The sequence below is a fragment of the Mytilus trossulus genome, chromosome 3, assembly GCF_036588685.1.
Source record: "Mytilus trossulus isolate FHL-02 chromosome 3, PNRI_Mtr1.1.1.hap1, whole genome shotgun sequence".
Classification (NCBI taxonomy): domain Eukaryota; kingdom Metazoa; phylum Mollusca; class Bivalvia; order Mytilida; family Mytilidae; genus Mytilus; species Mytilus trossulus.
The window spans coordinates 29,857,508-29,918,455 of record NC_086375.1 but is presented as its reverse complement, the minus strand read 5'-3'; the positions used below and the strand labels follow the sequence as shown (position 1 = coordinate 29,918,455).

The 60,948-nt window shown below is 32.9% G+C and overlaps 5 protein-coding genes and 1 long non-coding RNA gene across 10 annotated transcripts in view; 3 read left to right on the top strand and 3 right to left on the bottom strand.

Moving 5' to 3' along the window:
- Window positions 1-1,933: 1,933 nt before the first annotated feature.
- On the bottom strand, window positions 1,934-4,441 carry LOC134710638 (toll-like receptor 3). Its single transcript, XM_063571021.1, has one exon. It carries the CDS (start codon window positions 4,439-4,441, stop codon window positions 1,934-1,936), a length of 2,508 nt encoding a protein of 835 aa, XP_063427091.1.
- A 7,520-nt stretch (window positions 4,442-11,961) lies between these two features.
- LOC134711207 (uncharacterized) lies at window positions 11,962-28,720 on the top strand. The gene is made up of 9 exons (XM_063571671.1): window positions 11,962-12,190; window positions 20,703-20,820; window positions 22,907-23,007; window positions 23,636-23,777; window positions 23,867-23,961; window positions 24,386-24,491; window positions 25,304-25,388; window positions 26,513-26,717; window positions 28,355-28,720. The coding sequence occupies exons 1-9, from the start codon at window positions 12,047-12,049 to the stop codon at window positions 28,481-28,483; spliced, it is 1,125 nt and encodes a 374-aa protein (XP_063427741.1). The 5' UTR covers window positions 11,962-12,046; the 3' UTR covers window positions 28,484-28,720.
- On the bottom strand, window positions 14,380-19,759 carry LOC134711217 (uncharacterized). Its single transcript, XR_010106154.1, has 3 exons — window positions 19,231-19,759; window positions 16,066-16,199; window positions 14,380-15,370 (listed from the first exon to the last, which is right to left on the bottom strand). It is a non-coding gene; the product is annotated as an uncharacterized LOC134711217 (long non-coding RNA).
- An 11,030-nt stretch (window positions 28,721-39,750) lies between the features above and the next one.
- On the bottom strand, window positions 39,751-41,170 carry LOC134711205 (uncharacterized). Its single transcript, XM_063571669.1, has one exon. It carries the CDS (start codon window positions 40,975-40,977, stop codon window positions 39,838-39,840), a length of 1,140 nt encoding a protein of 379 aa, XP_063427739.1. The 5' UTR covers window positions 40,978-41,170; the 3' UTR covers window positions 39,751-39,837.
- On the top strand, window positions 40,668-47,810 carry LOC134711209 (uncharacterized). Of its 5 annotated transcripts, none has more exons than XM_063571674.1 (2): window positions 40,668-40,796; window positions 46,440-47,810. In XM_063571674.1, exon 2 carries the CDS (start codon window positions 46,484-46,486, stop codon window positions 47,606-47,608), a length of 1,125 nt encoding a protein of 374 aa, XP_063427744.1. In that variant the 5' UTR covers window positions 40,668-40,796; window positions 46,440-46,483; the 3' UTR covers window positions 47,609-47,810. The 5 variants fall into 5 exon arrangements, with proteins under 5 accessions (XP_063427744.1, XP_063427742.1, XP_063427745.1 ...); XM_063571672.1 differs by lacking the exon at window positions 40,668-40,796 and adding an exon at window positions 41,189-41,327; XM_063571675.1 differs by lacking the exon at window positions 40,668-40,796 and adding an exon at window positions 41,482-41,668.
- Window positions 47,811-59,815: 12,005 nt separating this feature from the next.
- The window catches only part of LOC134711212 (uncharacterized), a 3,707-nt gene continuing 2,574 nt past the window's right edge, over window positions 59,816-60,948 (top strand). The window contains exons 1-2 of the mRNA XM_063571681.1: window positions 59,816-59,831; window positions 60,094-60,324. Coding sequence (XP_063427751.1) covers window positions 60,163-60,324 — 162 coding nt within the window. The 5' untranslated portion in view covers window positions 59,816-59,831; window positions 60,094-60,162. The remainder of the gene's footprint in view (window positions 59,832-60,093; window positions 60,325-60,948) is intronic.

The following is a 60,948-nucleotide window of genomic DNA, read 5'->3' as shown; positions in this document are numbered from 1 at the left end:
ATCAAAAGCTCAAACATATCAAACGAATGGATAACAACTGTCATATTCCTTCACTGGTGTAGGCATCTTCTACTGTAGAAAATCGGGGATTGAACTTGTTTGTAAAGCTAGCTAAACCTCTCACTTGTATGACCGTCGCATCAAAATCCCAAAAGGAATCCCATCTAGAAGGAGTGTTGCATTGTTTTACATAAACGATGTGGCTGTGTGTTGCAATTGCTGATCACGACTGATTTGTTTATCTTTAGTGCCTATTAAATATTCCTTTTTAGGGCAAATTTTATTTATCATTAACACACAAGACAAAAAGGACCTTCATAAGGACTAAACGTACGTAATGGAAACAAAAGATAGATCCGAGACACAAACCAAAGAGTTGCAAAGACTATTTTTAAATGGTAACAGAATGGTTATTTCAACATTTTAAAACATGTATGGGGCAAAATAAAGCATTAAAACCGAAATGATGTGAAAACACAACTTCATAAGTGAAGGTGCTCTATCTATATTCATGTAGTTTTACACAGTTTAAAAAAAAGTTCAAATGAAAGGCAAAAGATACTAAAAGAATATTGATAATATACGGATCAAGACCGAAATGTATACCATATTTGGGTTCATAACAGATTTACTAATTGATGTAATTCTGTATTTGTGCCAACAAAGTGTATAAAAATACCACGACTATAAAAACCACGACGAATGTAAAACAAAAATAACAAAATGAGCACTGTCAAGTTTGATCTGTTTATCGTACGATCTGTTCTGATCAAATGAGTTAAACTCAGTCTTTATTCGAATGATTTTTATAGTTTGTTGTTATATTGTTTTATTACCTTTAATGGCCAAGGTTTAGGAGGTTTTTGGGGTCAACAAACTAGTTAAGAGGGTGGTATTTTTATTTCCCAAATGTTTCACGTTCAACGTATTTTTACTTCTTTTAGTTGACTTTCAGTCGTGCAAGACAGGTGCCTCGTTCAACGTGTTCTGCTTATTTAATTTTACTTGCATCGTGATTTTCAAATGCTTATTTTGGGTGCTCGGTATTTTAAAAATCAAAGTACTGAACATCAGGTGACCACAAGTTCTTATGGATGGTCAAAAACACATATCTCTTTACCTAAAACTGAGGTTTATGTACAGAGATATATTTTTTCTTCTGAGACAAGTTCGTGAGTGGATGATGAATAAATACAGAAAATTCAAATTCACTGTAATAACTATTATATTGTAGTGATATTGTTTGTTGTTATATATTATATTAAAATAACAGTTACGTGTATATATGATGTTTACAAGCACCCTCCGTTACCACCCCCAGTTAACCCCACCACATTCTGTATGTGACTGTCCAAAGTTTTGAAAATTGGTTGATTCAAAGCAGCCGTTATTTCACAATTGAATTGATTCATATTTTGATATAAGTTTGGGTCTTCCATAGCCGACTGCTTGTATAGATATAGGAAGATGTGGTGTGAGTGCCAATGAGACAACCCTCCATCCAAACAACAATTTAAAAATTAAACCATTATAGGTTAAAGTACGGCCTTCAACACGGAGCCTTGGCTCACACCGAACAACAAGCTATAAAGGGCCCCAAAATTACTAGTGTAAAACCATTCAAACGGGAAAACCAACGGTCTAATCTATATAAACAAAACGAGAAACGAGAAACACGTATATATTACACAAACAAACGACAACTACTGTACATCAGATTCCTGACTTAGGACAGGTGCAAAGTATCTACTTCAGGTCGCCTTTGGAAGACAGTTTACTTATTGCCAATCATATAACGTCTTCTCATTTTATATTGATACTGTTAACTCGGTATGAGTCCTCGGACTTGACTACATTAATTTTTATTAATCATAAACAAATTTCTTCGTTAATCTATTGCAAAACTTTGCTTTTTTAATCTATTTCAAGCGTGTTATTTGTAAGAAAGTGAGGGCTCGTTGAGCAACATCCTCAACTTTCTCCAAGTATCATCAACATTACCTAGATTCTCAGGCCATTCTATAAGGTATGCATAATTCCAAATATACGAGAACTCTGCAGGAATGTCAGCTATTGTAATATCTTTTGTAATGACAATGATACGCTCAAGATTTTTTGTAACTTTCTCGTATTTTGCTCTGTCGAGTTCAAACAAACAATTACGTGACGATTTGAATTCAGGCGTAATGAGAAATATAATGGACCTACTGTTTTGGATACTCTCTGCTTCAGTATCGGCAAGACTTGGCCCAATTAAAAAATCTCGATCCTTTATGCACAGTGTCAGTCCCCATTCGGTCTCAAGTTTTGGTACTAACACATCTTTGACCCAAATAACAACATCCCCTTCGTATGACATATACACGTCATAATGATAACTCTTCCGAACTTTACGCTCAACCTTACGTCGAATTATTCTATATATAGAGAATATAATCCTCCATCTCTTATTATACACAAGAAGCAACAGTGAAATTGTGAAGGATGTAGATAAGAGTGCTGACGCTAAAGTTAACCACACAGTGTGTTTACAGTCCACAAACAATTCGTGCAAATTGTTGTAGGCAATGAGTGTATCAATAACTGTTCCATTGGATAACTTGCATTTATATGAACGGCTGTCTAGATCAACTTTTGTTGTGTGTATCCATCTTATGAAGTCAACACTATCACAATTGCATTCAAATGCGTTACCCTCGAGTTTCAATGTCATTCCATGAAGTTGTTGCATCTTATCCGCCCAGTTTGTGATAGTAGAACTTACACTTGTTAGGAGATTGTGTTTAAAATCAAGTATCTTGATATTAGTGTGACTATTTAGTTGTACTGGAATTGAAGCAAGTAAATTTTTGGATATATACAAACTTGACAGATTGGACAGTGCATTTAGTAGTTCGTCTGGAAAATACCAAATATAATTCTCAGAAATGTCCAATAACTCGACAGATCGTAGATCTTTGAACAACCGATTCCCTTCATGTCTAATTCCATCATTTAGACTTGCTCCTTTGAAAATGACAGTTGTCAGGTTGTTATTCTGAAAACGGTTTAATTGATGTAACGCATATTCGTATCTTGTGCCAGCAGATATACATGTTTTAAGTCGAAGTTTAAGAAAAGTAATTGCTGCAGTTGTATCGGAATATGATATATCCAGATATGTAAGGTTGTTTATTTTCGGAACAATAAATAAGGGTGAGACATAGGGGTTTACTACTATGTTACTAACATCTAATTTTTCCAGTGATTGTGGCAATATCACGTAACTACCGGCAGCACTTTTTACTTTGAGGTTTGAAGGCAATGCATTTTTTGGAATGATGAAGTTTACAACATTATATGAATAATCCAAAGTTTTTAATCGTAGAGCTTTGAAAAAGAAAGAATTTACCTCTTTTTGATTTTTCCAATTGAAAAGCAAAAACCTGTTTCCTTTGAAAGACATTTTCTGTAAACATTCCGGTTGATCAAAAGAAAATAATGATCCGCGTGTGTAATCTACTATTCCGTTTTCTGATAAATCTAGATTTTGTATGCAAATTGTTTTCAGATTTCTTACAAGGTCGGGTGTGATGGTCAAAGCATACGGCAGCTCGTCACTATCTATACTTAAGTCACTCACATGACCAAAATTAATCGTAGTCATATTTCTATAACGGTATGGATGTAAAAGTAGTAAGGCACGTGTAAGATGCATAAACGTTCGGTAAAAATCTAGTACACGTAGATGTGGAAACGGACTCAAAGCGTCATCTTCTGTTTTGACAAGTTTTAACCGACAATTTCTTAGAGAAAGCACTTTTAATGTTGATGAAAACCTCTGGAATGTCTTATTCGTTAGACTTACTAAATAACAAGATTGAAAGTGTAATTCTTGAAGTTTTGTCATTAAACTGAATCCACTTCCATATATTGGCACAGGCATCATATCAATCCCTAAAAAAGTTAATTCTGTCAGCGCACCTAATGCATGATCAGGGTAGTTGAATTCTTTATTGTAATTTATAGGTTGAGCCATATTACTCCTGATATCCAATTTTGATAAATTTTGAATTGGATGGAATAATTCTGATGAATATGCTTTTGATAAATTGAGCATATTGTGTGACATATCAAGTATAGAAAGTTTGTGTAGTCCTTTAAATGACTCATTAGATAAATCATTAAGCTGATTATTACGACAATAAAATTCCTCAAGATATTTATACTTGTTAAAAGAATTGTTTTCAATGAGTGTTAGCTTATTTGAACTCATATCTAGAACTTTGATATCTTCTGGTAAATGCTGAGGTATGAAATTCAATCCTCTATTTGTACAATCAGCTATTTTAATTCTTTGTCTTTCTCTAATAGCGTATTTGATATCACAGTTTAGTAAGCGAGATAGTTGATCACAATAAATAACAATAAACCATACGAAATGAATAATAATCCTGAACATATTGCGATCCGTGTATCAACGACAGGCCTTTACACAGTTATTTTGGATAAGTAAGTTACTTCTACACACTAATGTTCACCAAGCATGATGACACACAAATACAATATTTTAAACCTATTTACTGACTTCTTGATATTTTTTTCCGTTCGCGTCTGATGATTTATTCGATTATTCAATTTCTGAATACTTTTTTGTAATATATACTACGGTATTTAATTTTGTGGAGTGAAGATGTATTTGACTTTCGTAGTGTTGATACTTGATATCATGTGAATTCTAAAGAACGCATATTGAAAAATGTAAAGTTGCAAAAATACCGGCACATAAAACCCTTTATACACTATCGTTTTGTATGTAAACATATATCTTGAATGCATCATCTAGTAAAGCACCATATTTTTCTTCGGCAGCTACCAAAGAGGAAGTCCTTGCAAATCACATTTCCTTCATAATTTTAATTACGAAAAATATATTTGTACGTCATTCTGTTCGATACTAAACAGTCTATGGAAGGTGTGATACGATAAAAACTTTTCTTATATCAATGAGCGATATTGTCTTATATCAACGAGTTGCGTTGTGGGAAATCTCAGACGAATGTGTACATTTTTATGAAGGAACGAAGATTTCTCGGTAAGTAAAAGTCTATTATTCTTCAAACAGAGTACCATTAAACACGACAACCGTCTGCCTGTATATTTTTCATAGAGTGTGTAATATAACAACAAGCAAGTTATATTAATACAAGAAAGTCGATATGTTGAATAAATGAGAAATAAATGCACGATTTATTATTTGTAGAGTGTATTATCAGTTAACATCATGTTACAAAATTAGTGGAATGCAAATTTGATGAGTTCAATTGTTATCTTAAACAAAATCACCTATAATTCAATAATTCCGCTATATTTTAAAATATCAATGCGATATTTGTCTAATATCACAGCGATTATTTTTTAATATAAAAAAATAATGAGTGCTATATTTTTTCTAATATAATTGCTATTGTTTTATCATATAAAATAAATACGACTACAAGTCACAACGTATGTTAAGAAAAGTGGAAACTTAATTCTCAAATGTGGTTCATTACGGGTTTCATAACAAAGCAAAATATATGTAAAATCTAACCCGTAACAGAAAAAACGCTTTTAAGTAATCATTTCAAAAAGTGTTGTTTTACTCTATCGTTATTCTTAACTGTTAGCAAGCTTTTATTTCGATCATATGGTTATACTGAGTATTTCTATTTTCAGTGATGATGCTATGGCGGAATTCAAATGTGGCTACGTACTGTGTATATTCTACCGAACTATTTGAATCTATCATAGGTCATGCTGTTAATATTCACAAAGACAAGAAAATATCATATCTTAAAAGTACAAAACATTCCAAAACACAACTGAATCCGATCTGGTTCCCAATAACGCCTGCAAATGAATACTTAAATGGAAAAATAATAATTCCAAACAAAGACAAATGTACAGTTTCTATTGTCCCGAACTTAGAAGATATCGACTGTAATCCTTATAAAAAACTAAAACAAAGTAATGAAAATAAAATTGAGCAGCCTCAGGCCATAGATACAACCAAGTCAGATACCACGAATGAAAAATGTTGCAAAACAGAAGATGCATTTATAATAAACACTGAAGAACTTGTAGACAGGGAAAAGCAGTTTTTATTTGACATCAAAGACTTTTTCCCGTTGGCAATTCGATATCTATATGATAATAACCAGCTTGCCGCTTGGACGCTTCTCTTCAGATGCCTTGCCAACAAACGTCTTCCTTTAAACAACATGTCATATCACCTATTTCTTAATGTTGTTACCTGGTTCACTACTGAAAATGCAAGTGCAATGTGATACAATGAAGTAGTTAGACGGTTTTGGAGGACTGGAAAGCAGTTATTTAAGGGAAAAGTTTTAAGATTCATGTCAGGATTGAAAAATAAAGGTCAAATTCTATCGAATCAAATTGAACGAGGACAGTATGATACATCTTTGGCACAAGTTAATTTTATTGTTCCCAGTAAAGAAAGTCTGGATTTTGTCGATTTTGATATAAAAGAGTGTTCTAAACAACCAGGTATTATGTTACCATTAATACAAACAATAGCCAAGAAACGAAAACACCCTAATAATCCATATACTAGTAAATTGAGTATAGACCTGAAAAAACTGAACCCAGGAGGACAGTTTGGGGATGTGGATTGTTTTGGCTTTGAAAACTCGCCAACGTTTTCTGATCGAAAAGTACAACTTAGTAATGAGTTAACTGATTTGACATCTATTCGGACTTTGCTAAACGACAATGTTTTAAATGACGGTAACCCAAATTGTGTTGTTGAAGGCTTGAAAATGTGGTATTAAGCATGAGTCATAGACAGAAAGACACACGGCAACTCAAAAAGAAACGTCAATATGCTTTAGAAAAGTTAAAAATGAGGCCGGTCAGAAATGGAAGGATTCTAAGATGGCGTTTGTACTTAGCAGCGTCCAAACATAACTATACGAGATAGAAACAACTCTCATCCTCATACAAACGTCTACGACACGAATATTACAGATTGGTGCAGTATGTAATGGATTTCAAAAACCTATGTTATCATTAGTTGATTTGTCAGTTCAAGTAAACTACAAATGTCTAGTTGGAATGACTAAAAGCATGAAAGAAACTTACAATATACCTAAAACTCATTACTGTAATTTTGTCAAACAGAAAACACAGGATTGGATGGATATACGTACAGAGGCTCGAGTAACAGGAAGTACAGTATATGCTGCCATTGGATTGGACACTTTAAAATCCCAACAACGTCATTTTGATGAGGTTCTTCGTGGTAAACCAAAGTAAGAGCCCTCGGATGAAGTAAAATCTAGGATGAATTATGGATGTGATAATGAAATAAATGCTGTGGCAACTTTGGTACATATCATTATGTAATGTTATCCGACCTAGAAAGGGTCAACAAACCTGAACTTTCTCATTCTTGTCCAGTTGCATATGGGTTAACAGAAAAGACATGTGTCGCCAATATGGGTTGAATATAGTACCTCAGTGCTTTGCCGCAGCGTTTGCAAAATTGGCAACTAGAGGAGAAAAGGGAGAACCTCTTACAATGTTACAACTTTCCAAAGACGTATGGTCATCTGATTGTGCTACAAAGAACCAAGTATTATCAAGGAAATTGCTCAGACAGGAGTTTTACAGGGTCTTCATACATTTGAAGATGTGATTTCAGCTGTTGATGTTACTTTTTCACTTGATTGGGGAAATTGTTTTGATGGACCATTGGTTGTTGGAAGACAAAAGGGTATTCCACGTGTTTTTGAAACGCCCACTCACTGGAGAAAACTTCTTCATCCATCTCAGAACAAAATACGAGAATTGCTACATAATGATGACTTAACAGACACAGTGATGACAGTAGTTTTACAAACAGTAGACGCAACCCAAAGCGACATCACTTCATATGAACACAGTGATACTTTTTCGTGTGTGAACATCGAAAATGACCCCGATGAAGACGTTGGTGAAGACGTCGTTAATGAAGATCCGATGGAAACGAACGCAGGAAAAAATAAATCGACACTAAATGCATTGGACATTTATAATATGTATGAAAATTTTAAGCAGTCAGAAAAGAAAAGAAATGTCTCTGAAGAAGAATTTCGTCAATTGATAGAGTCAGGTAATTCACTTCCAAAACTGACAAAAGTTGAACTCCTTCACATCTTTAAGCCGTTGGATGACAAATTTAAAGAGCAAGGAATACGATTCGTATCAACGGTGAAAAAAGCTGAATTGATCAATGCATTTACAATAACCTTTGGTGATGGATCTATTATTACAGAAAAACAAACCATCAAACACCCAAAGAAACTGAAATGCATCGCCAAAGCCTATATACAGTCAAAGCTACCAAAGCAATTTTTGAATGCATCACTAGCATGTTATAGATACCCAACAGAGCTACGGAAATGGAATGATAGTTCTGCATTTAGTTTTAAATGCAAAGTCGCAGGAACACAGTGTCTATCATTCTGGTACTCACAGCCAAAGTTTCTTCAAGAAGAGTCATCTTATATTCTTGAATTTCTTGATCCTGAGCATTTACTCACTAATATGCGAACTAAGATTTGCTCAACTGGTATACCTCAAGGTGGAATAAAAGCTGATGCTTGGGTCGAAGTAGCCAAAAACGGAAAAGAAAATGGATCAAATTTGAGTCTCGCTTTGGTTCAAGGCCTTTTGGATAAGCAAAACGTAGGCTATACACTTAAAACATTTAGTGCTAATTTAGAAATGGCGATGAAAGATGCCGGGTATTTAGTTGAAGCAGATTTCTGTCGGATTTTTAGAAACTGGTAAAGAGCACAGGATGAAGCAGGTATATCGTGCACTCAGAGACATGAGTTCGAACAGGAATTAAGACAATGGTTGTTGAATGGTGTCCGATTTGATGAATTCCCACTTGAAGGCAGATATGTAAAAGATATACCAGTTATTTTATTTGAAGGACTGCTGCTACTGATCGTCGTTCTCAGTTATATACGTTCACTGGTGGATCATACAACGCAAGAAGCATTGGAACACTTGATGTAGAAAATCTGTTTGGGGCTTTTCAGGACTGGGACTGTAAAGACACAGGCGTATTGAGGGCAGAAGAGGTCCAACAAGCGATGTTTAGTGCATGCGATATGTACAATACCCGTTTAAACGAATTCAGGTGATTGTGTCTTTTATACAAAATATTTGAATAAGGTGCTATTAAGTACCAAGCAGTTTATAAATCAATACTTTGAATCATCGTAAAGATGTGATGTTACAATGATTTCAACTGAACTTTAATGTAGATTTAAAATAAAAATAAAAAATGATTATCTTTCTACTTACTGTCATATTGAATTTGAAAACATGATGACATAATATGTAAAGATGCAATGTTTCTCGAAAATATACCACTATTTAAATTTCAGGGGTTTTTACATGCACACGTCATCGGCGAGGGTTTATCCAGTTCCTCCAATGCACCAATCAACAATGATGACATCGAAACTTGCAAACTGCAATCAGAGGAGGATATTCGTCGACTTCGAAATATATCTATGAGGTATTTATAAAAGTTTTAGCGAATTTTCTGATGGACTTTGTAAGAGAAAACACACATATTCAGACTTGTACTGCTGTTGTCTGCTTTGTGGTCGGCTTGTTGTCGGTTTGACACATTCCCCATTTCCTTACAGTAAGTACAGTACGTTAGTCAAATCATACACATTTATTAAACAACATATGGAAATATTGTTATACTCTGACAAGAGAGGAACGAAATATACACACACAAAAAACAATAGAAACATCCAAAAAGCACGTACTATATTAGACTATGTATATGTGTTGTGTATTTCAAACTAATTTATCAAAACAATGGAAAAAAAAAGACACCAGCTGCGTTAAAATGTAAAAAAAAATATGGCATTTGATTTTGTAGTTATTTTATTTGTTCCATTGCCGTCTCTTCTTCTTCCAGAGATCATTCATTTGATATGCCTGAAAGGAAAACAACAAATCCAAAAAGAAAACAAGGAACAATCAGCAGCTTGAACGAACCTGCGAAAGGAAGTAAAGGCATCCGTGCAGAGAGATATAAGGTCGACGAAACAAAAATATTACCTCATGTTCTGGCTAGTATTCTTTAAGACGACAACTTGACTTGAAAAGCAGAAAAAAATCATTAAAATAACAATAACAAAACAGAATATTTATTCTATTACAGTGATAACAAGTTTTATTTACTTATGTGTCTTAATATGTCTGTAATAGCTTGCAGCCCAATTGTAACTCTTTCCACATACTTCACAACGATGCAGGTTATCACTGTGCTTCCCAATATTATGATTGAGAAGAGCTACTTGACATGAAAACTGCATGTTACACTCAACACATTTGGCCTCCTTCTTTTCGTGACATTTTGTTTCATGTGTCCTCAGCAAATGTTTGTAGAAGAAAGATTTTCTGCATTGAGCACATTTGAAAGGCTTGTAATTCTGATTTATGTTAACATGTGCATTAAAGTGTTGTTCACTAATAAACGTTTTGTCACAGAAAGGACACTTGTGTTCAAAATTACCTATAACTTTTTTCATATGATATGCCAGACCTGGTCTACTCCGAAACTTCTTTGAACAATGACTACAAATTAAACCATCGCCGTGTTTGATTTTCTGATGATCGCGTAGTAGAGATTCGCCCACGAATTTTGAAGGGCATAATTCACATAAAAAAATATCCTTAGTGTGAGTTCTATTATGCCTATACTTGCTACTTGGCCATCTTGAGGTAAATGCACACTGACTGCATTTGTGTTGTTTTGTTGGTTTTTTTCCGGATTCGGGTTCATTGTCTTCCTCTTCTGTTGTGGAGCCGACCGCACCTTCAACTTCCATTGCCTGTAAATAAAAATAAAATCATTAAAAGCTTTGCGCATGGAGGAACTATATTGTTTCGATGCTTTTTTAGAAAAAAAAATAATGAAATGTAATATATGTAAACAATAATATTGATAATTTGCCATTTATCTTATTTAACAAGTTTTCATAAACGCTTGTTTGATTGATTTGTTTCAAAAACAAATTAAGAATTTGCAAATATGCCTCCAACAACATTTTGAAGTTAAGCAGTGATCCTAATGTTGCATTTTAACTCACAATTATACTTATAGTGATATAAAAAAAAATATTGCTATGATATTTTAAAAGTATCGCATTGATATTAGTCAAAATAGCATTCGTTTATTTGTGTATATAAGAAAAACACCGCACCTGATATTCAACACGGACACAAACGTTTGCTTTAAACCAACTATAGGCTATATATTAAGACTTGATTGTTGTAAATATATTTGAACAATATGTTCTAAAGATGGTATTTTAATAGCAAAATCTTACCTTGATTCTTTTTACACTCGTGTACTTGACTTTTTCCTATCAAAATGACCTTGAAAAGCAGGTTATTGTCGATTTTACGCTCTAGTGATTTATTGTTCTAGAAAAAAACTTCCATCCGACGCGTATTATTCTCCAAACTTATTGAATTGTTTTTTTAGAAATATAAAATAAATTTGCATTACCAGAAACAAACTTTTTTACATGCAGCGTCTGCATATTTACAGTTTGATATTAGACAAAATCGCTCATTGATACCAGAAAAGTTTTTATCGTATCGCACCTTCCATAGACTGCTAAATCTGACTTACAAATAACGTAAACCCTACAAAAAAACCCACCAACTATTGAAATGTTGTTATCAGTTTTCAAACTGTGAAACTTTCTACTTCTTCCTATAAATCAGATGCTGAAATTAACAAAATCATTGCAAATATGATCATTTTGGTTTACAAGCGAATTCACCAAGAAACAACCGTATCATTTGTATTAATAGCAAGTTAATGTTTCTTTTAAGATTGCAAAAATGGCTTTCCATACATCAATATGTTATTTGTTTACTTCACGCTAACTTGCTCACGTATACACATATTAAACTATAAATATACAGCCATTTACCTGTTCTTACATAACCAAACGTCAGCTAATATAGGGCAATGTCTGAAACTAAAGTGATCTACTCTGGTTCTACGGATGAAGCGTGTCCAGAATTGTTTAATATCCAGGCAAAGCCGCCAACGCCAAAGGAAAGTAAGAAAGGACAGCTACCAGATGAACTCATTCGGCAGTTTTTTGAGGAAGTAAGCAAAATTTGTTTTAAATTTGCATAAATATAGAAAGTGTATTACTATGCTTGCCGATGAGTTAGTCTCTGCGATATGACCTTAGACAGCGTAAATGTTTCTATAAATAGAAAGCGGCATAATGTAAACACCAAGAAATTGATGAGACAACTATCCACAAGGCTATAACCAATGATCTACAATAACCGATGATACAACTCTCCAATCACCAAACGACGTGGATGTAAGCAACTATAGGTCACAGTGCGTTGGTCCTCTCAGACGGTCTTCGCCAATTAGAAAAACTCATACCATGTATTTAAGGAATGACTGTAATATTTTTTTATGTCTATAAAGAAATAACATAAAAAATATGGTGCACACTGTGCACCACATTTTTTATGTTATTTCGAATAGACAGACAAATTACAGTCATTTCTTATAATTTAATTCTAAATTCCTTTTTAAACCGTAGAAAACCATGAAAATACGTTGATGACGTCACGGTAACATTGGACTGTAGTATAAGATTGTATAACAACATAACATTAAACACACTGTGAAATATATCCGATGGAAAGGGCTCGTCTCAACAGATCGACACAAACCACAATGTATAACATGATCAGACATGAAGCCTTTGAAAAAACTGAATTACCATGAATAAAATGTAGATGGACGAGGATCCGATTGTTGTATGTATATAAGTCTTTAAAATGAAATGACGTTGATGGCTATGCTACTTTACAGTGAAAAACAATAATTTACAAAGTAGTGTACTTTGGATACTGGAAAGCATATTGTGTAAAATAATTAGATAAAAAAAACCAAAAAAAACCCCAACAAACAAATTTCTCGCTACATTGAAGACCTGTTGGTGACCTTTTGCTGTTGTGTTTTTTTATTTTGGTCGGGTTGTTGTCTCTTTGACACATTCCCCATTTCCATTCTCAATTTTAATAAAGTTTCAAACATAATTCAGAAAGCTAAAAAAAAAAGGTTGACTTTTCCAAACAGTTTTCATTATGTATATTGTTGAATTATTTTTTGTTGTCGATTTGTCCATATTTAAAAAAAAAATTTCTCTGTTTTAAAAGGCATATGCTAGAAAGATTTCATATCGAATGAACTAAATTTGACAGTCGGAAAGCAAGCCCTTAGAAACGTCCGTTGTTGCTATATTCTGAAGACAACAATGGGACTGACATTAAAACCCGCCGTTTTGAAGTGATTACAGATACCCGCCGTTTTGTCTTTACTAATAAATATTAATTAATGATTAAACAAGTTTTGTTGTTCCCTATCACTGGTGTGGGAGTGTAAGTAATGAATGAAGTTATAAATACAATTCTTCAAATCTGATGTCAATTAAGGGCTATTCCAGAAAAAAATGTAGGTGTGTGTGTGTGGTGGGGGGGTTGAATGTTGACAATTGTAAGTTGCTCTGATGCCCATCACCCATGTATTATTAATACATTAATAAATACAATGTGCCTTCAAACCCTCCCCACCCCCCACCCCCCAACACACACACACATTTTTTTCTGGAAAATCCCCAATATAAATTCTAATTTAAAGCATGGTATTCTTGTTTCACTGTTTTTGTTTGTTATTCATTGAAAATTATATGTTGAATCATTAAGGAATATTTTGAAAATATATTGTGCATGTATAACCTGATAATGTATAACTATACTAAGGAAATTGATTTAGAATGTCATCAACATTTACATACTTGAATATACTAATGAAATTGCAATTCTTAAAGTACAACATGTTCAAGCCAAAAGAAAAGCTAACATGTTGATGACGATAAAATGCAAGTCTGAACCAGGCATAGTATCAAATACTGTATAATATGAACAAGTCATATTTGCAGAGGTATAGCTACAAAATGTATTATTTAATCAAAATTTCATTGCCAGATTTTATTTCCTTCTTTCAAACTGTAGTTTAATTCAAATTATTATGAAAGAAATGTTAAAGTCATACAATGTACCTGTATAAAGTCACACAATATACATGTATAGTTACTGGTTATATAAAATGAAAATTCTTGTTACAAAATCTAGTTCAAAATATTTTCATACATGTATGTTCATGATATTGTTTTGGAAACTAGTGCAATCTTAAATCCTCAGCAAAACTGTACCATGCATTGTTTTGCGTTCATATTAATCGCAAATTTATTAATTCTTTTTTTTTATAATCATTTTCAGAACCTCCACTCCAAGAACTGTTAATAAATTAAATTGAACAGAATAATGTGCGTTACATGGATGTGTGATATTTACTCGAGGCAAGTTTATAAAACATAGAAATAAGAAATTATAATAAAATGTATACATAAACTTGCATTTTGTCACTTTGTTCTATTTTGAACCATATCTGCCTTGTTTTATGACAAGATGTGGTATCAGGCACATGAATGGAAGTGTATATACATATATAACAAAATAAAGAAGGCAATTATGATTGTGACAAAGTTTTGTTTGTCAATGTACGATTGAAATGCTCACTTGCCACTATGGTTAGGGGAATAAGAACTGCATAAATATACGAGTTTTAATACCAGAAAATATTTCATTATTAAAACAAACGACCAGAACTACCCATTTGACAACATTTTTTAAAGTAAATTTAAGTTATGATCAGTGAACGTTGACCCCTGTAAACACTAACCAGATTCGGCATATAAAAGAACCCCAATTATTCAATTGTGATGAAATCAAACAAAGTTTAATTTTGGAACCTTTGGGCCCCTTTTTTTCTACACTGTGGGGACCCAAACTCCCAAAATCAATATCAACCTTCCTTTAGTGGTTATAAACCTTGTGTTAAAATTTCATAGATTTCTATTTACTTTACTAAAGTTAGAGTGCGAAAACCAAGTCTTCGGACGACAACGTGATACCAATGTACGACCAAAAAATTATCAATTTTTGCAGTCAGTCGTATAAAAAGTTACATTTGTACCTGAAGTTTTAATGGTCAGTTATAATCATGCCATGGGCAACACTGACTGCTGTCAGTCTAAATCTGATTTCTGTTACCATTACAAACACCATCCACATTCCTTCATTTAATTTTTTGAAGATCCACTTTTGATAGAATCCTCTTTATATTTCAGGAATATATATATATATCCAGTTCCAGAAATCCAAAGTCTAGACCACTTACAGGCATCATTCCAAGAAACTGCAAAGAAAATAAGACTAAGAACTTACATTGAATTAATATTTGAAGTTGTATTAGAGACTTTACAAAAGAAATATTATTGATCACTGGCAAATGATTGTACAATTTTTAAGTTTTTTTTTAATTTGGTTTAATGCATGTACTTCTCATTACTTTTATTTACTAGTTACATGCAAATATTTGGACTTTGGTTTAGACTTATTTTTATTAGTTATAAATTGTACTCTGATTTTATGTTTCACATACTAAAGACCAATTGTCAATAATTGAAAAGTCCAGGAATTCTAGGACATAATCTTCATAGATAAATGAAATGTAATCATATTTATTGAAGTATGTTTAAAATCTGACAAATTCAAATATGAAGGTATGTATAAATGGGGAAAGAGGCCAATAATGTGCCCTAAGTACCCAAAGTAAAATGTACAATGTACATATAATAAGATAAGAATACACATACAATTATTTGTTTAAAAGGTTTGTATACAGGAGAAAGAGGCCAATAATGTGCCCTAAGTACCCAGATATGATAAATTTATATATGTGTATATGTGTGTGCCCTGAAAAAAAGGAGTTGTCAGTTATATTTATAAACTGCTTCAATACCATGATTACTTTAAAAGAAAAAAAGTAACAGTAAAAAGCTGTGAATGAAAAGACATTTACAATTTCATTACCTCTATATATTAATTTACCTCTTTATTTCAGTTTATATTTTAATGGTTTCTGTGTTGATGTTTATTTTTTTATTTGTATAAATTTCTGTTCCATCTTTTACAACCATTTTATTTGAATTTTATTCTTCTATATGTATATATGCTTTCACAATCTGAAATGATAAAATTTAAAATGTTAAAATAAACAAAATGTTTAAACAATCAATACATATCTTAATACTGTTATATCTTAATACTGTTATATATTAATGCACATTAATATCATGCTAAAAAGGACTGGAAAGAACATCACATAACTGTCATATGAATAAATGAAATACATGTACATATTTAGACAATATACGTATAGTGTCTTGAAATATGAAATTTATTTGTATGAGGCTTAGAAACGGGAAAATGCGAGGTTCTACCGAGCATTTTCCCGTTTCGTGCCGAATACAAATAAATTTCATATTTCAAGACACTATACGTATATTGTTTTTATACTGAAATCGGGAAAAAAAATGAAAAATGAAAAAAAACATGTAACAAAAATTGTTAAAAAAAAGTGTTTGGAATTTCCCTCTTGGGGTACCATTTTGGGGTATTTCCCTATGAGTGTAGTCCAGGTGGTAAGACATTGGCGGATTAAGGAATTAGAAAGGGAAAATGAACTTAATTAATAACATTTGATAAACATGATATATAAATAACCAATTTGAAGACATTAAAAGTTTAAATTGAAAAAAGTTTGACCATTGTTACTTTACGTTGTCATGGTCGTGACGTGATGTTGTTGATGAAATACAATAAGGAGGCGGGGCTTATAGGTCAGTTGGGGTCATTGACGTATAAAGCTTACGTTTATACGTATAGCTTTATCTGTACAGTAAACTAGCTGATTGCAGTATAATCAGTTTTATCATTTCAACATCTCTGAAGTGGGAGTGGGCAAATAATTTGCAATCTTCAAAAAAACCCATAAAATAATAGTTAAATGTGAAATGATCGCCAATGAGAACCTGGCATTCACCAAATGTTCATATACATGTAAAGTGGAAGTTCAAAAAATAAACATGATACATGTACATATTTGTTTTTAAATATATCATACTTTTTGTAAAAAATAAGATATGGTATGATTGTTAATGAGAAGATTCTCAACCAGAGACCAAGTGACATGGAAATTACTGATATGAATACAATGTTAAATGTTTACAAGCCAGACGCTCATTTTCTAAACAATTTTAGCTGGATTCTGTTGGATTATGGATCATACAGAATTTTACAAGCCAATTCTGCACAACTAGTGGTTAAGCATGAATGCTGGAAGGTTATCTGGCTGTGGTTTAATATTTTATATTTGAGACAAAACATTCTCAATAATATTTGGTTGATACATGTATCAACATTATAGTGTCAATTATCAAATTCTTTGAAATAAATTACCTTGTTCAACATGGGCCTTTTACTGAAAATGGAGACAACAGTAATAAAAATGAGGTCATGGTCATGGTCTGCAGATAATTTTCAGACAGAAATATACACCTTAAAATCATTGCAAAGACTAAATTTAGGCTTACCTACATGTATAGCTTATAGCATTAGAAAACCAAAAAAAAACAAACTTGAGAGCAAATGTCTGACAGTAATAAATAAATAATTCAAATTGAGGAAAATATCAAATAATACATGCCACTGAGATAACATGTGCAAGTATGAGCACATCATAAAATATTTGCATACACCAAATATATTTCACCTACAGCATACTAAATGGTTTTATACTTTAAAAAAAATTGTTATTTGGACAAAAAATGTTGGATGGAAGGTTGTCACATTGGCACTCACACCACATCTTCCTATATCTAATTCTATGCATATGTGAGAAAAACAGAGTAAAACATAAAAAAAAACCATGAAAATGAGTTCAAGGTCAGATATCACCTGCCAGTTGGACCAGTACACCTACAATTAATGTAGTTAATGACAAACAAAGGTATCTGGGATATGGACCAGACCATGAAAGTAGAGGTACACTGAATGCAACTGATTTTTCATGTACATGTAATTATCCCAAATTCAGTATAAATTCACCCGATATAACCAGTCATCCTTTTGTGACAGTGGCGGATCCTCTAGCTGACATAAGAGCGGCTCCAGTCATGCTTCAATGATTCCCTAAATAATCAACCAAATTTTTCTTAATTGGAAAAAGAATTCCATGTACATGTATACTGGGATTTTTTTTAACAGATTATAGCCAATATAACTAGAAAATGCCATTCTGCCCTAATTTGCTTTAAATCCAGTGCAAACAAAAATACCCCTCTACAGAGGGATAATATTATCCCTCTATACAGGTATAATCACCATACAGGGGGTTTGTTCCCAACCTGTTTACCAGTTTACGGTTCCTGACTTCAGACCAATCTGATTGTACGAGGATTTGGATGGGGTTAAATGATTAAAGAATAATGCCCTTAAAATGAAAATTAAAGAATAACAGGCAAAAAAATGAAGATTAGAAAAATATGTGCTCTAATTTTTTGAAGATGAGAGAAAAAAGGAGTGAAAATTAAATGTCTTGTATGTTCCCATTGTTTTATTTTTAAGCTCTCATGTAGTGCCTTCTATTTGCACATAAGGAATTATATTTCAGGAAATTGTACACATATTTATAAAACATATCAATAAATGCAAATTAATATTCTTTTTCCTTATTCGTGTATGCTCTGTATGCCCCTTGTGGGCCCTTAATCTGTTCCGTTCTTTCAGCTGGGAACAGTAAATCTACTTCTTTTTCACTTGGGGCTCGTATGGATAGTGAACAAGGCATAGTAAACGACTAGTAATGGATTTTTGAGACTTGAGATATGTCTATACTTTGAAGAAAATTGGAAATATAAAAAAAAGGCATTTGTATAAAGTTTAGTGGCCTAGGGTCCAAAAAAGGGGGATACATGCCCCAAATACCTGTGGTCTCTGATCCAAGTTGGGAGGCCATCATTCCCAGGTACCGAATGGTGAAGACCGATTAAAAATTGATGTGTTAATTGCTTTACTCAAGTCGCAAAACAAAATCAAAATATCACAGAATGGCGTTTTCTGAGTAAGCGTGTCTAGTGCCGTTTCATTCAAATTTTAACAATTAATCGAGGCAAATAATAAATAAAATTGATGTAAAAACTGGTAACAACTTACCCTGCATTACTTTGAAACGTTGACATTTTGGTATTTCGCTATGATTAGGCTGGATTTACATTCCGTGTGCCAATTTTTCATCAAGCACTTGCACCATCTTTCTACAAGGGGCAGATAACTTCGTATTACTTCTTCGGCATCGCACCGGCGAATTTTGGTAAAAAAATGCTCAGATCCAACTGGCACATTTGCGTATCTGTGCATATCAACTGGCACAAATTTGACATATCATAGTCCAAGTTATGTTACATAACATAATTTAAATTCAGCATAGCTTCCCGAGAAGTTAAGAAAGAAAATTACGATTTAAATTTTTTTTGACCACATTTTTTGGTCAACACCTACACTTTGAACACATATTTTGAAAGAAAAAAATGATTTAAATCCATAATTGAGATGATGAAAATATTCCTTATATACTCAAGAATGTTCACTTAAAAGCAAATTAGTTTTAATTCATTGTAACAGCTACAAATTCAAAAAAACGAGCTTCACTTTTTTTGGTAAAAAAATGCCCATATATGGTAATCACATGACGTCCATTGTTGCTTTAAGAAATGGGGTCAAACCGGGGTCAGCTTTCCGACTGTTGAAGTCCGACGTCCGTAAACTTCTGTTTGGGAATCACGTAAAAGGATCAATATACAAATCTAGTTGTTATTTTTCTCCATTGTTTAAGCATATGATAATTTCAATTTTCATATCGCATGTATTATCAGCCCTCGAGCCATGCGTATACTTAGCATTGATATGATAGCTTTTGTATATTTGTAATGAGCGGAAGTACACAAGCCATAATTTCCCACCCGGGCTGATAACCCATATCAGGGGCATCTCGTGCACAAAACACATAATAGTGCCTCTCGTGCAAGTTACTTCCGGTATATCAGGTATCGGTTGTTTACTTTTCCAATGTGACGTCAGATATTTTTTATGACGACGTCAAAATTTACGGGAACTTTTGTTAGGATAGTTTAGTACTTGCTAACAAATGCCATTGATAATTATGAATCATTTTATAGTACAACAAACATGGAGTAATAATGATCATAAAACTCCTCCAAATTTTCAATGTTTCAAAACGCCTCTATGGGAAATGTTACCATACGTATATATGGAGGTAGTGATGCTGTTGTTGGACAATTATAGCGGTATATTTGATTCATAATTTAACTTCTTTATACAGTTTTTGACTGTTTTAGTTATTGAATTTGTTTATTTGCCTTACATAAAACTATTGTCGGAAGTATATGATAGAGCGATTAATACATGGCCTTTTCCATATCAGCCTGGGTATCATCCCTCGACCCATATCAGCATCTCGACTCCGTCTCGGGATGATACCCAGGCTGATATTGAAAAGGCCATGTATTAATCTCTATATAATTTATAATAATTTTTTCTCAATATATATTTTCCTTGAAATTAATCACACCTATTCATGCATTTAATCTTTATTTTTGATTCTGTAGGGATATTTGGTTGTTGATGACTTCTTCACGAGAGAAGAATTAGATGCATGCAGAGAAGATTTGAAACTTATGGTAGAAGAACTTGCACAAAAACTACACAACGCTGGAAAGATAAAAAGTATAAACCATTGTTCATATTAAGGACAGTCTCGCTTCTGTATATTTTTTAAATCATAATAATAGAAAAACAAAAGATATGAGTTAGACATCCATGACACAAAATCAGTACATGCACAACACAAGCTAAAACACAGATAAAGCAAGGGAACAGCACATTTATGGCTGTTCTTCATCTCAAAGTCACAATGAGGCCTCAACACGGGGCAAACGTAAAACTACCACCCACTGCAAGCTAGCAAGCTTTTCCCTATCACCGGCTTAAGAGTAATTCTTTGCAAATATTATTGTGATAGACTGTGTAAGATGTAACACCACCTAAGCATGCCCTGTCAAAAAATGAAAAAAATACAGGAAAGAAGTTCATGTGTTTAGCAAAATATTTCCTACGCCGTTTTTCTTATGCTTCGGAATGGTACATGTAAGTGTAACAGTAAATTTGATCCGGTAGGAAAATTTGTCCGCTACCAAGTTAGATTCTGGAAGCAAAAGGAAATGAACACTTTTACCGGATAAATGGATAAAAACAATGCAATAGATTGACTATGAATAAATACAACTTAAAAAAAAACAAAAATCTCTATTAGAAACAATTTTACCACATCTTTTTTATATTATGATGAAAACTATTGAATATACAACCCCATCTTAGTTAAGAATTGAAAGTTTTGATAATAAATTCCAATTAACATCAAGAAAGTGGACCAAATTTCCTAGGAAAATTAGTCTTAGGAAATATTTTATTTTAAATCTAAATACATAAATCTATAACAATATTAAGACAACACTAAAAAATAACAAACCTGGACGTTTCTACCTAGGATTAATAAGAATATGGACATGATTTCCTAGAAATATTAGTCTGGGGAAATAATTTTTTGTCTTCATAATATCAATTAACAATTCTAAAACAATATTAAAATAACACAAGCCATGTTAATCAACCTTTACAACTAATTTATATGGGTGTCTTTATCTAGGAATAATAATGACAAACATGATTTCCTTGGAAAATTTGTCTGGGGACATAACTTTAAAAAATATTAATACATAACTCGAAAACAATATTAAAACCATTTATGTAAATAAACCTTTGAAATTAAATGAAATGGATGTTTTATCTAGTAATAATTATCGCATGGACATGATATCCTAGGAAAATTTGTCTGGGAACATATTTTTTTCATATATTATTACATTACTCTTTAACAAAATCAAAATACATGAAAGGTACTTGAAAAAGTTAGTTTGGTTAAAAATAACCTTTAATTTAAATTATAAAAAACAAGGATGTTTTGCCCTATTAATATTAATACCACGGACATGATTTCCTAGGAAAGTTAGTCTGGTTACTTACATTTTATCAAAAATATAAAAACACAGCTCTTAAAAAAATGTTAATTATGTAAATGAATTATATGTTTCAGATTTAAAAAAAAAAAAAAGGACATGGACATTTTTACCTAGCAATATTAATGACATGGACTTTAATTCCTAGGTAAATTAGTCTGGGGACAAAAAATACTAACATCAGACTATATTTACTAGTAAAATTTGTAACCATGGACATTTTATACTAGGAATATGGGTCCGCCCATACATATTTTACAAGGACAAATTTGTCGCTTACATAAGCAGTTGTTTTACCAGTAGAGACACGGTTTGTGGTTTATTGTTGGTTGTTAAACGTCCAGTCTGCCACTTGAAAATTGGTATATTACACAGGGACAGAATGTTTGCCATGCAACAGACATCATACGGACCCTTTAAAGAGTTGTTGCAAAGGTTTAAATTTGGAACTCTCTTTACACAAGGAGTCGGGATTAATTTCCCATTTCGACCGGACGTGGCAGCATACTTTTACATCCTGCATAGCCAAATAGACTCTCTAATTTGGCAATGGTTTTACTGGCGGCTGGCGGTCGCAGAAGACCAATGCGGTCATATTTTTATTCACAGTCACCCTTGGTAACACTTTTTTTGTTTCTCACAAGTGAAATCCGGTGGTTTTGAAAATTTTTTAATAACTTACTTCCATTGAAATTTCTTGGACTTAATGCAACACTTTTTTCTTTTGATTATTTTAGAGTTATACAGAGACTATGGTTTATTTGAGAGACTAACGATGATAGAAAAAGAGTTTCCTGGCTCAAATATTCTTTTACACAAAATGAAGAAAATGCCAAAGGTATATGGTGTATTTTGCAATTACATGTATATGTTTAGTTATTTTTTATGTCACCATTCATGATATGTTATTTTTAGCCAGTTTATACAAAATAATGGCATCATTGGTTGACTATAACTAAACTTTAAGTTGCAAGACTTGCATTGTGTTGGCGGGGTTTTAAACAGGGTTGCTTGTGCTAATCCCTTCCCTCACCTGGGACATTTGTGTAACAGTACAACAAAAGAAGAAACAATAAATATCAGTTAAAAATGGATGAACTCATGAGATCGGTACAAAGCAGAATAGGACATCTAATAAAATAAAATCAGACCAAACGGGGTAAAGCATTTATACATAACCACAACAAAAAGACACACAATAGAGATCTGAGTGTACACAAAGTTATTGACAGCTATTTCACAGCCCATAACCACATATATCTGAGACTGAAATAGCAATCAGTGCACCTCCAGAATCCATTGGATTTTATTTAAAGACGTTATTAACAGTCAGAGAAAAAGCACACAATGCCATTATAAATATGGAAATAAGTTTGAAAAATGCATACGGTTGCAAAAAATTGACTAATACATGTAATTTAAAAAACATACTTCATGTATATATTTTTGTAATATCATATTTTCAGTCTTTCTGTGATTTGTGGTCGAACGAGAGGATTTTGAATGTAATGGAACAGATACTCGGTCCAGATATCAAGGGACATCCGGTTTGGAACATTCGAACCAAAACTCCTCAAAACGAGGCTACAACTGTGCCTTGGCACCAAGGTAAACTAGGTCGTAATATTTTCCTACTCTAGAGAATTACATTATTAAAATATCGTCTCATACATTATATAAATCGATGTATTTTTCAGATGTTGGTTATTTGAATAATGAATCTTACAAAGTCCTTCAGCCGACCGCATGGATACCGCTACTTGATACAAACGAAGACAACGGGTGTTTACAGGTTTGTTTGCACTTTGAAATGTCGTAACAGTAATATTTTGTGGACATTTTATCGCTTGTTTATTATATTATTGAGTCTTTTACATGTGAAACTTTTTTTGCAGAGAACGGTGAGTAGTATTGCTGTACGACTTTATATTTTTTTTATTTTTTTTATAAATATTTTAATTTCCATAGGAATCCTGCAAGTTCAATACGGATATAATTGTTATCGAAATTAGTTGATGTTTTCCGAGAACTGAAAACAAATAACTATGATATTTTTCATTGTAAGTTTATTTATTTTTTCATCTAATGACCTCTGCACTATCTTAATAATTGTGATTGCGAACTGTTTGATGTATATTTTTTTTATCGTTGTTTTAAGTATATTGCTTTTAAATAAGTTTTTATGTGGTTCCCCTTTTTTCCATTTGCTATCCTAGGTGGCCAAACGTGGTCATAAGACAGGAAAAGTAGCAGATCACCAGTGTTGCCATGGAGGTACATGGTATGTTATGTTGGAAGAAGAAGAAATGAAAAGAAAGTTAGGTATATCTGAAACTCTTAAGCAGGGTCAGGGAAAAAGATTATGTGGAATTTATTATTGAATATGTTACATTTAAGAATAGAAAAATACATGTAGAATATTAAAAACAAAAAGATCATGACTTTTATGGAATTCTTTCTCAAAAGATAATGCATGACTGTCAATTGGGAAATAAATAAATAAACTCATTAAAGATACCAGGACTAAATTTTGTATATACGCCAGACGCATGAAATTGATAGTTACTTGGCACTGCCAAAAGTTCTAGATTGATGCAAACATTTTTGAGGGGAAAGTGGTTCGTTGAACCAGATTTTACTGGATAAAACATTCAATTGGTGTGTTATTTCTTATATAAGAATAAACTCATCATAGGTACCAGGACTAAATTTTGTAAATACGTCAGACACGCGTTTCGTCTACTAAAGACTCATCAGTGACGCTCGAATCCAAAAATGTTTAAAAGACCAAATAGAGTACGAAATTGAAGAGCATTGAGGACCAAAGTTCCTAATATTGTTTCTTGGAGTCATTGTCTTCTATGTGTATTCATAAAAATAAACGGACGTGAGTGACTGAGCATTTTGAAACCAAAACATCAACAATGGATACCTTTTTAGAACGATAAATTAAAACTGATTTTTCTTCTTCATTTAACTATCAAAACTAATTTAAAAGTTCGTTTTAGTCATTTTATACACTCTTTTTTGTCAGAAAAATGCAGTTTTTCATCATTCAAAAATCAACAAGACTGACATCTACCATTGGTTTAAAGTTTTTTAGGAAGTATAATAATGATTTTTTTTTAATTCAGATATAGATTTAGAAAATGACTTGAAGATATGCCCTATTCCTTATGGAGGCATGCTGTTGTTTAACAATCTTGTTCCACATAGAAGGCAAGTGAAAAAAGTTGATTAATAAAATCGCCGTTTTGGACCAAATCAAATTCTTAGACAATGATAGATATAGATTTTACCACATCAACTGTGGTGATTACGATATTCTCCACTACAGAAGGTTACATTTTCAAACTTTTAAAATGCAAAATACTTTTACAATTTAAAATGCAACTTAAATATAAGAAACGATTCATTTATTATTCTTATTCATAATTTATAAGGATAAACAAATCTTAAAATCCGAATTTCATGATTTTAAAAATAGTTCATGTAATGCAAGCAGACGACCATGCGTGTGCAAAAACAAAATGGTTACTTTGTCTGATGGATACAGCTGTTGTAAAAGTTACAATAGATACATTAGTTCATCAAATGATGACAAATCGTTTTTAATTATTTTAATCAAATAGTATAGTTTGTTATCTGATGATGATAGATCTGTTTTCCTATAAAGTTATTAAAACATATTTGCAACATGAGAAAAGGTTCAATAATTGTTTAAACTAACATAAATAATAACAATGATATGGTGTACACATATAAGACAAATTTGAAACATCCCAGCATCAAAACAAAGCTCAAAAGACATCTCGAATTAGAAACGCGGATGTAAAACAATGACATATTTCCATCTTTAAATAGACTGTCAGTAAAGAAATGCTTTATTTAACTTACAACAGAGTCTATCAAAAAGTTCCGCCATTAACAGAATATTATTTATTAGTACATATTTTAGTATACAGAAAAGCACTGACTGAGGTCCGTGATTAGGACTAGCACACGAAAATGTAGCAGGATTTATAAATATCGACCTTTTGCTGTGACTTCGACTTGTACGTGTTTATACTGTGTCACATTTTAAAATCAACGAAAACAAACTAAGACCGTTTGAAAATCATACCCAAACATAAAAAATAGTGTAATTTCTAAAATAATAAATTCGTCTTCTTTATCACAGTCTTGAAAGATGAAGTTGAACTTATTGAGATAAAGCCTAAGAGTTATAATTAATAAGTTTACTTAAAAATGATTATGTTCATATGATTCTGTTTCTGGTAACGTTTCATGCACACCAAAAATGCTGAACTAATGTCTAACTTGTGACCTCTTTGTATCAACAGCCTACCAAATATGTCAAATAAAATCAGATGGAGTCTTGACCTTCGATGGCAACGACATTCGGAGCCGGTCGGATTTTATGGTCTGAAAGATGGTATTCTGATGAGAACATCGAAAGATCCCAATTATAAAATTGATTGGGAATCATTCAACAAAATCGATAGACATCAAGTACAGAAGGAATCAATCGAAGAAAATGAAAGTGCTGTAAGATTTACTTTAAATATTTCAAGAAGATGTTTATGAGTGTTGTTTATTTTTCGACTTATAATTCTATAACTTTTTCAAACTCGATAGGTTATGTAAACTTCCCATATAATTGTTTATACTGCACTCGTTCTATTTGAGCAGTCAAAATGCGTTGACTGTATATTTCTATGTCATATACAGTCACTGACCCGATATCAGTTTTCCTCATGAATATCTAAATAGAAGTTGCCGAATTAATATTTAATTATTCATTCGACCTCTTCAACCTGTTTTTGTTTCCAATGCATACAACGATGCATGGAACGGCTCAACCTTGTTTTTTGCAATTATTGGAAAAACATATTTCATTAATTTTGTTTATATATTTTGTTTGCAACCTATAAATCATTATGTTTAATGCTTATGATTGATATTTTAGTCCATAATCAAACGATTTCGTTCACCATCGAGTGTGGGTTTCAACAGGTAAATGTACATTTCATTGTGTTGTATATTTCTCCGCGAGCATGATATGAGGCCTTTTTAAAGGGGATTTCCCCCAATATTTAAAATCAAATAAATAACCATAACGCATTAAACAACAATTGAAAATATTTTTTTAGATTGCAGTATAAAGACAATAATAGTGCATTGACTTGACATATCAACGATATAAGGATTCGGTCCGAAACCGGAAATAGCTCGGCACAGCCTCGCATTTCCCCGTTTCTAAGCCTCATCCTTATATCGTTCATATGTCAAGTCAATGCACTATTATTGTCTATTAAAATAAGATGGTCAAAACCAGAGAGTTGACGAAAAGTTGCACATGTATTTAAAATATGAACGGATATTCGGTGATATGATAAATGATCGATCCATGCTTCCTATACACGAAGCTGCGATACTATGAATTGGTATGAAATAAATTTCACGGAAATATTACATAATTCTTTCACACAAAAAACGGCTTGGCATAGACAAACACGAAAAGAATAGTTTATACTAACTTTGAATTTTTGAAAAACTAAGGATTTTCTTATCCCAGGCATAGATTACCTTAGCCGTATTTGGCACAACTTTTTGAAATTTGGATCCTCAATGCTCTTCAACTTTGTAATTGTTTGGCCTTGTAAATATTTTGATATGAGCGTCACTGATGAGTCTTATGTAGACGAAACGCGCGTCTGGCGTACTAAATTATAATCCTGGTACCTTTGATAACTATTGGAACCAAAGAGGATAGATTGCTAGTATCCACTGTAATCATTATATTCTATTATCTAATAATAGACTTGGTAGCAGTGGCTTATCTAGAAAGTCGAGGCCCACTTGCTGCCTAAGAAGGGGTCGCTCCCGTCACGCTTCAGTGATTCTCTATATACTAGTAATCAACCAATATTTTTTTCAAAAAAAGAGAGGGGCTGCCCGCATCAATCCGCCTCTGGCTAGTTATTTTTATTTTTAATAACAACAGGTTTTTCATAGATTGTCTCCCTTTATCTTTTTTTTGCACAGATTACCCGAGTCGGTGTATGACTATTGTTTAGCTCACTTTTGCAATGGGGACAAATATTTCATGTTTAATTAACTTAAAAAATCATTTAATCACTTTAAATCAATTTGGTGTGAATACAATAATTATGAACTTTCAGATTGAGGATGAATTTGACACAACCATACAAGGTCCATGGATGAAGAAATGGGAAATAGTTCATGTCAACAGGCATATATTAGAGCATAGAAAGAAAGAAGGAAACCCAGAAACGTGGACAAAAGCATAAAATATAGATATGCTACTGTGGACTGTATTTACTATTTACTTTTCTCAAACTCCGAAACAATGGTTATGTCGTCTCTGCTATGTCAGTTTCGCAAAGTGGCATCGCCATTATTTTACTGTGTATTGCTTACTATGAATTCAAATATATTGAAGATTATTTTTTTTGTATGTTTCATTGCAATAAATCATGTCATTTAATCATTAAAAATCAAGAAAATAATGCATACTAAAACTCTTGTTTTACTGTGCGTATTGTTGTGTGTTTATTTCACAATTTGGCTAGAGGTACAAGGGGCATTACTCCAATTATCATTGATACGGTAACTTACTCCAAAATCCCAATTAATCAAACTTCCTGAAATAAGTAGCCAAGACTCAAATTTAAAAACCACATCAAAAGTTTTAAAAACCAAATTTGAAACTGTTCCTGAGACTAAGTAAGTCTCCGAGACATCAGGTATCCAAACAATCACAAACTACCTGTTCTAGAGATTTCGACTATTTCCGTGGGAAATTAGTTTCAGAGCAACCCGGTTTCCTATGTACATCCCTTTTACTGCTTGCTTCAAACGACAAGCTTTCATCCAGAACTTATTTGTTTAATTACTTCCAAGTTCTAACTACTTTTTCAGATCGCCTTGTGTTTGCAGTGTAGTATTCACTTTCCAAATAAACATCAACTGCCATCATACTGATGGCGAACTCGCACTTCTAAAAGGGATAGTATAACGACACTGAACACCAATAACGGTCATCCCTGGCTTATTCCGGTTTGGTCATTTTATATATTTGTTTTCACCTTATTGCAGCTGATATCATTTTGAGAGACAAAACACATTACATAAGTATTGTGAAAACACGAATAAAAAGTAAAACGAAGTGAAATTTGCCAAAAAAAAGCAGAATTTGGCAAGACTTTTAGGACTTTTTGTCCCCAATGCTCTTCAACTCCGTACTTTTAATATTTTAGATATGAGCGTCACTGATGAGTCTTATGTTAACGAAACGCGCGTCTGTCGTAAATACAAAATTTCAATACTGGTATCTATGATGAGTTTATCAACAACCAATGGGTCGATGCCACTGCTGGTGGAGTTTTTATTTCCCGAGGGTATCACCAGCCTATTAGTTTATAGCACTTCTATGTTGTCTCGAACAATCATTCATATGGCCATTTTAACATATAAACTGTTATCAAAACGTTGAATTTTTGAAATACTATGGATTTTTTTTACTCAGAAATAGATTAACTAAATAAACAGAATTCGACAAACGTTTAGGAATGTTTAGCCCTCAATTCTCCTCAACTTCGTACTATATTTGGCCTTTTAAACTTTAAGATTGGACCATCACCGATGAGTCTTATGTAGACGAAACGCGCGTCTGGCGTAAATATCCATTATGAGTATATTTACAACCACTAGGTCGATGGCACTACTGGTAGAGTTTTTATTCCCCGAGTGTTATACCAGCCCATTAGTCAGCACTTCTTTGTTGACATGAATTACTAGTGATATGGTCATAATTATATATTAACTGTTTACCAAACGTTGAAGTGTTGAAATTATGGCTTCTCTACCTCAGGAATAGATAACCTTTAGGATCTGTTGGTTCTCAATGCTCTTCAACTTTGTACTTTATTTGGGCTTTTTAACATTTTAGATTGGGGTGTTACTAGTCTAATGTAGACGGAACTTGCGTCTGGCGTAAATACTAAATTCCAATCCTCGTATCTATGATGAGTTTATTTTGTTTTGGTACTTCCTTAAAACGAACCTCGCCAATTCGTTTAAAAAAAGTTATTTAAAAGAAATACAAATTTAAAAAATCGTGTAAATTCCCTTCAGAACAAACATTTATTTTTCTGAAATACACCTTCATTATCTATAGTTTAACACTGATTGAAGAGTTAACATTTTAAAAACAACTTTCACATGACACAATAAGAACAAAGATAGTTTGCCCATGACATGTTTTAATTTGTGCTGATCGAAAACACATACGCAATGCAATATGACTAAAAAAACGAAATTTAGTACTCAAACAACAACAACGACCATCAACAACAACCAAAATCACTGTGAAAGCAACAACCAACAACAACAACTCATTAAGTAGGGTACAGTATTCCTCCTATTTCATGTAAGACCGATGAATTGAATGGAGAAATATTGTTTCACTCTGTACGATTTCGTCCTAATGTTTGGCTGATGTAAGTACAAATTTTACTGCTTATACGTGTTTGCAGCATTTGCTATTCTTTTAGTATACTGTAACGTCGTCTTTATATTGAATGTTGGAAGATAAAATACAACACACACATATGTTTGTTCTTTTGATGTTGTATTTGTTGTATACCAGTAGTATATTCATTTCTCAATGAATTTTAAGTGTGTTTTGTCTTCCCTCATTTTAAATAAATTCAAAACAAACGCAGATCATTGTTGGCTCTTAAACTGCAAACTTGGTCAAGTGAGCTTTTCTCATAACTTGTCATCCGTCGTCCTTCGTCGTCGTTTGTTAACTTTTACAAAAATGTTCTCCTCTGAAACTACGGGGGCAATGAACAAAACTTGATCACAATCATCACTAGGGCATTTAATTTTAAAAATGTGTCCGATGATCCCGCCTTACAACCAACATGGCCGACATAGCTAAAAATAAGATAGGGGAAACATGCAGTATTTTGCTTATATCTCTGAAAATAAAGCATTTAAAGCAAATCTGATATTTGATAAACATGTTCATCAGGTGAAGATCTATTTGCCCACAAATTTTCAGACAAACTAGACAACCCATTGTTAGATTTCTGCCCCTGAATTGGTAATTTTAAGCACATTTTGAAGTTTTTGTTTATTATTATCTTGAATAGTATTATAGAAATTATAGATTATAGACCAACATTGTCAGTCAATTCCTTAAGGAGTTATTGCCCTTCATAGTAATGTTTTAACAATTTTTCGTAAATTTATGTTATCTTTTACAAAATTCATCCTCTCTAAATTAAACTAAGACAAATTTGACCAAACTTGGCAATAATCATCATTAGGGTATCTAGTTTTTAAAATGTGTCCGATGACCCCGCCTTCCAACAACATGCCCGACATGGCTAAAAATTGAACATAGGGGTAAAATGCAGTTTGTGGTTTGTCTCTGAAACTAAACATTTATAGCAAATCTGACATGGGCAAAAATGTTTATCTGATTTTTTTGTTATTTTCTTAGATGTCATTATAGTTTCTAATAATATTTAATATCTAATACTATTAATTATAAGTTGAACTTTATTCTACACGAGTCCCAAAGTATCAGTAAATACAGGTGATCGACACAGGCTCTTGAGAGCCTCTGGTTTTTCAGAAAACCAATAGAACTCAGTGCAACATTTTTTTGAATTTTTTAATAATAAGACATTTTGTAACACAACTGTTTGGCTTTATAAATACTTATGTAGACGAAACGCGCGTCTGGCGTACTGAATTATAATACTGGTACCTTTGATAACTTTGGATCCACAATGCTCTTAAAACAGTAAATGGGCTATGTCACAGATTTTGCTAATAACGAAGTCGGTGACCCTATCTTTATTTTGCATCATTATAACGGAAATTTATGTATCCACAACATATAGTTTTTTAAGAAAAATCTATGGAGTAGAATTAAAGATTTGGCGATTTTAAGACAAATTTTTGAAGGGTTTTCGCCGATTTTATGTGCTTTCTATACAAATGTTCACCCATTTTGCAAGAATTCATTCAGAAATATTTTAAATGATAAATGAGATAAATGCATTATTTTTTCGATTTTCAGTTGAAGTTCATCGAGTCAGAGTTGTATGCCAAATTTTACTGAAATCTGTGACATAGCCCATTTACTGTTCCTTGACCTTTTTTTGCGTTCGAATCCATTATGGATTAACCTTTACCTGAGTCTATCAGAGCCAAGATTTGATCATTTAAAAACAATGCCGGCTCTATCAGGTAAGTAAGGATTACGACAGTTCTTAATAAAATAACATAGTTCCCATGTCCCCCGCATAGCACATATTTTTATTTTATTCTAATTTTATCTATCTTAGGTAAAAGATTACAATCCCTGAAATAAGCACTCTTTCATTCTTTTTTTAATATTTTTTAGAGCAAGTGCCTTGTGATATCCATTATAATTTATATTTCCAAGGGGCATAACTCGCTAAAATATTTGATAGCACTTATTTTCGATATAGTAATCATTGTTTAAATAAACCTATGATACAAGATTCATGAAATTCTTGCAATAATTGTACACATGAGAATGCTGAAAATGCAATTTTCCATATTATCACTATATCCAAGAGGCCTTACTCTTAAAGAATTTATTGATCGACACTGATTACCGAATTTGTCTAATATAAACCGGATTTAAGTTTCATAAAATTCTGACAATAATTATACACATGACAGCGCTACCAATGCTATTTCCAATACATATAATGTTTCCAATTGACATGAATTGAACGTCAATGGTTTTCGAATTTGTCCAAGATATTGCTGATATAAACCTTTGATAAAAGTTTTATAAAAGTCTGGCAAGAATTTTACACGTAAGAGCGGTTACAAGACAGAACGAACGGATGGGCGGACGCTCAGTGTTTCTATTTCCCCCGCAACACTTTTCGCACGGACACTAGCTATTTAAACAAATACATGTTTTATAGTAACGTTAAAGTAATGTCTTCATAATTATACAGACAAACACACGTTTTAAAGTAAGGATCGAGATAGTGCTGTATAAAAGGGGGGCGAAAGATACCAAAGGGACAGTCAAACTCATAAATCTAAAATAAACTGACAACGCCATGGCTAAAAATGAAAAAGACAAACAGAAAAACAATAGTACACATGACACAAAATAGAAAACTAAAGAATGAACAACACGAACCCCACCAAAAACTAGGGGTGATCTCAGTTGCTTCGGAAGGGTAAGCATATCCTGCTCCACATGTGGCACCCGTCGTGTTGCTTATGTGATTTCAAATCCGGTAAATAGTCTTATTCGGTAGGTCACATTCATGAAAGGGAAGGGGATTGTAGTTACGACGTAAGAAAAATATCTGAAATCATTTGTGAAACGGTTATTCAATAACGGTCAACCAACTCGTGATGGCGTCCGTAAAATTTACGAAGGGATGATTTCAACTTCACATTTTGGAACTATACATATACAGACAAACAAGTTTTAAAGTAAGGATCAAGACGATTCTTTATTAAACATGCAGAAAACACATGTTTTACAGGAAGGATAAGGTCACTTCTTTATAAATATGCAGACAAACATATGATTTGGAGTAAGCATATTATTACCATTCTTGATAAACGTGCAAACACATGTTTTTCGGTAAGGATGAAGACAGTTCTTCAAATATGCTGATAAAACACATGTTTTAAACGGTAAGCATTATTAGTTCTTCATTAACAGATAAGCATGCAGACTTTAATGGAATCCCCAAGGATTGAGATTGAGATTGTTCTCTATAAATATGTAGACAAATAAGGATTAACAGTTCTTCATATATATATAATTACATTAGATGTAAGTTTCATTATAATACATTATTCTGATTGGCTAACATGTTATTCCGTAAACAATTGCATCAGACAATAACATTTATCATGCATGATGACACGAGGTCCCACAAAAAAGTGCACAGGTGAATTAAATAAAACTGGATAAAAATCGTGTTTTCATGATTTTAGCTAAAAAAATGTAATTATAAGTATTGAATACTTCTTTTTGAAACTTTATAGGGTTGTAAAAGCGTTGACCGTGCGTACATTTTTAGAATGAAGCGCTTCCGCGCTTCATACAAAATGTACTTCGGTCAACGCTTTTACCACCCAATAAATTTACAAAAAGAAGCATTCAATTCTTAAATATACAGACAAACACATACTTTACAGTAAGGATTAAGACAGTTCTTCATATATATATATATATGCAGACAAACACATATTTTATAGTAAGGATTAAGACAATACTTCATATATATATATGTAAAGAAGCATATCTTTTAAGGTAAAGAATAAGACAGTTCTTAAGAAATATGCACTAAAACATGTTTAAAGTAAAATTAATACAGTTTCGTTATTATGCAGACAAAACATGTTTAATATGCAGACGTATCACATGTACTGTTACACTGTCCCAGGTTAGAGGAGGTTGGGCGCTCGTTAACATGTTTATTTCTGCCACATACTGCAAATGCCACAAATGCCAGTCCAAAATGAGAAGCCTGTATTTCAGTGGTTGTCGTTTGTTACTGTATACATATCATATGCATATTTCGTTCATTGTTTTTTATTACACAAATCAAGCAGTTAATATAAAAAAGAAGATGTGGTATGATTGCCAATGAGCCAACTATCTACAAAAGACCAAAATGACACAAACATTAACAACTATAGGTAACCGTACGGCCCATACCGCATAGTCAGCTATAAAAGGCCCCGATAAGACAATGTAAAACAATTCAAACGAGAAAACTAACGGCCTTATTTATGTAAAATAATGAACGAAAAACAAATATGTAACACAGAAACAAACGACAACCACTGAATTACAGGCTACTCATTTAAATCATGTTCACATTTGTCATTTCCGGGCTTTTTATAACTGACTACGCGATATGAGTCTTGCTTATTGTTGTAGGCCATAAAGCGATCAATAGTTGTTATCTTAATATATATGGAATTTGGTCTCTGATGTACAGTTGCCTAATTGGAAATCATGTCATGTCTTTTTATTTCTATAAACACATGTTTGAAAGTGTCACATGGTACAAATTATATAATTTTAAAAGTGCAACAACTTGATTTTAACTTAAAGTCATATGAAACGAGTGAGTGGTGAAAAATAATATTTGTCCAATTCTTGAACCAATGAATGTATACATCATACACTTAGTTCTCTGTGCACGATTTTATCATTTTTTTCGCAAATATATCATATAATCGTCATTTTTTTCTCTCTCTGTTTGTTATGATTTAACAAATATGGCTGCTCATTAAATGCCGTGTTTGAAGCCGAGTTTAACCGATTGTCACCTTATATAATAGTAAACAAATCACAAAAAGCAGGGGTATTGAGCACGTGTTTAACATGTATTATCAGATATTTCTTTATTTCAATGACAGATCCATGCGTATTGTGGTCACCGGATTTTTACGAGGAGGGTTACGCTCGGGTCACTATGCATACGGAAAATATGTCGGCGAATTGCTTCCTGGAAGCAATTAAGTAATTAAAAATAAGTAAACTTCTTCTAAATGTAGACAAATTAAAGAATTTTCCACAAAAAAAAGTATATGTACATAAGTTGTATAATAAAATCTATCCATTTAGTTATAAAAAACATATGCATATTTTTTTTTATTTTGAGGTTTCTTATGACTTTAAACATAGATTAACTCAAATGTCATAATACACTAGATTACAAGATGAAAAGCTGTGGATTTTTCTATTAAATAATGTTGAACTCTAAAACATCAAATGGGTACCTAAACATAATTTCACACTACATAATAACTTACATGTATAGCATGATAAAAACAGTATTATAATTATACACATGCATATTTTGCATACATATGCTAATGGAGGTTTTCAATTTGTTACACTTATACAATCATTTCCAATACATTTGGTTTGCCCGTATTTGAAATACATTTCTTAACTCTGGGGTCACCACTATTTTTACATGTATCAATGATTTTTATGTTCTTTTGGGTTTAACCTCTTGTCCCATTGTTATGATATAGTTCCTTCAAATTGGAGTGCGTGATATCACTCTGTATAGTTTTTTATTGTTTTTTTTTTTTTTTAAATTAGCCATAAGTTGTCAATAAATATATGGAGATATTGGATGGATGTATTAATCATTATATCTCAGTTTTAGATTTATGCTCTAGACTTTGTCGGGGTCTTTTGAGCTGACTACGTGGTATGGGTTGTGCTCATTGTTGTGGTCCGTTTTGAATTTATGATCTAGCCTTTATAGCTTGTTGTTCGGTGTGAGCCAAGGCTCCGTGTTGAAGGCCGTACTTTAACCTATAATGGTTTAATTTTTAAATTGTTATTTGGATGGAGAGTTGTCTCATTGGCACTCACACCACATCTTCCTATATCTATTTACATATCATCAAGTAATGCGGGGTTCACACATTGCCGATTATTGCTCCCGTTTGAGATCAGACAGCAATACGACACGAAAAGTGTAAAAGTCGGATTAGTATCCTCAATTATCTGGAATGTCCTATCATTGACTGAACGCAGTCGTTTTAGTTCGTAACAGATTCTTACGGGTCGGGAAGCGTCCGAATAGTTCGGCAAAGCACCCCGACAGTTAGGTGCGTCCCGTAACATTCGGGACAAGTCAGCCGATTTTGTCTAGTCGGATTACAATCGTGGCTATGTCGTGACAGATTCTGCTGTATCGGATCGAATTCCGAACAATGTCTTGTGTATTCTGGACGGTGTCTTGTGGAACGGCTATGATCTGGAGTAATTTTTCATAATTGTTTTTCTGCCGATTGAGTCCAGATTGCATCCAGATCTTGTCGATTGCGAACCGTTTTTTGCCGAAACCGTTCCGAAACCGTCCCGTTATTAATACGAAATAAATCAATGATACCCACGTCAGAGTCCCGACAATTTCAGAATACAATACGACTGAGACCAGACAAAGCCGTTTGCAATGCGATAGAGCGGGCCGTGATAGGATTACGTTCCGACAGTACCTGATCATCCCGAATATGCCGAAAGTTTTCTAACAGAATTGAAACGAAAGAGTTATTCAGTTTTTTTTAAAGAAATGATAACGAGTTTTATGTTATATTATATTAATATTAAAAACTGACTTAATTTAGCATGTTTAGTTTGAAAATGTTTATTTACAAGACATAGAGTTGTTCTCTGAATTAATACGTACACATAGATGATAATACTTATATTTATATAATGTTAAAGTTAGTATGCCTGGTAAGAGTGCATATAAACTAAATTGTTTTATAATGACGAAAATCTTTCACCCCATGTTCTTCGAATTTTAGGCCTAAATTAACATTAAGGATTATATTCGTTCTTATGTTGTACTGTTATACCACTGTCCCAGGTTAGGGGGAGGGTTAGGATCCCGCTAATATGTTTAACCCCGCTACATTATTTATGTATGTGCTTGTCCCAAGTCAGAAGCCTGTAATTCAGTGGTTGTCGTTTGTTTATGTGTTACATATTTGTTTTTCGTTAATTTTTTACATAAATAAGGCCGTTAGTTTTCTCGTTTGAATTGTTTTACATTGTCTTATCGGGGCCTTTTATAGCAGACTATGCGGTATGGGCTTTGCTCATTTTTGAAGGCCGTACGGTGATCTATAGTTGTTAATGTATGTGTCATTTTTGTCTTTTGTGGATAGTTGTCTCATTGGCAATCATACCACATCTTTTTTTTTTATATTATAGAATATTTTCTTTGTGTTATTTTATAGACACTATCTGCAGTGTTATATTAAAGTAGGTAGAAAAAATAACTTCTGAGACAAGTGCATAACTGTGAGACAGCTGTGTGTTTTATGTGATTATCACTCATAATTCTTTTAGAGTGGTCATTGTAATTGTAAATTTTGACTGATTTTATCAATATTTAATGTGAAGAGGAAAATGAGATGTAGATACATTATATGTGTTGACCAAAGATAGATTTTCTTCTCCTTTTAGGCACCTGTTGGTCATATATCTTCCCAAATAATCAATAATGCAAAATCCTTGTTTTTTCATATTTTTTTAAGCGTTCCCTTTACCCGTTTAAGAAAAATCTAGAGAAGCGCTACGGACGCATCAGAGTTATAGTGTGATGAGTTCTTTTGCCAGAATCATTTGATAAAGAGCTACGAGAAACTTATTTTAAGAATGGACAATTGTTCTTTTCCATTATATATTTTAGTACATGTTGTACGTTAGAACTAGATTTTTAACTTTCTAATACAACTAAGGTTCTAAAAAGTATAATTGCTATAAAGACGGTATATTTATCAATTCTCTCCTTCTTCTGAAGTACTATACACTCTAGATCTATTCTTCTGATAATGCCGTTACTTTCTAATAAAAAATATATGTTGGCAGCAGTGTAAGTGCTAGGCAAATTGGTTCATTAATTGTTTATAAATATACCCGTTAATGTATTGAACTTTCAAGTTAATTTCAAATGAACTAACAAAAAGCTGTCTTTTGAACTGAGTTTTATTGGTATTGTTGTGTGTTTGTTTTTTCTACATTGGTTAGAGGTAAAGAGTGGGGTTTGAGATCTCAAAAACATGTTTCACCCCGCCGCATTTTTGCGCCTGTCCCAAGTCAGGAGCCTCTGGCCTTTGTTAGTCTTGTATGATTTTTAATTTTAGTTTCTTGTGTATATTTTGGAGTTTAGTATGGCGTCCATTATCACTACACTAGTATATATTTTTGTTTAGGGGCCAACTGAGCACGCCTCCGGATGCGTGAGTTTCTCGTTACATTGAAGACCATGGCCAATTGGTGACCGTTTGGTCGGGTTGTTGTCTCTCTGACACATTCCCCATTTTCATTAACAATTTTATATTTCACAAAAATAATATAAACTACTTGAACACATAAATGACTGGTCACATTTTTGACATGGTACTCGGCTATTTGCACGAGAAAACAATTGGTAAAACCTAGTTTCAAAGGGGAGATAATTCCACTTGGAACAATTCAAAATTGTATACGTGAATGCACATACTATCATATAAATGAGTGGGTGTGTGTGTAGAAATGACATATATATGTCATACTGTGTCATCATTATCAATTATAAAACCATGTAGCGTACTGTAAACTAATTTAGTCCGCAAATATCTTTCTTATATACAATGTAAATTAGAGAACTATACATCTTGTATATGACAGTTGAAAAACTGATGTTTAAGCGAAATTCTCTACTTCAAAGGTTCAAGAAATAACAGTGTACTAGTAATGTATAATAAATAAGAAATTAGACAACTAACAAAAACTGATGTTCAAAAGAAATTATCTTCTTCAACGATTCAAGAAATATCATGTGATATCATAATTTAGAATATTGATAGGAAATTATATATTTAACAAAAACTATTAATGTTTATAAAAAAGAAATTCTCAACTTTACAAGTTTTAACCAATACCCTCTCCGACCCTTTGAATTCGTCAATGAAGTAGAAAGAAACGTAACTATTGCACACGGTCACTCAGCAGAAGCTTTAATTTACTCCATTTTACAATACAATTACATAAATTAGAGTTATCTTTCCTAGAAAAACAGCACTTTCATCACCACGACTTGCATGAACAATATTTTGGGAAAGAATTGATAGGTCTATCCATAACCTCTATATCGCCACATAAATTATAATATGTTTTCTTTTCAGGACAGATAACAAAACCTGCACCATAATTCGTGCTCAGACCAAGCCTGACAAGTAGCTCATGATTGTAAGATGTCAATGTCTTGTGTTTTGATCCCTCCTTATTTCCAGCTTTTGTTGTCTGATGGCAGGCAAGAACGGTACTAGTAATGTCAATAACAGTATAAAAATGACAACGCGCAAAACCAACTAGCCAATTATCATAGGCAGGTCTACCAATTACAAAGTCAGGAATCGTTTTCCAAGGAAATCTGGAGGTTGTTATGAAATAGTCTTCAGATGCTACAACGAAAAGTTGTCCTCTCTCTGACGCTGCCTTTCGAATATTGTCATAAGAAACCACTTCTTTTAAAGATAAATGTGGAATATTAGTTCTTCTGCCAGTTAAAAACACATTTTTGTCTCTGTATTCACGATTTACAGTATGTAAAGAATCTAAGAGGTTGTCAATAAATAAAATATCACTATTACTAAAGCCATAGTACGTAGAATTGAAAGTTGAGATGACAGTTTGAAACATGTGCTTTAACACCGGTACCCCTTCAACGTGGTGAATAATCGGTAGCACAGACCAGCCGTATTGTAAAGCCTCTTTTTTCAAATTTGAATTATTTGTGAATAGAACTAAATTTACCTTTGGTATAAAAGAACTCCAGTTTCTAAGTGTACAATTGTGAACGAAAGACTTTCCTGGTGACGGTTCCCATGTTGTGAATAATGTAAGCACAGGATAATCTTCTGCATATTCCATCTGGCGGGAAAAAATATGACGACGCCTGCACTCATTGACTGTCGAATGGAATGCCTTTTCCAATTTTTGAATATGAAGAGCAAGACTGGTGGATTCTACATCACAGTTATTCGGTAAAATATTTTTAAATGTTCTTGCACCATTATGATCAAGGAATAATTTCGCAGACGACAGGAAATCGCTCACAGAACAGAACAATCTGTCCTGACTTTTACGAATGTAAACGTACGACATGATCATCATTAACATATTAAATACGACAAGAAATGAAAATATCGTTATGAATTTCTCCATCGTGTCAGTGTTGCAAGTAGTCCAACTTTACGCATTTTTTTTGTAAGTATTATTTTGCTTACAAAACAACAAGGCTAGCAGCTAAATCTTTTGAGGTAAATAAAAAACCATCAAATGGACAATATCGTAAAATGACTGCAGGTTGTGTGTATTGATACCATCACAGCTTATAAATAATATGAACATGCATTTTATGCCGAAGGCAAAATAACGTGTTCTTTTGCCCTTAGAGCAGGTACACATTACAGGTCTTTAACCAGACGACAGTCTTTAAAATTGATACATTTATTATTTTGCAAGTGACGTTTTCATCTGTTTGAAAGGAAAATTATTTGATTATCTCTATAAACGTAAGTTATTATCCTTTTTTTACTTGTCTGTATGAATATTAACATAAATAATGTTAGAGTGTTTTCAAATAAAGATTAAGGTTGCTATCGAGTTTGTTAAACCATCAATAAATATTTAGCACTAAATCGTTAACAATGGAACATTTCGTTTTGTCGTTTTGTTGTAGTTTACATGAGCGACTATGACACACGTTACACCTTTACTTCTTGTTCCCATTTTGAACAGGAAAAAACAGTTATATTTGTCTGTGTCAATCAGTTTTACTAATAATGACCTTCAAAGGAAGTTTTAAATGTTTTACTTGAACAAAGGAATAGTGACATAAAAATTGACTGATAGGGTAAGTCTATGTTCTTTATTTAGGAGGTAGGGGGATGTTTTTGAAATGAGGATATGGAGGAAAAAGGTTGGAATGTGGGATATATCGTTAAAAGGATGAGAAGAAGGAAAAATTAATAGAAACAAGAATTTGGGAAATGGCACCTCCGTATCCCCCTCTTTATTTTGTAAGTTCAATTTGGAAAAATATTAGATAAAGGAGGAAAGAGACAAAAACTAAAACACAGCCAAATCAAATCAACGCTATACTAGTATTTTATATCTTCAATCCGGTAATGACTATATGCAAGATTAGATAAGATCAGATGAAATAAGATAAATTGTATTTCCAAAAAAGGACCAATTATAGGCAAACTCAGTGCAGTGATTTTTATATTTTACATTGGGAATATTGACAATTCACAAGAAAAACAACTGAAAATATGAAATATAAAAGTGAGTTAATAATACATGTAGTAATTTAAATCATTAGATTTAGTGTTTATTGACCATGCACCAGAAGCAGCATTTTCTGATGATAACCATTTCTTCTTTTTTCTCAATAGATTTTTTAGAATAAAATTTGGTGTTTTTTTTTATTGTTTTTTTTTATTCAGACAATAAAATCCCCCTAGCATAGCTGTGCACCTCACTGACTCCCATTGGGAATCATATCACATCTTCTTTGTCTTTAATAACAAACAAACAAGTTTGAGAAAACAAAACAATTTTACATATAATTTCAAAAGGTATTTTCAGAGTGTTTAATATGATTGATATTTTACGTTTTGACAAATTGAAAATATACATTTTGTCATTTTTCTAGCATTAGAATTTAGACTGGCAAAAAACACAAAATAAAAGTTGAGCATGCATGATACCATAACTGCACAGCATAACTGTTCATAACTTAAACCCACGAAGAACTTGAAACTTTTACCATGCATACAAGATTTCTATCTCCAAATTAATAAAACTTAAGAATTAACCATTTAACCCTAAAAAGAGGGATTGTGTGTTTTGTACGAATAAACACTATAAGGTACATGTATGGGGAAAATATGGATTCGAAATTTAAAAAAATAAATTTGCTTGACCGTAACAATTCTCCCCCCCCCCCCCCCCCCCAATACAATTGGAATATAATTTTTTTAGGAAAAAAATACAACTTCCTCCTTTTGAAGTGTTATGATCATCCCCTTAGGGATTTAATTCTCAAAACTTCAAGTTACTTTAAAAACATGTGACCACAAACGATCCGAATTAGAACATTTATAAATAACTTCGTTTCATATCTATTTAAGTATCTGTTACATTTATTTTCCTTCAGGAAAAATAATGACAACTTTAGTTCATCTATCTAAATGCTTAGTGACCCAATGGTGTAACACATGTTTTTGTAGGATATTTTCTTCCACCTCTAAAGATAAAATATGGAATTCGTGTACACGCATTTTGAATATTATGAGGTTGGTAAAGTTTAAGCAATTGCATTGTTTTGGTTCATGATAGAATATGTTTTAATTTGGGTTAAGTAAGTGTAAAAGTTAGTTTTCTGGATCGGGGCATGGTTAGAGTCCCCTGGAGTAAATGCGGAAATGACACTATCTCCTGCATCTTATTTAAACATGTGTGAAAATATCGCATGGTCATTGTTATTTCTTTTTTTTAGTCCAAGGTGACAGACCCCAGTCTAATGTCAAACTTTTGAGATCGCATTGAATGCACCATTCTTAGCCCCTCGCCGCTTCCTATGCGTTGCTTTTTCTTACACAAACGGTTTACGGCGAGATTGAAAGGTGCAATAAATTTATAAAACGTCAAGTTAATGTACTTCAACTACAACATAATTTGACATACTCGAAGATCAAAGGAAAAATTAACATGTATATTGCTATAATTCATGAAAATAGTATATTTATCTTTTCGTTTGTCTTATTCTCCTGCTCACCAAATGAGAAGGATATATCGGTTGTGGTGCGAGCAGGTTAAATCACTGTTTTGAATTTTCAAAGGGGGTCCAATGCATTTAGTCTTGACAAAGAAATTACATACATTCAATAAATAGGGCATAGCAAATATGAAGAATAACACGTACTGATTGTATATGCTGAATTATTTGAAGCTAACAACTGCATGTAGCTCTTGATCATTTCAGTGTATAAATTATGGTGATAGTAGCACTCTAATTTTGACAAATTTTGAAATTTCAAGATAATGTTAAGGTGGTACCCAACAAGTTTGGCTCGATTAATTTTCCTAAAATTTTGACAAAATGTTAACCCTGACCCTTTGAAAAAAATATAAAAATGTCAAAACTTCATCATAAAATATTCATTGGGTATATATAGTTTTACTAGCACCAATGTTTATCATTGAGAAACTTATCATTGTAAAGACTATTATCATTAAAACGTTCAGCTGATTTTTACAGAGTTATCTCCCTGTAGTGCAATGTACCACCAAACAAATTCCATGAATATGGTTCATCCAAATTCTCCATTGTATAAAGTGAACACGGAATAATCCCGGAGGTTTTAGTAGCAGATTGAAGTAAGCTCAGAGCGACTGAAAATTTCACATGTTATGTTGAAATTCATATAGAACAACAGTTTTGCCAAACAATATATAATTGTTTAATGGACAAACCCTCGTGATGTTGAAGAGAATTTTTCCAAACTATTTGACCCATAAAGTTGATCAAAGATAATGACAATAAACAACTAATTATGCAAATTCAAAGGGAAATAACTACCTAAATTTACTTTGATTTACTGCCAAGAAAAAGACAGTTGAAATAAGTATTTTAACTATTTTTTTAACAATTACTAATACTCGATTATTATTTCCTATAGCTAAGTGCAATATATAAAATGAGTTTTTTGGAAATATTCCATTCAATTGATTTAAATCAAGTAATATCCTGTTCAAGAACAATATCCCATTTTTTTAAACAATAAGACTCTAACTTTATTTAATTGATGAAAGATGTTAAAAGAGATTTCAAACGACAGGTATCATCGTGTAATGTGTTTTCGTACTAATAACAATTTTCACTGCTTACAGTTTTCACTGTTGAGTTTTTATTCCGGTGTTTACTCAAATTTAAAAAGCATGTCCTGTAGATTGATTTAAGGTATCTAGATTTTTTTTCAATGCTTACTACGATTTTTTACTGTTTCCGATTACTTTGCGATTTTTGTATGTCAAAAAAACGGCGTCATATGTTTTCGTATGAAATAAAAATTGGATCAGTACACGGACAGGAAATGACTACAAAATCCGGAAATTAATATTTTCTAAAGTCGTGGTTCTAATGATCGCTTGAATCATAAAAAAAGTAAATAAATACTTTTCAGTACTAAAAATTACTAGTAAATAGTTTTAGGTTGGTAAATTGTGTGCTGAAATTTTAAGATTTTGATTAATTTCAGATTGGCACCTGGTTTGTACAAAATACATTATTTTTTCTAAAATAAAATGCAGTTTTCAAAATTTAGGAATAAATATAAAAAGTCAAGACTGTTTCATCTTCATGAATCAAGGATGTATACAAAAAAATTATAAATGAAATATTGAATAATTAGATTTTGAAAAACCATTTTATATAAGAACCCTACTAATTTTAACTCGCTGGTTTGTAATTAAAACGGCCCAAAAACACATGACAGTCATATGTCTTGAAGATCCGGTATCTGACTTGCAAAAAACATATCTGGACTTTATTTTAACCCTTCAGAAATTTTTTCTATAGCTATTCTAGTGATGCATATTTTTGACATTAAATAAAAATGGCTAAATAGGTCAGTTTTATTTAATTTGTTCTAACGTCTTTAAAAAGCGACGTTGAATATGTTTTAAATATGTCAAGTTGTAGTGGTGTTGTTGTTCTAAATATAGAAACCGAAAAACACGCCACAATGTACGCGTATGCAGCCGAAACCGACGAAATGTGGTTGATACGAAAACATATGACATACGAAAACATATGACACGACGATATGTTAATGAATGTAATAACACGAGCAACACAACGGGTGCCACATGTGGAGAAGGAATGTTACCCTTCCGGCACATAAGATCACCCCAGTTTTTGTTGGGGTTCGTGTTGTTCAGTCTTTAGCTTTCTACATTGTTTTGTGTATTGTTGTTATTGGTATCTGCAAGAAGCTCATTTTAAATCACAAACTCGATTTCAATGAATTTTCGGCAATATTTTCTTTAAAGAATGTCATTGCGTCCCTCTAATTTTAGTTTTCTTTTTTAAGATGACAAAATTAACAAAAGATATTTGCAAATCTATCACTTCTTTTTTTATAATATGATTGACAAACGTTCACAAAAGGATTTCAAATAAAAGGGCGGTTCATTGAAACACTTGAAAACCTATCTGTCATATTGTTTACACGACTGATCAAATAATAAACCTTTTTTTTGTAAATGAAATTCCATCAATAAACTATTTGTACATTTAAAAGTTATGTTAATTTTTATCTTCACAATGTCAAAACACTACAAAAGTTTTAACATCTTTCGATTTTCTTGCATCCTCTCTGTCAACAGCTGTTCGGCTTCATATTGAACCTTTTGTCCGTTCAAATTGAAGACCGAATGATCATTCTGTACTGTGTATTTATACCTACATATATGTTAACCTCGTCTTCTTAAAAATTTGAAACTGCAATTTTTATCGGTAGGCATTTTATATGTGTTATATGTTTTGGCGTGTGTTATTCCTACCACTGAAATGGGTGTACTATTCAAATAATGTTGCTATAACTGGTTTATTTCAGCAAATAAATGGATTTTGGTGAATTGGTACGAATAAAACTGCATCATGGCTTGGAACATACAGATATTAATTGGCCTTTCATCTATTGGGATGCTAAATTTTATATTCTATTTCCTCTACATGACGAAATCACAAACGCCGGAAAGGATAGAACCATGTTCAATTACGACATATTTAAGTGCTTTTACGAATTTTATGGATAATAATGGCAAACTACAGTTTTCTGATTCACTATCAAAGGAATGCCTGGGAAAGGCAGGAAATGACGTAAATATGATTGTCAGAAAATCAGTTGCCCATAGTATCCGGGAGTGTCAAATAGAAAATGCTAGGAAAATCGGTAGAATGCCACTAAAGGATAATATTTTGACATTGTTTACTTCTTGGGTAATAGAATCTGATAAATTTCATGTTCACAATAACACAGTTATAAACTGGAATACATTCATGCCTCGTGTAAATTTGGTTTTATTTACAAACGACAGTGGTTTGTCTGCCTATGTGCGAGACCGAGGTTGGACGTCATATCCGGTGACAAGACACGCAGCAGGTGGCGCGCCAATTCTTAAAACTATGTTTCAGACTGTCATGAAAAATTTCAATTCCACCTTTTATGCATATGCAAACAGTGACAATCTTTTTGACTCATCATTATTAGATACATTATCAACAGTTTACAATGAACTAGATAACAAAAGACCCATCTTTATTAGTGGCAGAAGAACAAATGTGGCATTTTTAACACCGAAAGAAGCTGCATCTTATGGCAATATTCAACAGGCAGCTAAAACGAGAGGGAGTTTGTTCTTAACGAATGCTGAAGACTATTTTATAACAAACAAATATTTTGATTGGTCAGGTTTTCCTGACCTAGTGATTGGCCGAAGAGCATATGATAATTGGTTGGTATTACGTGCTCGTGCAATCGGTCCATTAACAGTTGATGTGTCTAAAACTTTGCTACTCGTTCATCAAACTACAAAAGGAGGCAATTTTGAAGGTCACGGTCGTGTAGACCCTAATTACAATGATGAACTCATTTTGCGTTTAGGCCTTGATAGAAAATACGAAAGAGGGTTCACAACATGTATGGAATATGAAACATTTATATCACTTTGTGACGAAACGGAAATAATTCAGCGTAATGTGATACCCGATTATTGTAAGTGAGATGGGGATAATTTAGTGCAGTGAACCAAAAGCTTAAACTAATGGCATACATTTCTACGTTTGTTTATATCCTTTATTTTTGCTAACATCTATACTTTTTTTTAAGTTGATGAGATCTAATCAAACCATCGTGTCATACTACAAATTCAATACAATATACAAAGCCGATGTTTTAATAAAATTATTCATCGATGTCCATGTAGCATGTGTTTTTTTCTCCTTTAGCTATTGGCACTTAAAAGAAACCACAATGATACGATTTCCGTATGCTATCGGGACCAAACGTTTGAAAGCCCCAAAAAGCAATACCCCCTAAAAAACACAAAAAAACACGTTTAAGAGCATAAAACAAACGTGGAAATTTTTTTTAAAGTAAGATTTGTATAAAAAGGAAGGTGTAACTTTAGATTTAGCACTGGGTTTATATCCTTATGATAATAATGATGAATGGCTGCTTAACGTCAAGTGGCAAAATATACATATCCAGAACGAGAAAAAAACCCGGTGTTTTAAGACCCATTTGTGTTCTAACTCTTTGGCTGTTTTCAATTCCCAATTCCTAGGCAAAATGTTTTAGTATATTTTTTTCACATGCCAATAAACTAGTAAAGAGATACGAAGAGTATAAGACAAACAGGGCTAGATTCGACAAATGTCTTGATTTTGTCAGTTCCATTTAAGATTTGTTCTAGGCAAGCCATAATAAAATTGAGAAAGGAAATGGTGAATATGTCAAAGCGACAACCACCCGACCATAGAGCAGACAACAGCCGAAGGCAACCAATTGGTCTTCAATGTAGCGTGAATTCCCGCACCCGTAGGTGTCCTTCAGCTGGCCCCTAAAAATATGCATAATAGTACAGTGATAATGGACGTCATACTAAACTCCGAATTATACACAAGAAACTAAAATTTGAAATCATACAAGACTAACAAAGGCCAGAGGCTCCTGACTTGGGACTGGCGCAAAATTGCGGCGGGGTTAAACATGTTTATGAGATCTCAACCCTCCCCTATACCTCTAGCCAATGTAGAAAAGTAAAAGAATAACAATACGCACATTAAAATTCAGTTCAAGAGAAATCCGAGTCCGATGTCAAAAGATGTAACAAAAGAAAATAAATAAAATGACATGACAATAATACATAAATAACAACAGACTACTAGCAGTTAACTGACATGCCAGCTCCAGACCTCAATTAAACTAATTGAAAGATTATGTCTTCATCATATGAATATCAGGCACAATCCCTCCCGTTAGGGGTTTAGTATCATACTATCATAAAATATATGAGAAGAACATAACCCGTGTCATGTCAACAACTGTTTTTTTTAGAAATAAATGTGTTTAGTTCCGATGCAAAGACCCTATCAGTGAATCAATATTAAAGCCAAAATATGCAATCTTTAATGACCTGACAACAGTATCGTAACTATATCCCCTTTTAATAAGTCTATTTAAAGGTTTTGTTAGTTTCTGAGGAGAATACTGACATTTCTGTGCTTTATAAAGAATATTTCCATAAAAAAATGGATGTGAAATACCTGAACGTATAAGATGTCTGCATGTTGAGTTATATTTACGAATTATTTCCTTATACCGGTGATAAAATTTAGTAAATGTTTTGACCAGTTTGTGATATCGAAAACCCTGATGTTATAATTTTTCAGTAATATATAAAATTCTCTCGCAAAAATCGAATACGTTGTTACATACACAAGCAAATCGTACAAGTTGAGATATATAAACACCATAAGATGGTGACAAGGGAACGTCACCATCTAAAAATGGATAATTAACAATAGGAAATGAAAAATCATCTCTTTTATCATAAATTTTTGTATTAAACTTCCCGTTTATGATATAGATATCAAGATCGAGGAAAGGGCAGTGGTCATTGTTATTATTAGCTTTATTCAAAGTAAGTTCTACAGGATAAATTTCTTTAGTATACACGCTTGTTTTCCTTAAAATGAAAGTAATAAAATTGTTCTAATACATGCAAAGTTACCCCAAAACACGTGACAACAAATATGTCTAGTGTGAGATATAATTTTAATAGTCCATTTCGTGAAACATAAAAATCCAAGGCTTCAAGCACACGGATATGGATTTTAATAAAATAACAATAATTCTGGACCAAACTACAATGGACGCCATTTCGGTTCAGCTGTTACAAGACACATTACATACTAACAATGAGCTGAACGTGTGTGTCACATGTTGAATTGATGTAGAAGATTTGTCAATGACTTATTTTGCTATGAATAACTTATTTGAAGAGTAAGGCAGTCTTTTATTAAATAAGACAAAAATCAATGTAAGTAATACTAATGTAATAATAAAATAAAACCAACTAAAAGTGCACAGAAAAAGTCCGCTAAACATTGAATGTGGGAAATAAGAAGGGATAATTGCACATAAAACAAAGTCTAACAACTAGTGGAGAGTTGTCTTATTGCAATCATATCACATCTTCTTTTTTATCCTTATTGTCAAAACTCTTATGAAGACTTCATTTTGAATTACAACTTAAAGTTTTAGAAATATAAAATGAAATTAGAAATGTTAAACATGAATTATGTTAATTCCCCAAACCCAGCGGAAGCACTTCATATGCAAATGTGTGCACGATCAACGCTTTTAAAAACCGTAAAATTGTACAAAACGAAGCATTCAATTCATAAAATAGCAGTTTCAATCCGATGCATTGTGAAATTTTCACGGGACGGGAAGCACGTGCTATCATTAATGTCGAGTTTTAGATGTTATTGGGAAATAAAATCTTCTTTTAGAATGGTTATATAACTTGTATATTACTCACAGTTTCTTCAAAGGGAATATAATTTAAATAAAATTGCCTATAAGATAAGCTGAATTAAAGTACATATATATAACAAAATTTTATTAAAACGTTAAGCTTGGTCAAAATCGAATTATCGGCACAACGTGCTCTGAAATAAAATAAACTATTGTTTTTTTGTTATTTATCATATTCATGAGTTTTAAGGACTGTAGTACAATTAAACTCAATGCTCCGACATTTATAGGAGATACGTGTCCAAAGTTTAATTTCGGATTTTGTAAAAATTGAATACATGATATTTTCGGAACAGCGAATGTCGATTGCAGATTCGTCCATCATAAAATATAAAGCATAAAAGATTTATTTAAAGTCGGTTATACATATAACTGAAATATTTGGAGTTTTCCACCTAGAATCAATTATGTGTGATCAGCTTCAATAGTTGAATCAAGTTGGCATCAGTTGGTTGTTCAGCTTATACTAGGATCTTGGTTGGAATTCTCAATTTCTGTGTTCTTTCATCTTTTAGGCCATGCTTCTCAGTGTTTATTTTTTTTGCTCATTATTCACTACTCTTAATAGTTCAGCACCCCATTATTCTTTTTTTTTACGTGTCTTTTTTTTAAAACTTTTTTTTGCCTTTATTCTGAACCTCGTCCTTGTATATGATTTTCAATTCTGTAAATCCAATCCAAACTCTCGTATATAACCATGCAGCCACCACCATCGAACGCAACTTCAATTTATGATTATTCAAATTTTTAAGGTGGTACCTAACACTACAGGGAGATAACTCTGTAATATCAGCTAAACGTTTTAATTACGTTGCATTGTGAAGGCAATATAAAGCTTCTCAATGATCAAAATTAGTGTTTGTCAAACTGCTATATAACCAGTGTAATTTTTCTGATAAAACGCTTGGTTCAAATTTTTTGAATTTTTAATAATTTTGTAAAAGGGTCGAAGTAAATACTTTGTCAAAATTTTATGAAAATTAAACGAGCCAAATTAATTTTAGGGAAAGTGTTGGGTACCACCTTACATGTAAACCGAGTCATGTTTACATATAAGTAAATCAAAATAATGTAGAAAGACATCTATCAATTAGTTGCAATCTAAAATGAATAAATGTCCATCCTGGAACTAAAAAAGATGTTTTATTAAATATGGTGGATTGAAAATAACAAAATTACAAGAAACACACTCAGCGTACATGTTTGGGTTTGTTTCAATTCAAGGAGACGACGAATGGATGCTTCAGAGATAACAGTTCATTGATAAAAAACCAAAAAAGACAGGCTTTGCTCATTGTTGAAGGCCGTGCGTACGGTGACCTATCGCTGTTAATTTCAGTGTCATTTTGTCTCTTGTGGAGTGTTGTCTCATTAACAATCATACCACATCTTCTTTTTTATATCTAGTTTTTATAACTCTATCCTTGACACATCATTTAAAATTGGGCCCTAACGGGTTTTTCTGTTTTGACTATTTGATTTTGTTGCTCACGTGTATTTTGCACTTTGCCATTGTAATTTTGGTTTCGAGGGTACCTTAGTAAGGTTTTTATAGAAACATTGCCATTCTCCGTTATGATGTACACCAACGAATTGTTAGTAAAAGGGAAATAACTAATTCTAAAAATCGTGGTCTAAACCTATGAAAATAAAACATAAAAAAAAACATGTACTCTAAACATGTGTTTCTGGAAATTCATTCATTTAATAGCATCTAAACCAAAAGGCATTAAGAACTAAATTCTTCAATGGTCGATCTCGCTTAAGAGAATTATAATACGAAACATTTCAGGAAATACAAGCAGATCTTCATTAATAAAAAGAAATTGTAGTAAAAATCCAACCTAATCTTGAGTATTTACTATGTAAAATAGGAGCTAACCAAACACTGATGTTTGAGTTGAGTAAGGAATCCTAAAATTAGAGCCTTTTTTAAATTTCAGAACACTATAAACCTCGAATAGTTACGAAGATCAATTTATCATAATTTTATGAGTTATAGGATGTGTATTGTATGCGTCCCCACTCCTACTCCCGGTTCTAACGACACTGGTGAATGGTAGAAAAATGACTTTTAACCACAGGAGTGAACTCATCCTTCATTTCTCAAATTTAAAAGGGCTAGAAACATGTCCATGTTTAAGCATAGTAACCAACCCTAATGCATCAACTGAAAAAAATGTATTATCTTGATATTAAATAAACTTATTAAGAAGGGATATAGTTACGATACTGTTGTCAGGTCATTAAAGATTGCATATTTGGCGTTAATATTGATTCACTTATAGGGTCTTTGCATCGGAACTAAGCACATTTATTAAAAAACCAGTTGTTGGCGTTACACGGGTTATGTTCTCCTCATATATGTTATGATGGTATAATACTAAACCCCTAACTGGAAGGGTTGTGCCTGATATGCATATGATGAAATCATAATCTTTCAATCAGTTTAATTTAAGTCTGGAGCTGGCATGTCAGTTAACTGCTAGTAGTCTGTTGTTATTTATGTATAATTGTCATTTTGTTTATTTTCTTTGTTTACATCTTCTGACATCAGACTCGGACTTCTCTTGAATTGAATTTTAAATGTACGTATTGTTATGCGTTTACTTTGGCTAGAGGTATAAGGGGAGGGTTGAGATCTCATAAACATGTTTAACCGCGCCGCATTTTTGCACCTATCCAAAGTCAGGAGCCTCTGGTCTTTGTTAGTCTTGTATTATTTTAATTTTAGTTTCTTGTGTACAAGTTGGAAATTAGCATGGCGTTCATTATCACTGAACTAGTATATATTTGTTTAGGGGCCAGCTGAAGGACGCCTCCAGGTGCGGGAATTTCTCGTTACATTGAAGACATATGGTCGGGTTGTTGGCTCTTTGATACATTCCCCATTTCCATTCTCAATTTTATTTGAATTAACCTAGTCACAAGTACTAGTTCTAATGCACAAATCCTTTTATATGTTGGAACAAACAGACCATCTGGAACGTAGAATGAAATGGAATCATGATTATAATTATATGAGTCATGTTAACATAGGAATAATACGAAGCTTAACGCTTTCAGACAGAACAGACAGTCTGATTGAGCTTGATCTTATAAGTATAACACACAAAAAAGTGCAAGACCGTGATTTTTGAAATACCATGTTTGTTTCAGGGAAGGATAACTGGAAAGTTTGCCCTTGGTGTATACCAAAATCTTCCTTTTTGCACATTTCATATTGTTTTCTCTCGACGGTTATCGTTCAGATTTCGCCGTATACACTGATTCAGGACGGAGGTTGGATGAGACTGTAAATTCTCCGTCCTTAGTATACACTGTCTCAGGGATGAGATGATGATCTTTCATTCTCATGTCTCTACTTCACTCATTCATTGTCTCTTCTCTTCTTCACTCAGATATTGTCTCTGCTCTCTTTTATTCACACACTATATATTTCTTTTACTCACACAAGCAACTCCCTCTCTCTTTCACTCACACACTGTCACTCTCTCTCCTTCACTAAACACTGTCACTCTTTCACTCACATACTGGTCTTTCTTTTTCACTCACTCATTATCTATTCTCTCCTTCACTCAGTCACTGTCTCTGCTCACTTTCACTCGCACACTGTTTCTCTCCCGTACTCACGCAACAAATTCTCTCTCTTCTACTCACACACTGTTACACTACATACACTGTTGAGTTCTCTCTTTCACTCACACACTATCTGTCGCTCTCTCTCTTTCACTCGCGCACTATCTGTCGCTCTCTCTCTTTCACTCTATCTGTCTCTCTTTCACTCTCTCTCTCTCTCTCTCTTTCACTCACACATTATCTCTCACTCTCTCTCTCTTTCACTCACGCACTATCTCTAGCTCTCTCTCTTTCACTCACACACTATCCATCGCTCTCTCTCTTTCACTCACACACTATCTGTCGCTCTCTCTCTCTTTCACTCTATCTGTCTCTCTTTCACTCACAGATTATCTTTCGCTCTGTCTCTTTTACTCACACATTATCTTTCGCTCTCTCTCACTCATACATTATCTTTTCGCTCTCTCTCTTTCACTCACACATTATCTTTCGCTCTCTCTCTTTCACTCACATTATCTTTCGCTCTCTCTCTTTCACTCACACATTATCTTTCGCTCTCTCTCTTTCATTCTAACATTATCTTTCGCTCTCTCTCTTTCACTCACACATTATCTTTCGCTCTCTCTCTTTCATTCTAACATTATCTTTCGCTCTCTCTCTTTCACTCACTAGCGACAACTATCTGTCGCTCTCTCTCTCTTTCACTCACACAATATCGCTCACTCTCTCTCTCTCTCTCTCTCTCTTTCTCTCACACACTATCTCTCGCGCGCTCTCTCTCTCTCTCTTTTTACCCATATTCTCGACCAGAAAAACCACACTCATCCGGCTTCCTTTCCATTCTTCCCATTGAATCATCTGTATAACTTTCATGGTTTATCATGCCCGGGTGTTATACAAGACATTTCTAATGGCTGTAGCAGTAAATTGGTTCAACCCATCAACGGATGTGATTGCCACAGTCCATGAGGTCGAACTAGTCTCTGTCTACGTTTGCCATTGTCTGGGAAGGTTAGGTACCCATACCTTCAGTTAGCCTTCATTAGGTATGAATACAATATTATAAGAAAAAAAGTATTGAATTTATTGCATTATAATTTTACTTTGAGATGCGGAATTTTAACAATTTATGTTTTGCAATTATATTTGTTATAAGGAACCAACTATATATTGTTTTCAGTTATATTACATTTGATTAATATTTCTGTTCTTTTTATTGCTAAGTTATTTATAAAAGTACTCATATATGTTTATCATCAAAAAAACATTTGTAGCGATGAAATAATGGGTGCTAACTGTGTTGATATTTTCTATTTCATTGTAAATCTATAAGGTATAAACAAATGTATGATACTCATATAAATAAATTCAGTTCACTTGTATAATATGTGAAACATATGGTATGATTGCCAATGAGCCAATTTCCAACAGAGACAACAAGACGTAGATGTCAGCAAATAATTGTCACCGTATGGACTTTAACAATGAACAAATCCCATAACGCATAACAGAGGGTAGTGTCAGGTGATTTTAATTATCGTCTAAAAGAACATGTTCAACAAACAGAGACTATAATATACCCTATTAGTTTAAGAAACGAAATACAGTGACTTCTTTTGATATATTAAGGCAACCTATCACGAGCTACGATTTATATTTTATTCACCTCAGCCCGCGTTTTCAAGATCATCATAGCGTTTATTTTTAATGTAGAGAATACTATTCATATCCTCATACTAAAAGAATCCAAGATCCCAAAGTTAATGAATGTTACTATATATAGTAACTGCTCCTTTTTAATGGTGTCACACAGATTTGCTACTAGGAATTAAGCCCAGAACAACCAACCAATCGATCACACAAATTTGCATGTCTGTTGAGTCGTCTAGATGGAATTAAAACATTAAATTTTAAGGCGAAGAAGATGAGATGGGGGACTTACTTTAATTCATTTTATTTTGTAAAAGAATAATGTAATCTCAAAGAAGTTGTCTTGAAGAAACATATATCAATAACTAGCATTTTTACTTCTATTTACGGAGTCACATAGTATATTTCAAAATTGTGTGTATGGACATTGAACGATGTGACGTATAAAAAAAATTCTGACGTCAGACACTCAAATAGATCAATGTGTTCGTAGATAGTAGATGTTTTTGTGTTCTGTTAAATTGTTTCTTTTAAAGTTGTTATACGATGATGACTGATCGATGTACCCATATTTTGACTTTTTTTATTTATTGTGGTTGTTTATTTAACACATCAATGTAAATATAACGGAATTTGATGAGACTGTCATTAAAATGAGAGGGTTAGCGCTATAGAACCAGGTTTAATCCACCATTTTCTACATTTGAAAATGCCTGTACCAAGTCAGGAATATGACAGTTCTTGTCCATTCGTTTTTGATGCGTTTTGTTATTTGATTTTGCCATGTGATTATGGATTTTCCGAATTGATTAATTTTCCTCAAAGGTCAGTATTTTTGTGATTTTACTTTTTACATTTTGTATATTTTTTTTTATTTTTTGCACAATTTTGCCCTGTCGATATTGTTAATAGATTTATATTTTGTAACAAAACCCCCCATAAATAAACCAAAAGAAACAGCTGCTTTAACGTAAAGATTGATTCATAATTTGTGTTACAAAAGACACAATGTACATATCTGCCAACGACACACTATATTTGAAAAGATGAACTATTGGATTACTTTATATACTTGTATGAAAATGTTAATGACTAACATTAAGTCGATATTTGTGTATATATATACTTTCTGTTTTCTTTCCATTGAGTAAATAATTTTAGAATTTACTCACCAATGATAAAATGTATACATTTTATAACCTTTTTAAAGTCTAGGTTTGAGCAATATTAATTATTAATAACCACTGCAAAAATTAAAAAGATATTCTGATAATCTCGGTAAATATGACCATTTGACCCAAGTTTGATTGGGTTCGAAACAAATTTTGAAGTCTCTAAATGGCCAAGATAGCGTGTTCATACAATCGGGATGATGCGATCAAACCTATATTTTAGCATTTAATCGGAGGGAAAATAACATTAAAACGAGGATTTTACCACGAGAAACATGACGGCGTCATCAGTTGAGCAGGAATTGATACCCTTTCGTTGCACAAGAGTTCATTGTCAAAAAATTGCGGGATTCATGTGTAGACGATTTCGAAGATATAATCAAATCGATCAATTATTGATAACAATCTTGGTTTATCTTTTTTATGGGATAATTTAGTACTTGTATACCAACTCAATATATCCTGCTTTTAATTTGTCCAAACTTATGGTTCGAAATCCTGTCATTCCTTACTTTTTTGCATCAACCAAGGTCATACTGTTAATTTTTCTCAGACTGTTGAGTCGTCTTTACAATAAATCTGCAGGAGGTGTTCTAGTTGGTACTTTAGTAATTTGAGTAGATTTTTTTTATTTGCTGAAATTGTGCTTTTGAACTAGCTATTAGTCGTAGCGAGTACTCTTTGGTAGGTTGTTTGTCATTTTAGTTGTTTTTATGCAAAGAACCAAGACGATGATGTACATGTAAGTCCTTTCCAACTGACTTAAATTACAATTTGTTCTAAAGTTGTAATATGATATTATACTACAACTTTAGAACAGATTGTTAAAATCAGTTGGGTTATGCACATGAAGTATGTGGCGGTGATAGACATTATGTTTGAGAGTTTTAACTCCACTGAATCTGTGGCATCGTTTATTGTTATTGGCTACAATCTTTAACATTATTTCACATATTAAAATCAGAGAAAATGTTATTAAAATTATCATATTTATTATATGTGTAAACACAGCAATCATATATATGACTTTTATATGAGATTTTAGTCAAATATGTGATGATGATGACAGTTATTATAGACATATATAAATGTATTGTAAATGTAAACAATTACCATCTCAGCATATCATATGTTTCTTTATGATGTCTTTACTGTCACATTGTATGCCTTATATTGCTGACCATATACGACCTTATATATATATATATATAAACAAGAAGATGTGCTATGATTGTCAATGAGACAACTCTTCACAAGAGACAAATCTTAAAATATGTTTTTCAAATAATAGAAAAAAACGTATTAGCGAGTTTAAAGAGTTATGTCCCTTAACGTATGTCTTAATTCTAATATATTATACTACACTAGATAAAATAACGTGTGAGTGAGTGACTACAACAACAAATGGAAGTTTTTAACGACCTTGACTGGCTCAAAGACTACACACAAACTTTCAGGGCCTTTTAAAGCTGATTAAGCGGTACAAAATATCACTGAAATTAACAACTAAAGGTCACCGTACGTCCTTTATCAATGATCAAAGCCCATACCACATAAAAAGCAATTAAAGGCCCCGAAAGTTTGTTTGTAGTAAAATTGTTTCAATCACTCACACTTTACTTGATCTAATGTAGTATAAGAAGTTAGAATTTAATTTCGCTTATACAATTGTTTCGACCATTTTGATTAGTTTACAGCTGATTTCATTGAGTATATAGCTAATGGTAATATCTTTGGTTAGCTTGCTTGTTAGCTGAGCCGTGCAGTCATTGTTAGGTAAGGTATACAAACTCTTTTTAAAGTAGCTTAGTCCTACAGAGAGATAGATTGGTTATCAGTTGGGCTAGTCTCCTATTAAAGGAGGGTAGTTTACCTAACCTGACAATAACTTCACGGTTCAACTAACACGCAAGCTAACCTAAGATATTACCTTTAGCTTCATACTCAATGAAATCTGCTGTAAACATATTTATTTATAGTGGATCGGGAAACAAGTTTTGTAACTTATATTAACCCCTTTTCACTTTGCGGGTGCGAGTGCTGCCTTGTAGCGGCATTAGCATGCTCGTTTTCGACATCTACAAGGGTGTCTTTAACGTACAAGAGATATGAGTCTCTCTTAACATAGGTCAGCTATTTATCGTCCCCTTCCGACGGACTATCATCGTTTCCTTGAAACCATACTCGCAAATGGTGTCAAGGGAGAGCCAAAAATTCAGATCCCAGACGGGAATCGAACCAGGAACCTTTGTGTTAGTAGTCTGAGCAAATAACCACTTCACCACGGCTCTCTTAATTTTGATAAATATATTCCAAGCTTTTGTACAGATATGATCAATTTCATAAAAAGCATGAATGAAACTGATTATTACCAGCGAGAATTATCTCCCGTAGTCCATATCTTTCCACCATATACTGCTTTCTCTCAAATGGTTGTACTCAGAGGCGGATTTAGGGGGGGGGGGGGGGGGCAGGGGGCCCGCCCCCCCCCTTTTTGGGAAAAAAATTGGTTGCTTACATAGGGAATCACTGAAGCGTGACTGGAGCCGGCCCCCTCTTAGGTCAGTCAGTGGGCCCCCACTTAGGAAAATTTCTGGATCCGCCACTGGTATTGCTTTGATAGTATGTGGTAATGAAAAGCATTAAAAGCCATTCTTTTTGAAATAAAATTATGACCCATTTAATTAGAGCATATCTTGCACTTCCGTAATTCATTCCTTGTTTAGATATCAGTCAATATCGCTAGTTTTATATGTAACGTTTTTGAACATAATGTATCGATGTCCTTTCCAATATGTGGTTGTCTTTGGCCTTCTTACAATGTTTCATACAAAAAACCTACACCCTTAATAATCACGATTGCGTAACGCTCCGCCGTAGGATATAACGCATTTGTCAGGAAATGATACTTGTAAATATATAACATTGCTAGGAGAAATAGAGCGAGAGGTTAATAGGAACTAATGTTAAACGACTTATCATTTTAGACGTGTATTATACGGTAAAGGCTTAATTTTCTACTTTGATGAATTTGACCTGAACTCTTTATTTGTAAGGGGACATAAATAATATCGCCACAACTTAATATTTCTATATAGCTTATCATGTAAAGAACATGATTCAAGATTAATTAATTGTTCCCAACTTTACTTAAAACATTTGTATTAGCAAAATCATGTGTCACAAACAAGAGGTCTTATCTAACGTTTAACTTCAACTGCATCACACATAGATCACCGGAATTTACTGTGTTTTGTTGACAGGTAATATAAAACATTTACTACCATCATGCATCAGCCTAGGGTGACGGATGAAGATGAAACTGCGAGAAGATGGTGTTTAAACACACTATAGTTCTCCTCGGATATTTATTTTGTGTAAACGGACATGGCTTTTTATTAGATCCACCTCAGAGATCTTCACTGTGGAGGATTTATCCAGGACATTTCCCGCCAAATTATAATGACAATGCTCTAAATTGTGGAGGCAGATTGGTAGGTACCTGGTTTATATTTGTTTTTGTTTTTTTATTGTTTTCTTTTTCAAATTAACACATCCGAAATGCATATTTAGCTAATTCTTGGATTTCATATAGTGAGTCAAAAAGGTGCGATAAAATCTCCCGACCTGAAAAACTTTTACGGCTTATCGGAAGGAAGTATAGACACCTTTCTCATATTTTTCGGGAACAAGATAACTCAATTTCATTTGCATTCATTTTGAAGAAGGTTATTTCACAATTGCAGTCATTTGATCAAAATCTGATTTTTTTCAAGTATGCCCACTTTGTGAACTAAAACTAAAACTTATCACTAAGTTCCGGACTATTATCTAGTCTACGCTGATTTTTTTTGGCAAACAAAACCAAGCTTATACATTTTATCTTCAGAATTGTATAATTAGTAAGTACGAACGGAGGAAATCATAAAAGCAGTGGGTTCGTAGCTAAAAACTAAAATCACAAAAGTTTAAATCCGAGGAAAATCCAAAACGGCTTTAAAAGTCCCTAATCAAATTGGCAGTGTCAAAAATCAAACATTTTAAACGAATGGACAGCAATTTTCATATTCCTGACTTGGTACATATTAACTTAAGTAAGAACAGGTTTTATAGCTAGC

Bases quoted from the DNA above. Each gene is read 5' to 3' on its own strand.
- LOC134711209 (XM_063571674.1), top strand. From the start codon at position 46,484: ATGGCTTGGAACATACAGATATTAATTGGCCTTTCATCTATTGGGATG.
- LOC134711205 (XM_063571669.1), bottom strand. From the start codon at position 40,977: ATGGAGAAATTCATAACGATATTTTCATTTCTTGTCGTATTTAATATG.
- LOC134711207 (XM_063571671.1), top strand. From the start codon at position 12,047: ATGTCTGAAACTAAAGTGATCTACTCTGGTTCTACGGATGAAGCGTGT. The intron at 23,778-23,866 runs GTAAACTAGGTC...TGTATTTTTCAG, and splicing joins AACTGTGCCTTGGCACCAAG to ATGTTGGTTATTTGAATAAT. The intron at 26,718-28,354 runs GTAAGATTTACT...ATGAACTTTCAG, and splicing joins TCGAAGAAAATGAAAGTGCT to ATTGAGGATGAATTTGACAC.
- LOC134710638 (XM_063571021.1), bottom strand. From the start codon at position 4,441: ATGTTCAGGATTATTATTCATTTCGTATGGTTTATTGTTATTTATTGT.